Below are 72089 nucleotides of genomic sequence, written 5' to 3'. Positions count from 1 at the left end.
GATGATGAGACTCCAGTGCTTTAACTGTGGCTGTAACGTGTGGTCTGTATATTGTTCATGACGGGTTTGTGTTGATCCAGGTTACGCTACAATATAAAAACTTTCAGATTTTAGTTCATCAGTGTCCAATTTTAGCTCAAAGGATGCTGAAATACTTCCGTTCTGTCTTGTTACAAATCAACTGAGTCCAAAGGAGAAATTTGCCAATATCTCTGTCTTGCTGTCACCCATTGCCCCTGACCTGCATTATAAAATTTTGTTTGAACAGAAATCTACCATCTGGCTTACTGGAATCTCCCCTTTCCACAAAAGAGAAGGTATAAACAATTATAAAAGGATGTGTTTTTGTTTCAATCCTGCCTTGTTGTACAGAGACCATCTGGGATCCATTGTTGGGTATCTGCAGTTGTTTACTAGCCCTTCTGCACTTGTTACCATACCTGTAAAATCTATAACTTCTTTCCTGTTGATGGTCACCATTACATCAATAGATTCTACCTTCTTTTAGGGTCCCAGCATGCGTTTAGGAAGCACTATGAAATCTTCCAATGGTTGCCCTTTCAGTGGTTCAACAGCAACAGTTTCTGAACCAGTTATTTTTATGAAACCAATTGAACTCTCTGTCCTACCTTAAGAATGTTGAGGTCAAGACACACGGGTAGTTTCAAAAGTGAGACGTGCTGGTTACAAACTATGTACACATTTTCAACTCCCTTACACTTTCTTTGTTGCAATTTTACTCGCAGCATTTCTGTGCTCGAGAGATTTTCCATCTGCAGTCTCATTTCTACAGGCTACAACTTCTATTACTGCAGCCCTGGTATTTAATCTGTGCCAATGCTTTAACAAGGTTATTCTGTCATTTTTTTTGAGAGGGGTCGTAAAGGCAGAGGTGCTGATATGTCTGGATGTGGCTACTTTAAAACAAAGGCAGGGAAGTGGCCAGTTCTCACAGTTCAGGTTCTTTTCTAATTTGGTTTGTTTTAACAGGCAGTCAGAATCTGCTGCAGCAGAGAAGTTGTTACTATGTAAAAAGGTTCCATGCTTCAACAGATGTTTCTTGGCTGACTCTTCTCTCTGCAATCTCTCCTGCCTGTAAGAACCAATGTTTGAATTTACCATTTGCTAACGGGTATGTTTTTGGGATATCACGGTATTGGAAAAAATTCAGAGTACATTAAAAGAAACATCTCCTTCATTAAGTTGCGATTTCGAGTCAGTTGTGTTTCCAAACAGATAAGTTATTCTAAATTCTGTTTTCTTTTGTTTGTGTATTAACCATAGTGTATAAATAAATTCTGTACTGCTTAAAGTGCAGCTGCATCAGTCCTGGAATATCCACCATGCACCTACCTTTAAAATAAGAAAACGTTAGGGCTACCTTCTTAAACTGTTTTGAGGGAGTCTAGCCTGGTCCATAACAGATCTGATAGGACAGTGACCTATATCAGCACTGAATCAACTTTGACATTAATACTGTAGTTTGTCTAATGACAAGTTTTGTCAAAGTTAAATTGGCTGAATCACCATTCATCCTTAAGAATTCTTGGGATATCTTTTCTAAAAGAGGAGGTTATACTGCAATAACCTCTTTGCATAAACAAGCATTGTATTTTTACTGCTCTGAAAAATTCCCTACTTTCAACAAGATGTCCAATCCTGTGTCCTATTTGCTCCATCCTTGGCATTAATTTTACTGAGAATATTGCTTATCTTTTGATTTCTTCTTGTTTGATTGTTTATTCTTATTACTTTAAATCTGCAACATCTCAATGCTGTTTATCCTATTTTCCTCAAAGATTTAATGATCCTGTAATCGATCGAGACTGATGGGTTTAAAGCTAGTAATCTTGTGCAAGATTAATACTATTAATATTCTTGAAGTTTCTTCAAACTTTGAAGCTCTCTCTAATAGCAATCTGCCATTTTTCTTTAACTGAAAGCACTTAAAACATTGCTGGAGTAGATTTTATTCTTGTCTTCTAATAAATAATTAAATTCTCTGTTATGCCAATGCTGTCGTATTTTAATTCTTCTAAATTATAAATTTTGCTAACAGCAATACTGTGTCTCTTCACATTTTGCTGAGAGAGAGGAGTTTTTCCCTTTTTTTTAACGATCAAAATGGTGGCTTCCCACCTTCTGGAGGTTTCCTGCCTTCTGCAGCCGAAATGACGGTTTCCAGAATCTTCGTGCTCAAAATGGATATGTTCTGCTTTTCAGGGTCTAAAGCCTTGCATAATTTTAAAGTTTGTGGCTGCAGCCTTAATAAACCTTTCTGCCAAATTCACAGTTTAAAATATAAATGCCCTGATCTTATCATAATTTCTCAGTTCTTCAATTTTCTTCTATTCTGTCTTCAAAATCTTTTCAATTGCCCTCTTGTTGCTTTAAACGTACTCTGAAATTTTTCTGATACCGCAATTAATATTCGAGTACTTGTTCAATCTATTATAATTGTACATCATGGAGCCTGCTCACAATGATTGATTGTTTTGAATGATGGGTGCTCCCATTTCCTCCATCCTTCTGTACCTGTTCCTTTGTGCCATTATTTGTGGTGCAGGAGTAGACCATTTGCCCTTTCTCCTTGCTCTGCTGTTCAATAAGATAATGGCTGATCTGATTGTAATCTTGAATCTATGTTACTGTCGACTCTGATAACCTTTCACCTATGAGTTTAACAAGAATCAATCAAGCTCCACTTTAAAAATATTCCACGACCTTGCTTCCCCCACTTTTTCAGGGAGAAAGTTTCAAAGACTTATGAGAAACCTTTTGTTTTAACCTCAACTCTGCTTTAAATGGCTGACTTCATCTTTACAAGCAATGGCTCCAAATTCTATGCTCTTCCATCCTTTGTCTATCCACTCAGTCAAGGCTCCTCAGGATCTTATTTCAATCAAGTCATCGCTTACTCATCTCGATAAATACCCTTCTCAAAAGAAGACCGAGTTTATTGTATGAAAGTAATGGGTACTAGTTAGTTAGGCATATTACAAAGACCATTGGGAGCCAGAGATGACATGTCTGTCTCCATCAGGAACTTGTGCTCAACTGCCAATTCCCTACCGGAAAACTATGATACAGCACCAGATTGGCTGAAGCTTAACTGAGCTACAACATTATCGCTTTCTGAGTCATTACCTTTTGTAACAATCACCAGGGAAGGCAGAACAGGCTGGGTGTCTTTATTTGGCTTCGGAGGAGGCTGACTGACTCCCTAATAGAGGTTGTTAAAATGATGGCAGAGTTGGATGGCGTCATGGCAAAGATTTTTCTACTTGTGTAAAAGATCAAAATCCGAGCCATAAAAATTCACAGAGGGCGTTGGGCTAGTGGTATTATCATTAGACTATCCATCCACCGTAATGTTCTGGTGACCTGGTTCCCATCCTCCCATAATATTTGATTCAATCAAATTCTTTTACAACGGAAGTTGCTTTTCTCTGTCCAGTCTGTTCACGATTTTGAAAACCTTGATCAGATCTCCTCTTAGGCTTCTTCTATCCAAGGAGAACAGTCACAACTTCTTCGATCGATCCTCGCAGCTGAAACTTCTCATACCTTTCAAGTTTAGTTTCTTAATTTTAAACTAAGAAGTCTCTTGCCACCCCCACCCCAAAATCCAATCACTTTTTTGCCAAGCTAAAACATGATACAGTTACAGAAAGTGTTATTATTTAAATTAGTTGGCAGGATACAACACAATATGATTAGATTAGATTCCCTACAGTGTGGAAACAGGCCCTTCGGCCCAACAAGTTCACACCAACCCTCCGAAGAGAAACCGACCCAGATCCATTCCCCTCTGACTAAAGCACCAAACATTACGGGCAATTTAGCATGGCCAATTCATCTAACCTGCGCATCGTTGGATTGTGGGAGGAAACCAGAGCAAACCCACGCAGACACAGGGAGAATGTGCAAACTCCACACAGACAGTTGATCGAGGCAGGAATTGAACCTGGATCCCTGGTACTGTGAAGTAGCAATGCTAACCACTGAGCCACCATGGCACCCTACATGATCACTTTAATTTGACAAAGAATGCTTACACTCTCCCTAAATGTGTACATTGTGGCTGCTAACTTGTGTTTTTCACTACAAAGTGAACATAGTACAGTAATTGGTCATTTTGTTGAGGACCTGCTGCAGTAACTTACATTTTCAGCAGATGGTGCTGTTGGGCTCCCTACAAACAATTCTTCCCACTCTCAGGAAGGTTTTGTTCCTTTGACAGGATTTATTTAGTTAAAAATCACACACACCAGGTTATAGTCCAACAGGTTTAATTGGAAGCACTAGCTTTCGGAGCGCTGCTCCTTCATCATATGCCTTTACCAACCACCTGACAAAGGAACGGTGCTCCGATAGCTAGTGCTCCCAATTAAACCTATTGGACTATAACCTGGTGTTGTGTGATTTTAACTTTATACACCCCAGCCCAACACCGGCATCTCCAAATCAGGATTTATTTAGAAAAACATGCATTTATATCGAACCATTCATGAACTCACTGCTGAGGCATATTAAAACTGCAATATAACTAACTACCTGTTGTATTATGTGAAACAAAGTCATCCATGTAGCAAGTGTTTCTAAACACCAACAGTTTTGAAGAGGTCATGTCAGACTCAAAACATTAATTCTGTTTCTCCATCCACAGATGCAGCCAGACCTTCCGGGTTTCGACAGCGTTCTGTGTATTTGGTTTAGATTTTCAGCATCTGCAGTATTTTGCCTTCACTCAACCGCCCTCGAACATAGTGCCTTGTTAGGGTCATTTCAGAGGCATTTAGGAGTTGACCAAATTGTTGTACGTCTAGATAACAGAATGTAGGTCAGAATGCATAAGAACAATCGTTTTCTTTCAATAAAGAACATTAGCCAGTCATTTGGGTTTTAAAACAATCAAAGATTGTTTCACAGTCAGCATCATTGAGATGAGCTTTAATATCCAGATTTAGTGACTGAATTTAAAATGTAGCAGCTGGCATGGTGGGATTTGAACACACATTCCTCAGCGGGGCCTGGACTGTGGTCAGCATGTAACGTCCTCAATACCCTGCAGGAGAAGGGGTGGGCAGATCCTGTCAGGTGGTTCCCTGAGCAGTCTGTCAAAGTCATTTGGCAGAATGCCTCATTGTCAGAAAGTTTCAACAAGAACCAAGACATCACTTGGTTGTTAGTGAGAAGGACACTGTCTGTGAGAACCTTCATGTACATCCAGACTCTTTCCGTTACCACTTGCTGTCCTCAAGGTGGGTTGAGACTGTCACACATCTCATAGAATCATAGAGTCATACAGCATGGAAATAACCCACTTCAGTCCAACCCATCCATGCCAACCAGATATCCCAACCCAATCTAGTCCCACCTACCAGTATCCGGCCCATATCCCTCCAAACCTTCCTATTCATATACCCATCCAGATGCCTTTTAAATGTTGCAATTGTACTAGCCTCCACCACATCCTCTGGCAGCTCATTCCATACACGTACCACCCTCTGCGTGAAAAAGTTCCCCCTTAGGTCTCTTTTATATCTTGCCCCTCTCACCCTAAACCTATGCCCTCTAGTTCTGGACTCTCCCCACCCCAGGGAAGAGACTTTGTCTATTCATCTTATCCATGCCCCTCATGATTTTATAAACCTCTATAAGGTCACCCCTCAGCCTCCAACGCTCAAGGGAAAACAGTCCCAGCCTGTTCAGCCTCTCCCTCTTGCTCAAACCCTCCAACCCTGGCAACATCCTTATAAATCTTTTCTGAACCCTTTCAAGTTTCACAACATTCTTCTGATAGGAAGGAAACCAGAATTGCACACAATATTCCAACAGTGGCCATGCTGAACATAATCCCAAACTAAACCAGTCCCACCTGCCTGCTCCTGGCCCATATCCCGCCTAACCTTTCCTATTTGTTTATTTTAAAAAAGTCTTTTAAACATTGTAATTGTACCTTCATCCACCACTTCCTCAGATCATTCATTCCACAAACGAACCACCATCTGTGTAAACAAATTTCCCTCTCATGTCTTTTTTAAATCTTTCTCCTCTCACCTTAAAAATGTGCCCCCTAGTCTTGAAATCCCCCAATCCAAGGTAGATGACAACTACCATTAACTCTACCTATACCTCTCATCACTTTATAAACTGCTATGAGGTCACTCCTCTACCTCGTTCGCTCCAGTGAAAAAAGTCCCAGTTTATTCAGCCTTTCTTTATAACTTAAACCTTCCAAACCCAGCAACATCCTGGTAAATCTCTTCTGAACCCTCTCCAGCATGATAAATTTTTCCTATAGTTGGGCAACCAGAACTGGACACAGTATTCCAGAGGAAGCCTCACCAATATCCTGTACAACCTCAACATGACCCCTTCTGGGTTGTGCCTTTGCAAAGATGGTCTGGAGAGAGATGCAGTGGTTTTGGTCAGGTTTCATCCTGAGCAGGTCAATGACACAGGACTCTGTGCTCTATGGTCTGTTCCACAGGATGTACGCCAAGACAAACATCAACTGTGCCTGAAGAATCTTCAACTCGATAAAACATGCTCTTTCCTCTGCCCAAAACATGTTGGTCTTACATAGAAAGTAGAACATAGAACTGTTCAGCACAGGAACAGGCCCTTCAGCCCATGATGTTGTTCCAAACATGATGCCAAATTAAACTAATCCCTTCTGCCTGTGCCCTTAGTCCATATCCTTTCATTCCTTGCATATTCACATGCTTATCTAAAAGTCCTTCACACGTCCCAATCGTGTCTGCCTCCCGACTCTTATCACTATCTGTGTAAAACACTTGCCCCTCAAAACCCCCTCTACTTGCATGGCCATTTTCAGGGAGCTCTGAACTTGAACCACAAGATCCCCCTGTGCATTAATACTGTTCAGGATCCTGCCATTAACCGTAAATGTTTCCTTAGCATTTGATCTCCCAAAGTGCAGACTTCACACTTACCCGGATTAAACTCCATCTGCCATTTCTCCGTCCATATCTGCAACTGATCTATACCCCACTGTAAACTTTAACAACCTTCTACACTATCCACAACTCGAACGAACCTTGTATCAACTTACTAACCCACCCACCTACGTTTTCATCCAAGTGACTGACATTTCTATCATAAACAGCAGAGGTCCCTGTACAGATCCCTGCAGAACACCACTAGTCACGAACCTCCAGCCTGAAAAACACCCTTCCAACTCTACCCTTTGCCTTCTATGGACAAGCCAATCCTGAATCCATGCAGCCAAGTCATGGTGGATCCCATGCATCTTAATCTTCTGGATGAGACTACCATGTGTGGCCTTGTTGAAAGTTATACTAAAATCCATGTAGACAACCATTCACTGCTCTACCCTCATCGATCACTCCCTTGAAAAATCCAATCAAGTCAGTAAGACCATGACCTGCCCTACACAAAGCCATGCTGACTGCCCCAATTAGCCCATGCTTTTCCAAATGCGTGTAAATCCTACCCTAAGAATTCTCTCCAATAGCTTCCCATCCACTGATGTGAGATTCACCTGTCTATAGTTTCCTGGACTGTCCCTATTTCCCTTCTTGAATAGAGGAAGAACATTAGCTACTCGCCAGTCCTCCAGGACCTCTCCAGTGGCGAGTGAGGATACACAGATCTTGCTCAAGGCCCCAGCAATGTCCTCTCTTGCTTTCCTCCATAACCTGGGGGTAGATACCATTGGGCCCTGGGGACTCATTCATCTTAATACTCTTCAAGAGTCCCAACACCATTTCTTTCTTGATCCCAGTGTAAAAAGCTGACTTTGATTGAGTGTTGCAGGTCGGAATATTCCAAAGTCCGGGGGGTGGGGCATGGGGGGGTGGGGGTACGGGAAGTGAGTTGAGGGATGCACTAAAGCTTGGACAGCTGCGGCGAAATCACAGTGGGGAAAGACCACCAGCTAGGGTCTTTCTGCTAAAGTATAACAATGGTCTGTTCAGTTATCAGACCCTCTCATTGCCTCAGAATACATGTATATAGTGACCTGCATAAGTAAAAACACATTTGTTTACCAAGGAAGGCTTGAGGACTGACAAATTCCAAGTGTTTGTTTTTTTCCCTTTGCAAAGACTGTACAGAATTGGTGTAGTACCTTGTGAGTATACATCAAGATTTTTTATGAATAAAGTATATTTTTGCAATAAAAATAAATTAGCCTGAGTCATGGGATCGCAAATTGGTGACATACACTGCCTGAGACTGTGGTGGAGGCAGGTTCAAATGAGGGAAAAGGCAATTGATTGATTGATTGATCAATCATTATCTGCATTTGTTGCAAATACAGTGGAAAGTGTTGTATAATATCGCCACTCTCTGACACCAACTTAACACACAGAAGTAAAGCAGGCATTGAGTCTAGAGGTTAAAAAAAGAGAAATTAAGGGATTTGAAGTGAAATAGGTTTGCAGAGCTGCAGGGAAAAGGAGAGATAGTGGGACAAGCTAAAGATATCTCACAGATACAGCCAGTAGACATGAGTTCAGTCAGAGGCTACAGTGTTGTGGATGACCTGAAGATGAAGAAGGTTAGGATGTGGGGTGTGATGGATTAATCAAGTCAAAGTGTAGAGTCATTATTGATGACAACAGATCAGTTCACGAGAACTCACCTCACTGCAACAAATCATTCCTTTAGCTTTTTTTGTGTGTTGGCGTTACGTTTATCACTCATCCTTAATTTGTCCTGAACAGAATGTTTCACTGGGCCATTTCAGAGAGGGGTTAAGCGTCAACCGTATGTTAGATCGACTGGGTAGGGACAACAGATTTCCTTCCTAAATGGACATTAGTAATGGGCTTTTACTCAATTACTAGCTTTCAATTCCAGATTTATTAATGGCATTTAAATCCCACCCAGCTGCTGTGCTGGGATTTGAATCCGTGTCTCAGAATCTGCTCCTCTGGATTACTAGGCCCATGATATTACCCCGATACCACCATTGTGCTTAGTAATTATTCCAAAATATTTCTGTCTAAGTAAAAAAATTCTCTCTCAGATCTATTCCAAAGTGTATATTCCCTTCATATCCTTCCATTCAATTTAGGTGGACTTTGAAGTCATAAACCTCCCTTATCTTATCTATTTCTTTTAATATTTAATATTACAGTTTCCTTTAATAACCTTAGCCCTGGACTTTCGAGCTTCAGTATCTCTGTTCATCTCTTTTCCTCAGAGCTGCTTCTTACCTTCCTACACTCAAAGTGCAGCATCTATTTAAGGTGTGACCGCTAATTTGAAAAAACATTAACTTTAAAAATAAACGTCTCCCCATGTGTTGGCTTGGGGAATGCAGCCTTCCTTTTTTTTTAAGATTAGTTTAGTTACAGTGTGGAAACAGGCCCTTTGGCCCAATAAGTCCACACCGGCCTTCCAAAGAGCAACCCACCCAGAACCATTCCCCTAACACTACGGGCAATTTAAGATGGCTGATTCACCTGACCTGCACATTTTTGGACTGTGGGAGGAAACCAGAGCAAATCCACGCAGACACGAGGAGAACGTGCAAATTCCACACAGACAGTTGCCTGAAGCAGGAATTGAACCGAGGTCTCTGGCACTGTGAGGCAGCAGTGCTAACTGCTGTACCACCATACCACTGCTAGTCCTTCTGCTAGTCCCTGCTGAAGACTCCAAGTTGTCTGACCAGGCTCTAACAACAAGGTTGGTTCCTTCTTCCCTCAATACTCAATTAAAGTATTAACTAAGGTAATAAAGCTACAAGGTTTCGAACAACAATAGCAAAGTGAGAACAGTACTATAACTCATATTTGTTTCCAATTTCCAAATATGGGTGACAGACAAACTATGGTTGAGCCCACATGGAGCATATAAAATAACAAAAGAGGTCATGACTAAATCCTGTGGATTCTTCAACAATGCTCCAGTGATTCTCTGAGTTGTTCTGAGTGACGTATTGAAAACAGTGCAACAAGCCCCCACCTTTGGTTCTGGCAATATTGATTGTAACTAATATTTTGAAACAGTCAAATATAGTAAACCCTTGTGTTCCCTGAATATTACGATATTGCTGCCTTGATTTCAACCAGATTATCTATTTCAACAGTATTGGTTGAGGGATAACTATTGGCTGCAACCAGCGATAACCCTCTCCCCGCACACCTCTTCTTCAAATAACACAGTGGGATTTTTTACCTCCACCCGTGAGGATGGGCCAAGCCTCAGTTTAATGACTCATCTAAAAGATGACACCTTCGACTGTGCAGCACTCCATCAGCAGAACCATTTAAACAATGTTAAAAATCAAACAACACCAGGTTATTGTCTGACAGGTTTATTTGGAAGCACTAGCTTTCAGAGTGCTGCTCCTTCATCAGGATGTTGTGGAGAATAAGGTCATGATCACAGAATTTATAGCCAAAGGAATCCAGTGTCATGGAGATGTGATACTGTAAACAATTTTAGATTAAATCTTTCATCTTTTATAATGGGATATGTTGGTTTCTGTTCTTTGTTATGCAAATCCCAGAACTTCATTTAAATTACGTTCTCAAGATAGCTCAGCTTTTCTAACAATTGGTGTGAAGTCTATCTATGAATGGCTCTAATGTAATGAGGGGCATTTCGGGTTCCAAGCGATCGATTGTGACAGGGGGCTCTCTAGTCCAAGGCACAGACAGGCATTTCTGCGGCCAGCAGCTAAAAATCAGAATGGTGTGTTTCCTCCCTGGTGCCAGGATCAAGGATATCTCACAGAGGGTGCAGAATGTCCTCAAAGGGGAGAGGGACCAGCAGGAAGTCATTGTATACGTTGTTACCCAACGACATAGAAAGGGGAAAGGATGATATTCTGAATGGGGTAATATAGAAAGCTGGTAGAATTTAAAAAGAAGATCCTCGAGGATAGTATATGCTGGATCACTTCCAGTGCTACATGCTACTGATGGCAGGAATAGGAGGATAGAGCAGATGAATGCATGGCTGAGGTGCTTGTGTATGGGAAAAGGGTTCACATTTTTGGGTCATTGGAATCTCTTTTGGGGTAGAAGTGACCTGTACAAGAAGGATGGATTGCACCTGAATTGGAAGGGGACTAATATACTGGCAGGGAGACTTGCTAGGGCTAGGGGGTATAATGGAAGGCAGTGAGAGGAATTAAACTAGTAAGGTGGGGTTGTGGAACTCAGGGAGCTGGTGAGGAAAAAGATTAACCTGAAGCTGGTACAATTGAGAAAAGAAGTCAGTCAAACAGTCAGGGCAGGCAGGGACAAAGCAGAGAACAAGGTAGGACTGATAAATTAAACTGAATTTATTTCAATGCAAGGGGCTGAACAGGGAGGGCGGATGAACTCAGGGCATGGTTAGGAACATGGAACTGGGACATCATAGCAATTACGGAAACATGGCTCAGGTATGGGCAGGACTGGCAGCTCAATGTTCCAGGATACAAATGCTACAGGAAGGATAGAAAGGGAGTCAAGAGAGGAGGGGGAGTGGCATTTCTGATAAGGGATAGCATTACAGCTGTACTGAGGGAGGATATTCCCAGAAATACATCCAGGGAAGTTATTTGGGTGGAACTGAGAAACAAGAAAGGGATGATCACCTTATTGGGATTGTATTATAGACCCCCTAATAGTCAGAGGGAAATTGAGAAATAAATTTGGAAGGAGATTTCAGTTATCTGTAAGAATAAGAGAATGGTATGTTAGGGGATTTTAACATTCCAAATGTAGACTGGGACTGCCATAGTGTTGAAGGTTTAGATGGAGCAGAATTTGTTAAACATGTACAACAAAATTTTCTGTTTCAGTATGTGGATGTACTACAGAAGTTGATCAATTCGGGAGATGCTGGGCAGATATCTGAGGGGTCAGTGGGGGAGCACTTTGGGGCCAGTGACCATAATTCTATTAATTTTAAAATAGTGATGGAAAAGGATAAACCAGATCTAAAAGTTGAAGTTCTAAGTTGAAGAAAGGCCAATTTTGATGGTATTAGGCAAGAACTTTCAAAAGATGACTGGGGGCATCACATAATGGGACAGCTAGAAAATGGGAGGCCATCAAAAATAAGATAATGAGAGTGTAGGGAATGCTGGATGACGAGAGAAATTGAGGTTTCGGTTAAGAAAAAAAAGAAAGCATATGTCAGGTATAGACAGGATAGATCGAGTGAATCCTTAGAAGAGAATAGAGGCAGTCGGAGTGTACTTAAGATGGAAATCAGGAGGGCAAAAAGGGGACACGAGATAGCTTTGGCAAATAGAGTTAAAGAGAATTCAAAGGGTTTTTACAAATATATTAAGGACAAAAGGGGTAACTAGGGAGAGAATAGGGCCCCTCAAAGATCAGTTAAGTAGCCTATGTGTGGAACTGCAGGAGATGGGGGAGACACAAAATGAGCATTTTGCATCAGTGTTTACTGTGGAGAAAGACATGGAAGATATAGAATGTAGGGAAATAGATGGTGACATCTTGAAAAATGTCCGTATTACAGAGGAGGTTGTGCTGGATGTCTTAAAATGCATAAAGGTGAATAAATCCCCAGAACCTGATCAGGTTTACCCTCGAACTCTGTGGGAATCTAGGGAGGTGATTGTTGGGCCCCTTGCTGAGAAATTTGGATCATCGATAGTCACAGGTGAGGTGCCTGAAGACTGGAGGTTGGCTAACATGGTGCCACTGTTTAAGAAGGGCGGTAAGGACAAGCCAGGGAACTATAGACTGGTGAGCCTGACATTGGTGGTGGACAAGTTGTTGGAGGGAATCATGTGGGACAGGATGTACATGTATTTGGAAAAGCAACATGGTTTTGTGTGTGGAAAATCAGGTCCAACAAACCTGATTGAGTTTTTTGAAAAGTAATGAAGAGGATTGATGAGGGCAGAGCAGAGGACATGATCGATACAGATTCCAGTAAGGCGTTCGACAAGATTCCTCATGGGAGACTGGTTAGCAGTGTTAGATCTCACGGAATACAAGGAGAACTAGCCATTTGGATACAGAACTGGCTCAAAGGTAGAAGACAGAGAATGGTGGTGGAGGATTGCTTTTGAGACTGGAGACCTGTGACCAGTGGTGTGCCACAAGGATTGGTGCTGGGTCCACTACTTTTCATCATTTATATAAATGATTTGGATGTGAATATAGGAGGTACAGTTAGTCAGTTTGCCGATGACACCAAAATTGGAGGTGTAGTGGACAGCGAAATAGGTTACTTCAGATTACAACAGGATCTTGATCAGATGGGCCAATGGGCTGAGAAGTGGCAGATGGAGTTTAATTTAGATAAATGTGAGGTGCTGCATTTTGGAAAGGCAAATCAGGGCAGCACTTATACACTTCATGGTAAGGTCCTAGGGAGTGTTGCTGAACAAAGAGACCTTGGAGTGCAGGTTCATAGTTCCTGGAAAGTGGAGTCACAGGTAGATAAGATAGTGAAGAAGGCGTTTGGTATGCTTTCCTTTATTGGTCAGAGTATTGAGTACAGGAGTTGGGAGGTCATGTGGTAACTGTACACGACATTGGTTCGGCCACTTTTGGAATTTTGTGTGCCATTCTGGTCTTCTTCCTATAGGAAGGATGTTGTGAAACTTGAAAGGGTTCAGAAAAGATTTACAAGGGTGTTGCCAGGGCTGGAGAATTTGATCTATAGGGAGAGGCCGAATAGGCTGGGGCTGTTTTCCCTGGAGCATTGGAGGCTAAGGGGTGACCTTATAGAGGTTTATAAAATCATGAGAGGCATGGATAGGATAAATAGACAAGTTATTTTCCCTGGGGTAGGAGAGGGAAAGATTTAAAAGGGACTTAAGAGACAACATTTTCATGCAGAGGGTGGTGCATGTATGGAATGAGCTGCCAGAGAAATTGGTGGAGGATGGTACAAGTACAACATTAAAAGGCATCTGGATGGGTACATGAACAGGAAGGGATTTAGAGGGATATGGGCCCAAGTCCGGGTAAATGGGATTAAATTAGGTTAGGATATCTGGTCGGCATGAATGAGTTGGACTGAAGGGTCTGTTTCCATGCTGTATATCTCTACTGCTCTATAACATCCAGGAGATTACCACTGGTTAACATTGAAGTGGACCAGTCATGATCAGAGAAAATTCTTATTGTCAGGATTTACTCACATTTGGAAGAATACAGATTTCGTGTTAGGCATGATTTGTGATAGACACATAGCCTTTTGGGGAGAGATTGTGTCTCACAAATCTGATTGAGATTTTGAGGAAGTGACAAAGACGATTGATAAGAGCAGGGAGGTGAATATTGCCCGCATGGACTTTAGCAAGGCCTTTGGCAAAGTTCCACATAGCAGGCTAATACAAACGGTGATGTCACATGTGATCCATGGCAGGTTGGTAAGATGGATACAGAACTGGCTTAGTTATAAAAGGCTGACAGCAGTGGTGGAAGGTGGTTTTTCTGACTGGAGATCTGTGACCAATGGTGTTCCACAGGGATCAGTGTTGGATGGGACTTTGTTGTTTACAATATATCAATGATTTGGAGGAGAATGTCGATGGTGTGACTAGTAAGTTTGCAGATGACACAAACATTGGGGAAATTGCAGACCGTGAGAGGGATTGATATAGATAAGCTGGAGGTTTAGGCGGAGAAATAACAGATGGAATTTAATCCAGACAAATGCAAAGTGATACATTTCGGGATAGTATAATACAGGCAACAAACAAGAAATGGTAGAACCCTTAGAAGTATCAACATACAGAGGGATCTAGGCGTATAGGTCCACAGTTCCATGGAAGTGGTAATACAAGTGGGTATGGTGGTCAAGAAGGCATATGGCATGCTTGCTTTCATTAGTTGGGGAACAGAGTATGAAAATTGGTCATTCCTGATGAAGGGCTTATGCCCGAAACGTCGACTCTTCTACTCCTTGGATGCTGCCTGACCTGCTGTGCTTTACCAGCACCACACTCTCGACTCTGAACTCCAGCATCTGCAGTACCCACTTACTCCATGAAAATTGGTCAGTCATGTTTCAGCTGTATATAACTTTAGTTAGGCCACTTTTGGAATATTGTCCTTGTCACCAGACCACTAGGAAGATGTGGAGACTTTGGAGAAGGTATAGAAAAGGCTTACCACGATGTTGCCTCATTTTGGAGGGTATTAGCTTTGAACTGAGGTATCTTGCCAGATACATGAATAAACAGGAAATTGAGGGGTACAGACCACGCAGAGGCAAAAGGTTTTTAATTTGGAAAGGCATCATGGCTTGGTGGGTCAAAGGGCATGTTCCTATGTTGTGCTGTTCTTTATAAATACGGTGGCTACAGCAATGGGTCAGAGGCTGAGAATCCTGCAATAAGTAACTTATCTCCTGGCATCCCACAGCCTGTCCACCATTTACTAGACACAAGTCAGGTATCCACTTGCCTGAAGCACTACAATTCCAACCACACTCAAGAAGCTGAACACCATCCAGGATAAAACTGCACGCTCCCACCACCACCGACACTCAGTAATAGCAGCACGTCCCAACTACAAGATGTACAGCAGCAACTTACCAAGCCTCCTTCAACAACACCATTTAAACTCACAGCCCGTACCAGCTGGAAGAACAAGAGCAGCAGATATATGGAAACACCACCTGCAAGTCCCTCTCCAAGTCACCATTTGGATTTGGAACAGTTTGCGACTAGCCCCCAGGAAATGTTCCCTGACCCATTATCATTCTGGATGGGACATCCCCAAATGGTTATGCCCCCAGGTGAAGAGGCAGGAACTGGCTCCTCTTCTTAGTTCAACCCTTGTTTCCATTAGACACACAAGATTCATTTTAAAAAGGATCCCTTCCAACATGACCTTTTCCCGGTCCAAAATATACTTATATTTGAAAAGAAGGCAATGTAACCAGGATTTCTTAAGTTAAAGGGAGAGTGAGTTTATTAGCAACTAAAAACACGAAAAAAAATCATTAAAATGTGTCAAACATACACACAGATTAGAAGCGTCAAGTGAAACCAAAAAGCAAAACTGATCTTCAACTTGCCCATGAATAATCAATTGTGAAATGTTAAGGTGGTGATTCTGGCAGCAATGATTTTGGCAGTTTGGAGATCCTTTGTTCTGCAGTTAACTGAAAAGTTTCGTTCACTTTCTTTCAACAATAGATTTCCTCATTTGGCTTGGTTTCAGTCGAGAGGGAGGGTATGTGTTTTACGTGTAGCATCTAGAGGAAATTTCATCTGTGCCTCTTCATAACACAAGTAGAACTTGAACCACAAACTAGCACACTAACACACAGAGACTGGGATTATGGCTAGTTTGTAACTCTTACCTTACTTTTATACTTCTGGAATGGTTTTAAAAAATGCTTTTTGCCCAGAACTGCCTTTTTTTCCAATTCATCAGTCTATGACATAAGCCATGGGAGAACACATCTCAGTTTTCTGAATGGCATTTCTCCCTTTGAGGTGTTTCTGTTTGAAGTTCCCATGACACTCTTCAGGGTATCACATTTCATGATTCCTCTTGGATTCTTTCCAATCCACATAGGGATTGTAGACAGCTGCTGAATTTACATCCTCAGCTATTCTTTGACTTTTATGTCTTTCTTTTAAAAACATATGTTGTACTTAAAGATTCAATTTATCTGTAAGTAATTTGGGGTACTGATCTGGTTTTATAACAAACTATAGTTGCTGCTCCTTAATTGTCATTGGGTTAGCCTGACATCCCCCCACCCTAACAACAGAGTGCCCCTACACCACATGGACTGCGGCAGTTTGTGATGGCGGTTCACTGTTGACTCCTAATGACAATTAACGATCAGCAACAAGAGCTCATATCCCATGAAGGAATAAGAAAACAAAATCACAGTCAGTTTTCCATCATCAGGAGCATTTGGTTTGGGAGCACTTCTGTGGTAAGCTGTTCTGTACCTCGTTCAACAAGCTTACCCACAATCCTGTTATGGGAGTCAAGGCTTCAGCCAAGCATGAGGTCTGACATGATTAGATTAGATTCCCTACAGTGTGGAAACAGGTCCTTTAGCCCAACAAATCCACACCAACCCTCTAAACAGTAACCCACCCAGACCCCTTCCCCTACCCTGTATTTACGCTCAGGGTCGTGTAACATGTATAAATTAGATTTACAGGGTTTTGACAGTATCATCAGCTGCTTTGTGTGATCACTTTTATCAATGGCACAGTGTTTATTTCCTCAAAATAAACAAATGTCAAACACCTATAATTTGTTATTGATACTTTAAAGGTCTGGTTGATTAACATTTTTATTGGTTTGAGGCGAGTATTCTTTTAAAAAGATTAGAATTATGAATGGTAAAAGCAGTGCCTCATGTGCCATTGGTATTGTAAGATTTATTGATCCTGTACTGGATAAATGAGAATGGAAGCGGTTAGAGTTATCAAGGATGGTGTGAGGGGCCATTGGGGTATGTTGGGCACAAGTTGACATGAAGGTAACATGTGGGGCAGGTGGGAATGTGATGGAGTGTGAGATGTAATGGCTGAGGGGTTAAATGTAAGCAAACAAAAGGGAAGAAGTCCTGTTGAACTCCCCCAATTTGCTTCCAAGGACAATAGACTGACATCATCCCACATCAGACTCCCTGTTGTGAACACTGACTGTGACAAAGCACTTTCGGCTGAGATGGGTTTTCTAGACTCGAGCTAGCCACCTCATTGACTCTTAGTGCCTGATTGAGGGAGCCGACATTGGGGAGGTGGGACACATTGACAGCACCTCCACACTCCACCTTCTCACCCACACTCAACAGTGGCTTGATCCCTTTGGTGAGCCGCAACCTCAGGGGACTGTATTCCTAGCACCAGCCACTGCTCTCCCAGTGGCGCTGCCTGCAATAGACAATTGCTCACCTCTGCTCAGGTAGGGGGGAATGCAGGATTTCCACTTTCCAGGATCCTGGATCCATGGCTTGGTTCACTGTTGATCATGCAAGTTAATTCAATGTGTTGTCCCCAATAGAAGAGATGTGGGACTCTTACCAGCTCTCCAGCCAATGCAGAGCGCCCCTATTGCATGGATTAAATTCTGCCCAGAGTGGAAACCCTGACTGACTTTTCTGCTGTTTGATTCCAGAACACCAAATGGATTTGCAATCCCCATTTTGCCAGAGAACAAGATAGACTGGTTGGGAACGATGCCAAAATCTCCCACTCCCTGCAGAGACCCCGAACTCTCTGCAGAAACTCAACAAAACGTGAGAGGAATTCAAGAAAGCCACTGAAATCTCAAAGCAGAAACAAAAACATGGCAGTTTCTATCTCAGTCCATTTACTCTCCTCAGGAACACAGAACGTGGGCGAATCTTCCGCTGGGCAGCAGTCCAGGCATTACTGGAGAAATCGAATGCTCATCTTGTGCTCCAAATTAATATTCTCGAGTGACTGCAAAGTGGAAAACAAACAAACAAAAGGAAAGGTTTGCGTTTACATAGAAATTTTCATGATGGCCAGATCTCAAAGTGCTGTTCAGCCAATGAAATCACTGTTCTAATGTAGGAAAAACACAGCAAGATCCCAAAAACAGCAATGCGATGATGATCCTTTTCTTGTGATATGGGTTGAAAATAAGATCTGGAATGGGGGAGATGTCTGATGTGGAAAGCTTGGACAAGCTGGGCTTGTATCTGCCAGTGTTTTAGAAGTGTGAGAGTTGACTCAATCGAAAGATGTGAAATCCTGAGGGGGTCTTGACAGGGTGGACGTGGAGAAGATGTTTCCTGTTAGGAACGAACATCAAAGAAAAGTACAGCACAGGAACAGGCCCATTGGCCCTCCAAGCCTGTATAAATCACCAAGCCCTCACTAAATTAAAAAAAACACACCTCTGCCCTTATTTGGTCAGTATCCCTCTATTCCCTCCCTATTTATGTAATCATCTGGATGCCTCTTAAATGTTGTCAATGTACCTGTTTCCACCATTTCTTCTGGCAATGTGTTGCAGGCTCTTCCATTCTCTGCATGGAAGATCTCTGTTGCACATCTCCCTTAAACTTGCCCCGCTCTCACCTTGAACCTGTACCACCTTGTAATTGAAACTTCAACTCTGGGAAAAAGCCTCTGACTATCTGTGCCTCTCATCATTCTGTAGACCTTTACAAGGTCTCCTCTCAGCTGCAATCTTTCTGGTGAAAACAATCCTAGGTCTTTGTGGGAGAGTCCTGAACTAGGGATCATTCTTTAAAAGTAAGGATTGCCCATTTCAGACAGAAATAGAGATTTTTGTGTTTGCTCTCATAGCGGGTCGGGAGCCTTTGGAACTTTCATCCTGAAAAGGTGGTGGGAGCAGTGATGTTGAAGTGGATGGATTCTTGTTAAGCAAGGAGGGAAGAGATCAGGCAAGAGTGTGGAGTAACCATGGAGGGCTATGAGAGGAAGCACTGCATGGACTCTTTCATGTCAAACACCTCTCTGCTATTAGCTGGGGCTCAGTGGGTAAACTACCAGTCCCAAGGTCACAAGGGTCCTGAGCAACCCTAACACAGATCGTGAGAGAGGTTCCAGTGCAGCACTGAGGGAGTGCTACCCTGCTGGGGTACAGTTTTCTTAGGTACGATATTAATGAGCTCCCTTCTGCCTGCTTGCGTGGGTGTTTAAGATCGCAGGGCAGTGTGAGTGTTAACTCTGGTATTTTATTACAGTGATGTTAATAGCGGTGCAAGCTCAAGTAGCCTACTCCTGCAGCTAACTTATATGTTTATTAGCCAGGACACCATGGTTAATTCTCATGCTCTCCTTCAAAGTAGTGCCCTGGGATCTTAAACACCCACTCAAACAGGCAAAGGGGATCTCATTAACACCTTACGTAAGAAAACTATACCTCCCTGAATGTAGCATTCTCTCAGTGCAGCACTGGAACGTCATTTGAGATTTGCGTGTTTGGGTTGCTGACGTGGAACTTGATCCCAGGGCCTTGTGACCTAGGGGCTGGCAGTTTACCACTGAGCCCCAGCTAACACAACAGAGAGAGAGATACTTGATATGAAAGAGTCTGTGCAGTGCTTCTTGACTTCAGTTCCACGAGGACAGCATGGTTTTATATCAGTAACAAGTGAACAGCCCTATCTCCTCTACTGCTACTCTGCCTCATCATTAAGGTGAACAGCAAAGAAGGAAACAAAGGGAAGCAAGTCTTGCACCTTGGATCCTACTGCCTGATGGAACATCCTGCCCCACTTGCCCGAAGATCAGAGAGCCAATGATTGACCCACAACATCACAACTTCACCATGTGTAGGGCAACAAGACAGCACCTGACTGAGACCGAGAAGATATGGGTACTGAACTCTATGCTGTTGGCACCAATCTGGCTACCCAGGCAAACAGCCTCCACAAGGGGTCCTAGTTGCTATGGCACCCTTTCTGTTTCCATGCATGGGATAGGCTCCAATGTCCTCTCCATCCCAAGGTGGACCAGGAATTTTTCCCACTCTTTCCACCTGCCAGTGGCTTGAGTTGGAAGAATTTACAAGTTTACACCTGACCTGTGTGGCTGGAATGAAGGCACCTTTGTTGGTCATCAAGTCCTTGAGTGGGCCTTGATCTCAGAGGTTCTAGCTCAGGGACAGGGATAGCCCATTGCACTACCCAGACCTCGGAAAGCAGGAATCAATAGAGATTAATCAGGAGTGCAACTCCAGTTAATTTCCCCCTCTACCTCCCTGAAATACCCATACCAATCCTAACACTCTCCCTGAAACCCTCCAATTTCCCCAAGGCATCTCACCGCCCCGTGCTCAATGGCAATTAGGGGTGCATGATAAATAGTCACTTGATTGTCAATACCCCTATCCCATGATGGAATTTTCAAAGTGCATCAAGTTCACATGTTGACTCAGTTCCCTCCATGGTTCATGTGCTTTCACACACTATAGCGAGTTGATGAACTGATGGTTAACTGTCTAAACAGCAGGATTTTCCCCACCACTCGACTGGACTCAGCTCCTTGGCTGGTGAAAGAGCAATACCTTTCGGAACTCTTCAAATGAGATGGCGCCATCTCCATCCAGGTCAGCCTCCTGGATTGTTCGATCAGTGATGCTCTCCAGTTGGTCATCTGTAACTTGTGCCTCCAACATCATGCGAAGCACCTGTCAGAGAGTGTGAGAGACAGAGTGCGTGTGTGTGTGAGAGAGAGAGAGAGAGAGAGAGACTTGCATTTGATGTTCATTGAGAATCTGGCACTGGATTAAAGGAGACACGTACCATTGGCTGGTTGGCTACATGCCTGGATCAGCAACCCGCAAAGAGGTCACCCATTCACACACTGTTCAGGATCCATACGACAGCTCATAAACACTGAGTCCTAATTGTAAACCTCTGAAGCAACCCAACAAAGAAATAGTTTTTTAAACATCAAATTTTATAGGTTTTTGTGGAATGGGATGGTTACTGCTAATATGCCTGAGGAATGTTATATAAACAGGTTAGATTTTTGTTTATCCACCACCTTTCCAATTCTCTGTTCCACTTTTCTCAGAAAGGCACGATGATTCATTCACATCTCCTTATGGCTGGGTCTGTCAACTGTCTTTCTGGTTCCAATGCTGAAACTGTGTAGCAGACATTTTGCTGACACACTACATTATTTACAGTGTGGAAACAGGCCCTTCGGCCCAACAAGTTCACACCGAGCTGCCGAAGCGCAACCCACCCATTCCCCTACATTTACCCCTTACCTAACACTACGGGCAATTTCGCCTGACCAATTCACCTGACCTACACATTTTTGGACTGTGGGAGGAAACCAGAGCACCTGGAGAATATGCAAACTCCACACAGTCAGTCGCCTGAGGCGGGAAATGAACCCAGGTCTCTGACGCTGTGAAGCAACAGTGCTAACCACCATGCCTCCCACATGTATACCTTTGGTTTATCATTCACTTCCAGCCAGGTTATGGTGGAGGAATGGGATTAGTTCCAAGTTGGAGTTCTCCATTCCCAATTGGAGTCTCCTTGGAATTTGAGTTTGCAGCTTTAAAGACATCACTGTGGGAGTAGTGTGCCAGGGATTACAGTGATACCACAGTCGTGTACTAATGTGTCAGAAAATACACGGGATCCTCCCATTCATCTCGAGGTGGTGAAGACACTAATGACAGGCAAACATCTCGGCTAAAACAGATATTTTGAAACAGCACTGAAACAAGTTTATATTCAGACAAACAAAAAGAAACTTACTCAGTGCTGGATCTGACACAATAAAAACATTGTTTGACAACAGGAAAACAGAATAAACAATTTGATTCCTTGTAGTTCAAGTCTCTGCAGAACGCAGTATTCTAAGAGATTAATCTCACAGGGCCTCTGGCACGTGTGGGATGCGGTGTGCAGCAGAAAACAGGCCCAAAGTTACATTGGATTCTCTTTGATGTTACTTGGGGGCTGTCTTTCGCTCTTTGGGTCAATTATGTCTCAAAGCCATTGAAATTACACCTTATTCCATAATTGGAAACAATGTAAAACCCTAATCCTTCCTTACCCAAAGACCATGCTGATGGTTTAGTATGTCACATGTTTATTGGCAAATTGGTATCAAACTTACAGCAACTCAAACTATTGCATTGATTAGCTGCCAGGAATTTGAGTTAATATTAATACTCACCAGGGCCAACAGCTTGTTAATCTAGCTTCCCAAACCCTGGCTTAAAGCTCAAAGAATATAACTATACAGCAGGATTAATAGAGCTGTTCAAAATGATGAGGCGCTTTGACACAGTAAATAGGGAGCAAGTAAGCCCACAGTGGCGGGGAGCTGATTTTTCTTCAAATGTGGACATTGTTACAATTTGATATGCGTTATGTGAAAGGGTGGTGCATGCAGATCATGGTATCTCTTGAAAGGGATTTGGATTAAAACCCTGACCAGCTGACGAATAGCATTTCTGACTGACTCCTTCGGCACTGCTAGAACCCTCTGACTAGAGACTGAACCACGCATGCAGAGCCTTGAACTCAAACCAATACATCCCAACAAACCCTGCATTAAATGTGCACACAGGATACACAGTGCAGACACAGCCATTTGGAACAGACAGTTCATGCTAGTATTTATGCTTCTCTTGAGCCTCCTTCCATCGTTTCCCATTTAAATCTTCCACTGTAATTCTCTATTCCCAGGTTTAGTTTCCCCTTTAAATATGATTCACTATGACCTCAAGCTCTGTATGCTCGCCACTCTCTGGATGTCTCCCGAATTCCTGGTTGGGTTTCTTGGGGACTTTCTGATATTGACAGCCTCTACTTCCATTCTTCGCCTTCAGAGGAAATATCCACTCAATCAAAATGTTGCAGATTTTTAAACAACCTCCATTTAATGAGCCTGCTTTTCTCAAGATAAGAGAAAGCCAGTCTGACCAATCTTTGCTGATATGTATACACACATATTTCTGGTACCATTGTTGTAAATCCTCTCTGCATCCTCCCCAATGATTATATCTTTTTTATATCATGGCAACCAGAACTGCTCAAAGCACTCCAGGTGTAGTTTAGTATGACTTCCTAATTTTATCAATCCCATCCCTTTGAAAGTAAAACCCATTGCCTGAGTTGCTTCTTTTTTAACGGCCTTGGTGACCAGTGGTACAACTTGCAGCATACGTTGCAACCCCCACTGAGAGAGATGGTAAAGAAAACTACTGCTTTCATAGCTCACTGGGAAAAGGCACTTTCCTGATTCTCAAATGTCATTGCAGCCTTTACCTGAATAAGTTCCTCCCTGGAGATTTTCCCATCTCCGTCCAGGTCGTACAGTTGGAAAGCAACTGAAATAAGGAGGAGAAAGCTGGTTAAAGCGAGTTAAAATTAGCTAAAGCTCGTTAAAGAAGATGTATTCAATCAAAGATCATTGGTATCCACAATAGTCATCAACACTAACTCTGCTCAACATTCAGGGTGTTCACGCAACCTGGGGGACTGGGAGAGTGATGACAATCCCAGGGCACACTTTCCTGAAGACAGAGTTCTCACAAGTTTCTTTTCTAATGGATATCATGAGGAATGCCCTCTTCACTCTTCTCCAGATGTTCCCCCTTCCCCACATCAGGCAGGTGAAAGTAATTTAGCTGGGAAATCATGAAGGTGCAAATCTGTTTTCAATTCATTCGCTCAGACACGAATTTCTACGTGTGCTGGAGTTTTGAAAATTGAAAATATCTGTGCGGTGACAAAATATCTACACTCATTCTTCCAGCTAAACTTTTTAGTACGTCTACGGTATTTATTTACTTTGCTCTAAGTCAACAACCAGGCTTAACTAATCAAACACTGTGAGCATGGATCAGTAAGCAGGCTCACACAATCAAACACTGTGCAACTGAACATGACAAGATCCACATCCATTGAGCCAGGATCCTGTGATCCATGGCCCTCTGTCACAGTCCTGTAACCCCAACCCAGCTCAATGCAAAACATCATTAGATCCTCTTATATAACGCAAGGTCATAAATGGAGATGGACTCAGCTCTAGCACAGTTCTGTGAAATGCAGTGGCCCCAAACTGAGATTGATACAAATGATTGACAGCTCATGGGCAACCATTATGTCATTCACTCGAGTCATGGATGTGGAGGAGCCAGTTTTGGACTGAGGTGGACAAAGTTAAAAATCACACAACACCAGGTTATAGTCCAACAGGTTTACTTGGAAGCATTAGCTTTCAGAGCACTGCTCCTTCATCAGGTGGTTGAAGCAGTGCTCCGAAAGCTAGTGCTTCCAAATAAACCTGTTGGACTATAACCTGATGTTGTGTGATTTCTAACTTTATTCACTACAGTGCATAGCTAAAATGGAAAATAATCCCAGGACTGAAAATGTGTTACTGGAAAAGCGCAGCAGGTCAGGCAGCATCCAAGGAGCAGGAGAGTCGATGATCGGGCATGAGCCCTACTTCAGGAAGGGCTTATGCCCGAAACATCGACTCTCCTGCTCCTTGGATGCTGCCTGACCTGCTGCACTTTTCCAGCAACATATTTTCAGCTCTGATCTCCAGCATCTGCAGTCCTCACTTTCTCCTAATAATCCCAGGACACCAATTGTGATCTAAATGGCATCAATTCTTTAACATCTAACCCTTCCCTTGGAATGACCATACAAACTGAAATAAAAATGTAGTAATTATCCCTTAATATTTAATTTGAAATTCAGCAGTTGCATTTTCAAGTCTCAATGCCTGATAAAATATCAATTGTTCCCCAGGATAACAGCAGAAAGATAAAGGCACAGAGTAGGCCAGAAACTGGTCAATCTGTAGCGAGTATCTCACCTCCTGGCTCCCTAAAGCTTGTCCACTTTGTAGAAGGCACATATTGGGATGAGTGCAGTCCAACAACATTCAATGCTCAATGTTATCCAGTTCAAAGCAGCCCCCTTGATTGGCACCCCCTGCATTACTTTCAAAGTTCATTTCCTCCACCATCGAAATACAGTAGCTGCAGTGTGCACCATCCACAAGGTGCACTGTAGCGTATACCAAGGCTCCTTAGACAGTATATTCCAAATCTACGAACTTTACCATCTAGAAGGACAAGGGTAGCATATACAAAGGAACACCACCCCATGCAAGTTCTTCTCCAAGCCATTCACCATCCTTACTTGGAAATATATCACCATTCCTTCAGTGTTGCTGGGTCAAAATCATGGAACTCCCTCCCCAAGGGCATTGTGGGTCTATCTAATGGTCGGCAGCAGTTCCAGAAGATAGCTCACCAACACCTTCTCAAGGGTAATTAAGGATGGACAATAAATACTGGTCTCACCAATGACACCCATATCCCATGAATGAATTTTTAAAAAGAGAAGTTTCAGAAGATCATTTTTGCTTTGCTTTCATGGAATCCCACATTGTGAAAGCAAGCCATTCAGCCCCCACTAACCCTTCAGGGAGCATCCCACCCAGATCCACTCCCCTAGTGTATCCCAGTAATCCTGCCAATCTACCAAATCTGCACTTCTTTGGACTGTGAGAGGAAACTCCCATAGTCACCCGAGGCTGGAATCAAACCCAGGGTCCCTGGCACTTTGAGGCAACAGTGCTACCATTGCAGGATGACTGTGGAGCAGTGAGCAGTTTAAGCATACAACAGCAGAACTCAATAGTGGATCGGCCAGGTGAGTGATTAAATGTGCTTTTTGTTACCCCTATGTAAGACTACAGCCTGTCTAAGTGGGTGATAAAGGTGATACTATAGGGAATAGACTGGGATGGGGGTGGGAAAGGAATAGCTCAATGGAGATGAGGTTATTAAAAGGTGGAGGTGGAGCCTGTGATTAAACAAATCAACATCTACAGCAGAGTGTGAAAAGAGGGAGCCAGAGGCTAGCTAGGCAGCAGTCTAAAAGCACTGTGGTTACTGGCAGAAAACTTTCCCTTGGCTGGACCAAAGGAAGATGGGAAGGTGATGTGGATGGAATGTGATCCACACAAGTGATCAGAGATGGTTTTATCTGGGATCAATATAAAAGCAAAATGCCAAGGTCAGGGCTCGGGGGTGTCTATAAGCAGGCCGGAGGATCAGGCTGAAGACGGGTAAGGAACTCTGGGTAAATGCACACTCACACCGCAACTTGTTGGTACGACTGTTAATCGGCTCTGGTGCATTGGGATCGGTGGTCTTGTCTTTCGTTGTGGGTCGGAAGCACGCCAGGATCCGGATGAATGAGCGGAAATCCAGAGTCTGCTTCCTGTAAACAATTCCAGATGGGATAAAGGCCAAGGTGAGCTGAGCTGGGAATCGTAGTGAGATTATAGCACAGAAGGAGACCACTCAGCCTGTCAGTACCTTGCTGGCTCTTACAAAGATCTGTTCAGTTATGGCAAAGTACTTACGGCACCGAGTCAGCCCCACTGTGTCTGCGATGCACACCCACAACAGCTATCCTACATCCCATTAATGAATAATAAATAGCAGAGTTCTTGCCAGTAATTTATAACGTTTGAGGATAATTTCCTTGTAGACATTCATTGTTCATACAGGCAACACACACACACACACACACACACACACGTCCGCACCCCTCAGAAGGGAGGTCAGTTATGTATACATCTACCCCTCCCACGACAGACTTACACAAACTCTCTCCTTCTTCCTGTACAACAATCTCACCCTAAATCACTTACTCGTTTGGGAAGAAAGCATTGATTATCCGATCTCCAAGTGGGTTCACAGCAAGCTCTCCAATCCGTTGGAAATCTTCCCGGCTGGAAAGAAAATTCCAGAACTGCGTTTGCACTGTATGTTGTAACAAGTGGGAGAAACATAAACTCAGACCAGAAAAGGTCACCAGAAGTTTGGAATTGGGTTGTGGCGTGCAGGGTGACGATAATGTGGATCAAAGAGCGTTTGGATTAGGAACAGGAGTAGGTCATTCAGCCCTTTGACTCTTCCTCACCTTTCAAGAACATCATGGCTTCAGGTCCACTTTGCTCCTTGCCCCTTCAAATATTCACCTATCGCCCGTAACCCTTAACTCTGAATCAAGAATCAATCTAACTTAGCCTTGAGTATACATGATGATGCAGCTTCTAGTGCTCTCTGGGAAAGCGAATTCCAAAGTCAAATGAGTCTCTTCGAGAATAAATTCCTCCGTCATCTTAAATGGGAGATCCCTTTATATAAACTGGGTCCCCTGTCCTTGATATCCTTACAAGGGAAACATCTTCTCAGCATCCACCCTGCGAAGCTTCCCAACCCCAGAATCTTTTATATTTCATTAAGATCACTGCTCATTTTTCTATACACAATGAGTACAGGCCCAATCTGCTCAACCTTCCCAAATCAGACAATCCCCTCAATCCAGGATTCAACCTCATGAACTCTCTCCAAACTGCTTCCAATGCAAGTATAAATTCCTTAAGTAAGAACTTGGAACAGTACAACACCGAAACAGGCCCTTTGGCCCACCATATCTGTGCCGACCATGACGCCATTCTGAACTAATCCCATTTGCCTGCACATGATTCGTATCGCTCTATTCCCTGCCTGTTCATGCGTCTGTCCAAATGCCTCTTAAACATATCTGCTTCGACCATCTCCCTGGTACTGTGTTCCAGGCATCTACCACCCTGAATATAAAAGAAAACTTGCCTCGTACATCTCCTTTAAACTTAGCCCCCGTCCACCTTAAAACAATGGCTCCTAGTATTCCACCCTGGGAAAACGACTCCAGCTATCCACACCCCTCATAGTTTTGTATAGTTCTATCAGTTCACCTCTCAGCCTCTGATGTTTTAGCAAGAACAATTCAAGTTTGTCTACCCTCTCCTTATAGCTAATAGACTCCAATCCAAGCAATATCCTCTTTTGCACCCTCTCCAAAACCTCCACATCCTTTCTATACTGTGGCAACCAGAACTGCATACAATAATGTAAACTTGGCCTAAATGAACACTTACACAGCTGCAAGATGAACTGCCAACTTTTACACTCAATGCCCCAGCATGCCATACACGCTCTTTATCACTTTATCCAAATGTGTTGCAATTTTCAGGGAGCTATGGACTTTTACCCAAGATCCCTCTGTATGTCAATGCTTCTAGATCCTGCCATTTACTGTATACTTTCCTCTTGCATTTGACCTCCCAGAGTGCATCACTCACATCTGTCCGGATTAACATTCATCTGGTATTTCTTTGCCCAACTTTCCAAATGACCAAATCCTGTTGTATCCTGTTGCATGGGGGATTGAGGGAGTGTTAGGGCAGGGATGATCTTTTATATTTCGATCTTTCTTTTTAATCTTTGAACACTGTTCATTGTAGATTATTGCTCAGTCTGCTTCCTTTAAACTGGCCGTCCTCTATTCAGGTCTTCCCAAGCTGCCTATCCCAAACTCTGATCTACACACACTGCACTAAAATGGAAAGTTAGGGCAGCCATTTTTAAAGGTCAGGACTTCAGAGTCAGGAATTCTCCCCACTCCCTGCCTACAGTACAGGGATGGAAACTGGAGCCTACTTTAAGTGATTCATGCACCAGGACTCCCGGATCCCGCTGTACCGAATTCTGCAAACCTTCTCCATGCAAATAATATTCTGCTATTCCATCCCTCCTACCAAATGGTTTCCTACATTATGTTCAATCTGTCAACATTTTGCTCGTTGACTTAACCTTCTTTGCAGACTCATTTTCTCTTCACAACCCATTTTTCTACCAATCTTTGTATTCTCAGGAAATTTGGCAACCAAACATTCAGTCCTTTCATCCAAGTCATTAATATTGGGTTTCCCTAATTCATATTCCATCCTGTTTGGAATGAAGGCTATTGTTCCATTCACCTTCCTAGTTAGTTGCTGCGACACAAGGTGAACTAACGTGGACAGGGTCAGTGAAGATGGATGGTGTTAAGACAGTACATAAAGTGATTTTTCTCCCCACTTGCTCTTGAGATCTTCTTGAGGAACACCTTTTGATTATTTTTGGATGCTACATTTTGGTTTTCAGGTACTCCTTTTTATTTTATTTTGGTGATATAGTCGTGAACTGATGATACCTTTTGTATTTGTGTTCACAAATGAAGTATTTAGACTCTCACAGATGCAGAATTAGAGGAATTAATCAAAAACAGTAATTATCAACACATCAATAAGCATAAAGCTAAACTCACAAGAGAGCATTAATTTTATGGACGACAAATGCACACATCCTATGAATTAATTTTTAAAACATTATTAGACTCTACAGTATTTGTGTTATGGACCAGATCATGCCCCCTCATATATATCAAGAGTTAGCGCAAACCTTCACTTTTATCTTATTTAAAGGCAAGTATAAGGTGGTGTGTTACAGATGTAATTTGAATGGTTATACTACTCAGTTTTAACCAAAACATATTTTATTCTTACCCTATAATTAAAATACACACAAAATAAAGAAGAATTGGAATAACATTTGAATAATTAGAATAATAAGGGAGGCAATGACCGAGTGACATTATCACTAGGCTATTATTCCGGGAGCTCAGCTGATGGTCTGGGGATCCAGTTATGAATCCAGCCATGGGAGATGGTGGAATCTGAACTTAGTTTAAAAATCAGGAATTACAAGACTAATGATGACTATGAATCATTGTCAGGAAAAATCCGCCTAGTTCACTAATGTCCTTTAGGGAAGGAAACTGTCATCCTTACCTGGTCTGGCCTGCACGTGACTCCAGACCCATAGCAATGTGATTGACTCTCAACTGCCCTCTGGGCAATTAGGGATGTGCAATAAATGCTGGACCAGCCAGTGACACCCTCATCCCGTGAAGGAATGAGGAAAAGAAAACTTTACAGAATAACAAATTATTTAACCAGTAAGCAGTTCTGATCTAGTAACATCCTATAAACACACCTTCAGCAAAGTCAAATTCAGTAACATTGATCGTCTCACATGCAACTCTGACAGAGAGAACCCCAGCTTTTAGCTTCAACAGACAGAGGGAAATAACAGCTTCTACATCCAGCTTCAACACCCAGCAACTGCTGGAAGTTAAACCAAAACCCCTGGTTCTATGGAAGCCTGACTGCAACCATTCGCATTGCTTCTATTGTTCCAACTTTAAAACTCCAAGGAACTCACTAGCTGTTTATTAACTTGGATGGCTCAAATCCACTTCGACAAAAATCAGGAGAAAACACACCTCTTAAAGCTATAGTGTTGTAACAATTGGCATTAGATAAGCATTAGTTAGCAACAATTTTTTTTTCGAAATAATTGACAGACGTTTCTACACACAATAGCCATCACTCTAAGTAGACCTTTCCCAAACTGGAGAGATGAGACCTCAACCATTTCCATCACATATGCACAAAGCTGGAACATTTTAATAAGGCAGTAATTACCTTTTTTACTGCATCACAGAGTCCAAATCTCATATTTAAGTTTAACAAATGGTAGTGTTAGCATAGAACATAACTGCACAGTACAGGCTCTTCGGCCCTTGATGTTGTGCTGACCTTTTATCCTACTGTCAGATCATTTATGTCGAGAGTGTGGTGCTGGAAAAGCACAGCATGTCAGACAGCATCTGAGAAGCATGACAGTTGACATTTCAGGCAAAAGCCTTTCGTCAGGAATGTGCCTATCCAAGAACCGTTTAAATGCCCATAATGTATCTGACTCTACCACCACCACTGACAGTGCATTCCACGCACCACCACTCTCTGTGTAAAGAACCTTCCTCTGACATCTCCCCTAAACCTTCTTCCAATCACCTTAAAATTATACCCTCTCACAATAGCCATTTCCGCCCTGGGAAAAAGTCTCTGGCAGTCCACTCTATCTATACCTCTCATCATCTTGTACAACTCTGTCAAATCAACTCTCATCCTTCTTCACTCCAATGAGAAAAGCCCTAGCTCCCTCAACCTTTCTTCATAAGACATGCCCTCCAGTCCAGGCAGCATCCTGGTAAATCTCCTCTGCACCCTCTCTAAAGCTTTTACATCCTTCTATAATGAGGCGACCAGAACTGAAAACAATATTCCAAGTGTGGTCTAACAAGAGCTCTACAGAGCTGAAGCATATCCTCTTGGCTCTTAAACTCAATCCCCCTTCTAATGAATGTCAACACACCATACACCTTCTCAATAACCCTATCAACCTCGGTGGCAACTTTGAGGGATCTATGGACATGGACCCTAAGATCCCTCTGTTCCTCCACATTGCCAAGAATCCTGCCTTTAACCCTGTAATCTGCATTCAAATGTCACCTTCCAAAATGAATCATTTCACACTTTTCGGTTGAATTCCATTTGCACTTATCAGCCCAGTTCTGCATCCTATCAATGTCTTGTTGTGGCCTACAACAGCCCTCCACACTAGCCAGAACTCCAACAAACTTCATGTCATCAGCAAACTTACTAACCCACCCTTCCACTTCCTCATCCAAGTCATTTATAAAAATCACAAAGTGCAAAGGTCCCAGAACAGATCCCTGTGGAATATCACTGGTCACCAAGCTCCAGGCTGAATACTTTCCATCTACTACCACCCTTTGTCTTCTATGGGCCAGCCAATTCTGTATCCAGAGAACAAAATTTCCCTGTATCCCATGCCTCCTTACTTTCTGAATAAGCCTACCTTGGGGAACCTTATCAAACACCTTGCTAAAATCCATCTACACCACGTCCACTGCTCTAACTTCATCAATGTGTTTTGTCACATCCTCAAATAATTCAATAAGGCTTGTGAGGGATGACCTGCCCCTCTCAAAGCCTTGCTGACTATCAAACTATGCTTTTCCAAATAATAATAATTCCTGTCTCTCACAATCTTCTCCATTAATATGCCCACCACCAATGTCAGACTGACTGGTCTGTAATTCCCAGGATTATCCCTATTCCCTTTCTTGAACAAAGGAATAACATTTTCAACCCTCCAGTCATTTGGTACTATTCCAGTGGACAGTGTGGATGCAAAGATCATCGCCAAATGCATAGCAATCTCTTCCCTAGCTTCCCATAGTAACCTTGGGTATATCCCATCTGGCCCAGGGGACTTACCCATTTTTAATGATTTTCAAAATTTTTAGCACATCCTCCTTTTTAACATCAACCTGTTTGAACATATCAGCCTGTTTCATGCTGTCCTCACAAATGTCAAGGTCTCCCTCAGTAGTGAATACTGAGGCAAAGTATTTATTAAGGATCTCCCCTACCCCTATATTTACCCCTGCCTAATTCACCTAACACTATCGGCAATTTAGCATGGTCAATTCACCTAACCAGCACATCTTTGGACCGTGGGAGGAAACCAGAGCACCCAGAGGAAACCCACACAGACACGGATAGAATGTGTCACCCGAAGCTAGAATTGAACCCAGGTTCCTGACACTGTGAGGCAGCAGTACTAGCCACTGACCCACCGTGCTGCTTCTGAGTTATAAGGATAGGCTGGGACTTTGTTCCTTGAAGTGTAGGAGACAGAAGGGTGACCTTATCGAGGTCTGTAAAATCATGACAGGCATAGATAGTCAACAGATTTTCCCCAGGGGGGAAGGCATAGGTTTAAGGCGAGGGGGTACAAATATGAAAGGGTCCAGAGGGGCAACTTTTTCACACAGAGGGTGGTGAGTGTCTGCCAGAGGTAGTGGTGGAAGAGAGTACAATTTTGAGAAACATATGGACAGGTACATGATTGTGATAGCTATGGACAGATGTGAACATAGAACAATACAACGCAGATCAGGCCCTTCAGCCCTCGATGTTGCACTGACCTGTGAACTATTCTCAGCTCGTCCCCCTACACTATCCTAAAATCATGCATGTGCTTATCTAAGGATTGTTTAAATCTCCCTAATGTGGCTGAGTTGACTACATTAGCAGGTAGGGTATTCCACACCCTTCCCACTCTCTGAGTAAAGAACCTGTCTCTGACATCAGTCTTAAATCTATCACCCCTCAATTTGTAGTTATGCCCTCCTCGTACAAGCTGACTTCATCATCCTAGGAAAAAGTCTTTCTCTCTCTACCCTATCTAAGCCTCTGATCATCCTCTCTAACCCTCTGATCATCTTGTATGTCTCTATCAAATCCCCCCTTAACCTTCTTCTTTCCAATGAGAAAAGACCCAAGTCTCTCAGCCTTTCCTCATAAGACCTTCTCTTCAGACCAGGCAACATCCTGGTAAATCTCCTGTGCACCTTTTCCAGTGCTTCCACATCTTTCTGTCATGGGGCGACCAGAACTGTACACAATATTCCAAGTGTGGCCGCACCAGCTTTTTGTAGCACGATATTGTAGTTCCGGAACTCAATCCCTCTACCAATAAAACTAACACACCGTTTGCCTTCTTAACAGCACTATCCACCTGGGTGGCAACTTTCAGGGATCTATGCACACGGACTCCAAGATCCCTCCGCACATCCACACTACCAAGAATCTTTCCATTGACCAAGTACTCTGCCATCCTGTTATTCTTCCCAAAGTGCATCGCCTCACACTTAGCTGCATTGAACTCCATTTGCCACCTCTCAGCCCAATTCTGCAGTTTATCCAAATCCCCCTGTAACCTGTAACATTCTTCCAAACTGTCCACTACTCCACCGACTTTAGTGCCGTCTGCAAATTTACTAATCCATTCACCTATGCCTGCGTCTAAGTAATTTATAAAAATAACAAACAGCAGTGGTCCCAAAACAGATCCTTGTGGAACACCACTAGTAACTGGACTCTAGGCTGAATATTTTCCATCAACCACTACTCGCTGCCTTCTTCCAGAAAGCCAGTTTCTAATCCAAACTGCTAAATCACCCTCAATTCCATGCCTCTGCATTTTCTCCATCAGCCTACAATGTGGAACCTTATCTAAGGCTTTACTGAAGTCCAAGTATACCACATCAACTGCCCTACCCTCATCTACATGTTTGGTCACCTTCTCAAAACACTCAATGAGGTTTGTAAGACATGACCTGCCCTTGACGAAATCAAATTGTTGCTTGCTAGATGATTATAAATTTTATCTCTTATAATCCTTTCTGAAACCTTTCTTACACTAGAAGTAAGGCTCACTGGTCTATAATTACCTGGGTCATCTCTGCTGCCCTTCTTGAACAAGGGGACAACATTTGCAATCCTGCAGTCCTCAGGTACTAAACCCATAGACAATGACGACTCAAATATCAAAGCCAAAGGCTCTGCTATCTCCTCCCTAGCTTCCCAGAGAATCCTTGGATAAATCCCATCCGACCCAGGAGACTTGTCTACTTTTACTCCTTCTAGAATTGATAATACCCATTCGTAACTAACCTCAATCCTTTCTAGTCTAATATCTCGGACCTCATTCTTCTCTACAATATTCTCCTTTTCCTGAGTGAAAACCGTTGAGAAATGTTCATTTAGCACCTCTCTGATCTCTACAGGGTCCAAACACAACTTCCCACTTCTATCATTGACTGGCCCTATTCCTACCCTAATCATCCTTTTATTCCTCATATACCTATAGAAAGCTTTAGGGTTCTCCTTTACTCTATTTGCTAAAGACTGCTCGTGTCCTCTCTTTGTTCTCTTTAAATCCTTCCTAGCTGATCTGTAACTCTCCATCGCCTCATCAGAATCATCTTGCCCCATTAACACAGAAGCCTCCTTCTTCTTAACAAGAGATGCATTTTTTTTTAGTAAACCATGGTTCCCTTACCTTAACTTTCCCTGCTCTAAACCTCTGTTGTCTCTATTTGGGGGAATAGAAGGTTCTTGATTTGTGATGGACACCAGCCTGATTTGATGCCCATTCTTCAGCTTCTCTCCCCTAATGTCACCTTGGTGAGCCCACTAAAGCTTCACCCACACCATTAACCCTTCATGTTCATGTGCAGGAGGGGCCACTGTGTTTCCATGGTTAATTTTTTTTATACTCACCTCAACGTTCCCTTGTTATTTTTGTCCAACTCTTCAAATCGATCGTAGAGACGACAAATGTGAGCCTTAGTGACTGAAAGAATGATTTATCATCAGTAAATAGTTCCAGAGTCCTCTGATCCTTGTCAATGATTAAAAACCTAGATTTCTTCCTGAAGGAACTGCAGCTTGCCATCCGAGGACAGTACGCAATTGTGCTGCTGTGTTCGAATTCGACTGATTCCCATGTGCAAAATTATATTCCAATGTATAAAACATCACTGTACTTTGTACAGAATTCTACTGAATCACATCTTATCCCACACCCCACAGCCTATGGATTAGCAGATGTCAGCTATTCTACCCAGTGAGTTTGCTTTAATAACACCATGGTTGATCTGACTGTGGATTCAATTCCACCATCGCGCAAACCTCTGATGGTCTTCAACACCGTTATATATTAAAAATCTGTCGAAATCAGCCCTGAATGTAATTCAGTGAGCCAGAACTCTAGATATGAACATTTCTCTGAGAAGACATTCATGCTCAGCTCTGCCTTACAGAGGCTACATTTTATTTTGAAACTTGCTCCCAGTTCTGGGCTTTGCCAGAAAGGAATACACACTCTCAATTTAGCATGGCCAATCCATCCTAACCTGCACATCTTTGCCCTGTGGGAGGAAATCAAAGCACACGGGGGACACAGTCACCCAAGGCTGGAATCGAGCCCGGGTCCCTGGCGGTGTGGGGCAGCAGTCCCACTGTGCCACCCCCTTTTATTCGAGCTCTTTCATTCCAGGAACGCCATTTTTGTTCAGATTTTGGTTAGATTAGATTTCCTGCAGTGTGGAAACTGGCCTATCGGCCCAACAAGTCCACACCAACCCTCCAAAGGGTAACCCATCCCCCGACCTTATATTTACCCCTGTCTTGGCAATTTCCCGTGGTCAATTCACCTGACCTGCACATCTTTGGATTGTCGGAGGAAACCCATGCAGACACAGGGAGAACATGCAAACTCCACACATAAAATTGCCTGAGGCGGGAATCAAACTGGGTTCCTGGCGCTGTGAGGCAGCAGTGCTAACCACTGAGCCACCGTGCAACCATTGGATCGGCTGTCTTCCCATTTTTTAGAATGAGAATCATTTTAAACTTTTCTCAATTTGAGGATGCCAACATACCTGCCCTCCGCCCATTGGCTCCCAGTCAGCGATGTCCAGTGGGCAACACTGGCTTCCACCTTGATACCCCCAACTCTCCCCCATTTCCCTCTAATACAAGGAAGGGGTTTCATTGATACAGAACCTTTTGCCACCTCACAACGGCAAAAGTCACCTGAAGTACATTTTGAACTGTAGCCATTGCACTAATGTAGGTAATGTCACAATTACTCTGGGCACAGCAAGTTCTTACAGATGCCAATGCGGCCACAACAGGCCGCCCGATGTTGGCTACATTAAGGATAGCCCCCGTTGAAGTAGTCAAAAAGGCAAAAGTGAGGACTGCAGATGCTTGAAACCCCGAGTCTAGATTAGAGTGGTGCTGGAAAAGCACAGCAGGTCAGGCAGCATCCAAGGAGCAGGAAAATCGACGTTTTGGGCCGAAGCCCTTCATCAGGATTCCTGATGAATAGCTTTTGCCCAAAATGTCGATTTCCCTGCTCCTCAGATGCTGCCTGATCTGCTGTGCTTTTCCAGCACCACTCTAATCTACACCCCTGTTGAAGTAGTGGCCAGTGGACCTGACTTAAGCACCTGAGCCTCAGTTTAATATCTCCCAGAGAACCCCTACACACTTTAATCATAGAGGAAACCCACACAGACATGGGGAGAATGTGCAAACATCACACAGACAGTCACCCGAGGGTGGAACTGAACCTGGGTCCCTGGTGCTGTGAGGCAGCAGTGCTAACCACTGAGCCACTGTGCCGTCCTTTTACAGTGTTGCCTTCTCTCAGAGCTGTACCAACATGTCCGCTTGGATTGTACGTCAAGTCTCTGGGGTGGGACTTGAACTCCACGTCTTTCTGACCCAGAAGCTAGACCACCAAATGGAGCACTTTGCAGGAACAAGACACCTCCGGCATTGCAAATCCAGTCAGCTATGTCTCGAGGGTGAATCAGTGACATTCTGCAGCCTGCACACTCAGAATTGCAGACTCGCGACAAGCTGGCTGGCTTCTAGGAATGTTTGATCCGCCAACACCCATACCCTGGGAACCTTTATAGCCAGTGAGTAAACATTATACATAGTGCACGATTGCCCCAATATTGTTTCTGGAGCTTTGAGCTCCCTGCAGTGACATTTTAAAGAAAGCTTAATTCAACAGCATTGCAAAGAACATAAAACAGCACTTCAGGGATTAGCATGAGAGAATACAGTTTACGACAATCAACCCCCACCTCAGCCTCAGCTCAATTACTGTGGGGCAAGATCTTGTCTTCCCTACATAATGCAGTCGCCAAAGCGCACACAAAACAGTCACCAATATTTGCTTGTTCCCACACATTTCTCTTCCGATCTCAAATGACAGGATATCCTCTCATTCCCATTCTCATACTTGACTCTGTAATGCCAGCATTGTGTCAGAGCCAGCAGCATTGAGTTCCACTCCAGCAAACATGGCCATCATCAGGCCATGGCAATGGGCACTGGACCTTCAATCAATAGCTTGCCTTCCCTTTTTGAGGCAGCTGGGGAGGGGGGAGGGTGCTAGGAAGGATACCGCTACTATCCGGGCCAGAGGAGAGCTGGCTTGAGCCCTACTGCCGGTGTCCTGGCCATCATATACCCATTGACCAACATCCCAAACAAAAACGGTGATCTGCCTGGCTGCATGTGGGATCTCGCTCTATGTGAGTGGGCTGTCCTGTTTGCCAACATGGCAACCCGTGACTGCACTCCAGACATGCATTTCACTGGCCATCTAGCGCTTTGAGACAACCTGAATAAAAGGGCGCTACCTAAATGCAAGTATTCCTTTATACCGCCAGCCTGAATCCTCATGCGCATCTTGACTTTAAAAAAACCCTTCCTCCCAAACCATATTAAGTACCTGTCAACATTTGATCATGTAACAAAATTAAAAACACCACAGAATCCCTGCAATGTGGGAACAGGCCCTTCGGCCCAACAAGTCCACACCAACCCTCCCAAGAGTCAGTCACTCAGACCCATGCCTTTGACTAATGCAGGAGAAAGTGAGGAGTGCAGATCAGAGTCCAGAGTGGGGTGCCGGAAAAGCACAGCAGGTCAGGCAGCATCCCAGGAGCAGGAGATGAAGAACATAGGCTTGAAACGTCAATTCTCCTGCTCCTCGGCTGTGCTTTTCCAGCACCACACTCTTGAGCTTGACTAATGTACCCAACCTTCACATCCCTGGGCAATTTAGCACGACCAATCCATCCTAACCTGCACATCTGTGGACTGTGAGAGGAAACCCACGCAGACACAGGGAGAATGTGCAAACTGCAAACAGGCAGTTGTCCGAGGCTGGAATCGAACCCGGGTCCTGTGGGGCAGCCGTGCTAAGCATTGAGCCACCGTGTTTAAAAACGAGAGCAGGTTTCAATGCTCCCAGCAGTCAGGTTAGAAAAAGTATCTCCCTGCAGGCGCTGGAGCCGGAGTGTGTTCAGTTTATACTAAGTTCTGATTTCACCAGAGGCGAGAGCCAGCAGTAAAATTCAGTGAAATCTCAGTCAGTCCTCATCCCCAGTAGCCCGGGCACTCACAGCCTGTCTCCTGGATAATTCCTTGCACATCCTCGATCTTGGACAGATGTGAAGAGTATAAGCCCATTCTTGCAAGCCTCCTGCTCCAAAGCTGCAACTTGTACAGAAAGTCTGGAACCTCATGACCTCGCCCCCTTCCAAGGAGATTGACAGGACAGCTACCCAATGATAGGCGTCCCCTGGCTGCCTACAGAGGCTGTTTGCTGGCCTTGGGGGAGGGGGAGAGACACGTTTGTAGGTGACAGAGACTCTCCCTGCCCTTAATCGCTCAGCCACCCACAGAAACGTCAACCCCCCCCCCCCCCCCCCCAGGAGATGTTGGCTTGCTTACAGAGCTCTCTGCTTCATTGGCAATGTGCTTTCTCCTGACTCTCTCTCCCTCTCAATACTGGCCAAAGTGAACACTCTTTTCACAAGACGTGAGGAGAAAGCAAACAAGAGCAGGGACAAAAACTCTAATTGTTGAAGAAAAGTCCGAGCGTGACTGGACTCCACATTTGGACGGTCTCGGGCAGAGACCCGCTGAGTTTCTGTTTTGTTTTGTTTGAGTTCCAGAATTTGTTTTCTGAGCAAACGGGGTTTCCTCTCTCCCTGGGGGCTTTCAGTGTCGGGCGGCGCTAAGAGAATGCAATCCTGTCCTTTCACTCGGGATCACCTCTGGGGAGGGGAGGAGAGTGAGCCCAGGAAAATCGCCAGCTCTGACCCGACCACAGTGTCCTCCCCCCGGGGGACTCTGATACAGCCCCTGTCCGAGGTACCAATGGAGAGGTTGTTTCATGCTGTGATTCCTCCTGTGGCCGAAGAGCTACGCTGCATTTCGGTAGCAGTATTTAAGGACAGACTCTTGCCTGGATTGTGTGGATCAGTACATCCAGGGGAAGGGAGGGGGAAAATTTTGATTTATCTTTCACCTTGGGCACGTCGCCGACACCCAGGACCGCTTCCCAGAAACTTCCCCTCCTTTTGAAGGGTCTCACAGTAGGACATGCGGCGCACAGCAAGATCCCATGGTCCCTGCCCTCAGTCTGTGGGGTGAGATGGGGCGGGTGAGGCGACCCTGGTACCTTTAAGGTGTTAATCCCCCCACGAACCCCGAGAGGGATATAGGGGAAGGAAATAGCCACAAACTGCAAATTTGTAACCCGTGCCGTCGCTGAAGGATACAATGTTTCACAGCATGCAACAACAGCCTGCATTTGCAGAGCGCCTGCAATGCAGAAGATCACGTTTTCCGCTGAGTCGAGAACAGAACGAGGTTCCGGAGACAGCCAGAGAGGGGAAGGAGGAGCTGAGAGAGGGTGAACTCCGGGTCAGGGCCAAGCCCTGCTATCTCCTGGCCCCCTCAGTTACCACACCCTGGATGCCAGGGTTATCAATAAGGGACAGAGCTGCCTGAGAGACCAGGAGTAATAAACAAGCAAGCCCCTCCCAGGAGAAAGGGAGGACTGCAGATACTGGAGCTCAGGGTCCAGAGTGTAGTGCTGGAAAAGCACAGCAGGTCAGACAGCAACCAAGGAGCAGGAAAATCCACCCAGTTCACCACCAAAATTAACAGGACAGCAAGCACACACAGCAAGATCCCAGAATTCACAGGACAGCAAGCACACACAGCGGGATCCCCAAAATCATCACAACCGCAAATGAGAACTTGATGGTTTTTCTCCACCCCTCCCAAACCCCCCACATTCCCAGTTTGGGGGCAATAATGTTGGATGTAACATCAGGAAAACTCTTGGCTCTTGTTCCTTTCCCAGGACATGATGTGGAGGTGCCGGTGTTGGACTGGGGTGGGCAAAGTTAAAAATCACACAACACCAGATTGTTGTCCAACAGGTTTATTTGGAAGCACTAGCATTTGGAGCGATGTTCTTTCAGGACTATAACCTGGTGTTGTGTGATTTTTAACTTGGTCCCAAGGACATGGGCATCATTGCCATTCCTAATTGTTTAGAGGGCAATTAAGAGTCAACCGTATTTTCTGTGGGCCACAGGTAGGCCACACCAGATAAAAACAGCAAGTTTCCTTCCCTAAGAGGCATCAGTGATCCAGCATTACAAGCCTGGTCACTGTTACTGAATTCTAGACTCGAGTGGTGCTGGAAAAGCACAGCAGTTCAGGCAGCATCGAGGAGCAGTAAAATCGACATTTCGGGCAAAAGCCCTTCATCAGAGAATATCTGTTACTGAAGGCTAGCTTTTCAACTGGACTTTAAACTGCTCACTGCAAGGCTGGAATTTGAATGAACATCCCCAAAATATTAAGCTGAACCTCTGGTTACTATCAATTCACCACCATCTCCCCTGCTCTTCATCCCGCAGTGTTTTTGGAATGTTAAATTAGAGTCGTAGAGATGTACAGCGTGGAAACAGACCCTTTGGTCCAACCCGTCCATGCCGACCAGATATCCCAAACCAATCTACTCCCACCTGCCAGCACCCCGGCCCATCTCCCTCCAAACCCTTCCTCTTCATATACCCATCCAAATGCCTCTTAAATGTTGCAATTGTACCAGCCTCCACCACTTCCCCTGGCAGCTCATTCCATACACGTACCACCCTCTGCATGAAAAAGATGCCCCTTAGGTCTCTTTTATATCTTTCCCCTTGCATCTGGACATCCCCATCCCAGGGAAAAGACTTTGTCTATTTACCCTATCTATGCCCCTCATGATTTTATAAACCTCCATAAACTCAAACCCTCCAACCCTAGTAACATCCTTGTAAATCTTTTCTGAACCCTTTCAAGTTTCACAATATCCTTCCGGTAGGAAGGAGACAGGAATTGCGTGCAATATTCCAACAGTGGCCTAACCAATGTCCTGTACAGCTGCAACATGACCTCCCAACTCCTGTACTCAATACTCTGACCAATAAAGGAAAGCATACCAAACACCTTCTTCACTATCTTATCTACCTGCGACTCCATTTTCAAGGAACTATGAACCTGCACTCCAAGATCTCTTTGTTCAGCAACACTCCCTAGGACCTTACCATGAAGTGTATAAGTGCTGCCCTGATTTGCCTTTCCAAAATGCAGCACCTCACATTTATCTAAATTAAACTCCATCTGCCACTTCTCAGCCCATTTGCCATCTGGTCAAGATCCTGTTGTAATCTGAAGTAACCCTCTTCACTGTCCACTACATCTCCAATTTTGGTGTTATCTGCAAACTTCTACCTCTTATGCTCGCATCTAAATCATTTATATAAGTGACAAAAAGTAGAGGACCTAACACCGATCCTTGTGGCACTCCACTGGTCACAGGCCTCCAGTCTGAAAAACAACCCCCCACCACCACACTCTGTCTTCTACCTTACATGTTTCCAAATGGCTAGTTCTCCCTTTATTCCATGAGATCTAACCTTGCTCATCAGTCTCCCATGGGGAACCTTGTCGAACACTTTACTGAAGTCCATGTAGATCATGTCTACCACTCTGCCCTCATCAATCCTCTTTGTAACTTCTTCAAAAAACTCAATCAAGTTGGTGAGACATGATTTCCCACGCACAAAGCCATGTTGACTATCCTTGCCTTTCCAAATACATGTACATCCTTTCCCTCAGGATTCCCTCCAACAACTTGCCCACCACTGAGGTCAGGCTCACCGGTCTATAGTTCCCTGGCTTATCTTTACCGCCCTTCTTAAACAGTGGCACCATGTTTGCCAACCTCCAGTCTTCCAGCACCTCACCTGTGACTATCGATGATACAAATATCTCAGCAAGAGGCCCAGCAATCACTTCCCTAGCTTCCCACAGAGTTTAAGGGTACAACTGATCAGGTCCTAAGGATTTATCCACTTTTATGCGTTTCAAGACATCCAGCACTTCCTCCTCTGTAATATGGACATTTTCCAAGATGTCAGTATCTATTTACCCACATTCTATATCTTCCATGTCCTTTTCCATAGTAAACACTGATGCAAAATACTCGTTTAGTATCTCCCCCATCTCCTGTGGCTCCACACAATTTTGAGGGGCCCTATTCTCTCCTTAGTTACTCTTTTGTCCTTAGTATATTTGTAAAACCCCTTTGGACTCTCCTTTGCCAAAGCTATCTCATGTCCCCTTTGTGCCCTCCTGATTTCCCTCTTAAGTATACTCCCACTGCCTTTATACTCTTCAGAGGATTCACTCAATCTATCCTGTCTGTACCTGACATATGCTTCCTTCTTTTTTGTAACCAAACCTTCAATTTCTTTAGTCATCCAGCATTCCCTATACCTACCAGACTTTTCTTTCACCCTGACAGTAATATCCTTTCTCTGGATTCTCGTTATCTCATTTCTGAAGGCTTCCCATTTTCCGGTCGTCCCTTTACCTGCGAACATCTGCTCCCTATCAGCTTTTGAAAGTTCTTGTCTAATACCATCAAAATTAGACTTCTCCAATTTGGAACTTCAACTTTTAGATCTGGTCTTTCCTTTTCCATTACTATTTTAAAATTTATAAAGTTTTGGTCACTGCCCCCAAAGTGCTCCCCTACTGACACCTCAGTCACCTGCCCTGCCTTATTCCCCAAGAATAGGTCAGGTTTTGCACCTTCTCTAGTAGGTACATCCACATACTGAATCAGAAAATTGTCTTGTACACATTTAACAAATTCCTCTCCATCTAAACCCTTAACACAATTGCAGTCCCAATCTATGTTTGGAAGGTTAAAATCCCCACCATAACCACCCTATTATTCTTACAGATAATTGAGATCTCCTTACAAATTTGTTTCTCAATTTCCCTTACCATTAGGGGCTCTATAATACAAGGAGAAAGTGAGGATTGCAGATGCTGGAGATCAGAGCTTAAAAATGTGGTGCTGGAAAAGCACAGCAGGTCAGGCAGCATCAAAGCATTCCGGAAAGACCACTCCCTCCGCGACTCCCTTGTCAGGTCCACACCCTCCACCAACCCAACCTCCACTCCCGGCACCTTCCCCTGCAACCGCAAGAAATGCAAAACTTGCGCCCACACCTCCCCCCTCATTTCCCTCCAACGCCCCAAGGGATCCTTCCATATCCATCACAAATTCACCTGCACCTCCACACACATCATTTACTGCATCCACTGCACCCGATGTGGCCTCCTATACATTGGGGAGACAGGCCGCCTACTTGCGGAACGTTTCAGAGAACACCTCTGGGACACCCGCACCAACCAACCCAACCGTCCCGTGGCTGAACACTTTAACTCCCCCTCCCACTCCGCCAAGGACATGCAGGTCCTTGGCCTGCTCCATCGCTAAACCATGGCAACACGATGCCTGGAAGAAGAGCGTCTCATCTTCCGCCTAGGAACTCTCCAACCACAAGGGATGAACTCAGATTTCTCCAGCTTTCTCATTTCCCCTCCCCCCACCTTTTCTCAGTCTCAACCCTCACACTCAGCACCGCTTTCTTGACCTGTGATCTTCTTCCCTACCTCTCCACCTCCACTCCCTCTCCGGCCTATCGCCCTCACCTTAACCTCCTTCCACTTATCGTATTCCCAATGCCCCTCCCCCAAGTCCCTCCTCCCTACCTTCTATCTTAGCCTGCTTGGCACACCCTCCTCATTCCTGAAGAAGGGCTCATGCCCGAAACGTTGATTCTCCTGTTCCTTTGATGCTGCCTGACCTGCTGCGCTTTTCCAGCAACACATTTTTAAGGTCTATAATACAATCCCAATAAGATGATTATCCCTTTCTTATTTCTCAGTTCCACCCAAATAACTTTCCTGGATGTATTTCCAGGAATATCCTCCCTCAGCACAGCTGTAATGCTATCCTTTATCAAAAATGCCACTCCCCCTCCTCTCTTGCCTCCCTTTCTATCCTTCCTGTAGCATTTGTATCCTGGAACATTAAGCTGCCAGTCCTGTCCATCCCTGAGCCATGTTTCTGTAATTGCTATGATATCTCAGCCCCATATTCCTAACCACGCCCTGAGTTCATCTGCCTTCCCTGTTAGGCCTCTTGCCTTGAAATAAATGCAGTTTAATTTATCAGTCCTACCTTGTTCTCTGCTTTGTCCCTGCCTGCCCTGACTGTTTGACTCACACCTTTTCCCAACTGTACCAGTCTGATACTGATCTCTTTCCTCACTCTGTCCCTGTGTCTCACCCCCCATCACCTTACTAGGTTAAATCCTCCCGAGCAGCTCTAGCAAATCTCCCTGCCAGTATGTTAGACCCCTTCCAATTCAGATGCAATCTGTCCTTCTTGTACAGGTCACTTCTACCCCAGAAGCGATTCCAATGATCCAAAAACGTGAATCCTCCTCCCATTCACCAGCTCCTTAGCCGTGCATTCATCTGCTCTATCCTCATATTTCTACCCTCACTAGCTCTTAGCACGGTGAGTAATCCAGATAATACATTTCCAAGGACCTCCTTTTTAAATTCCTGTCTAACTCTCTGTAATCTCCCTTCAGAATCTCAACCTTTTCCCTTCCTATGTCATTTGGTTCCAATGTGTACAGTGGCCTCCTGCTGGGCCGTCTCTTCCTTGAGAACATTTAATATCGACCAAGGGAGCTCCTCTGTCAGTGCAATACACCTTGTGCATCACTCTTGTAGCAACCTATCATATGACATTCAACGGCTGACTCTGAAATCCCCTCAGTCAACATCCTGGGGATTACCAATGACCAAATCTGAATTGAACCCCCGTACAAATACATTGGCTACAAGAACAGGTGAGAGACTGGGAATGTTGCAGCGAGTAACTCACCTCCTGACTCTCCAAGGCCTGTCCACCATTGACAAGGCACAAGTCAGGAGTGTGATGGAATACTCCCCACTTGCCTGGATGGGGGCAGCTCCAACAACACTCAAGAAGCTTGACACCATCCAGGACAAAGCAGCCCGTTCCACTGGCATCATATCTGTCACCCAGGAGAAAGTGAGGACTGCAGATGCTGGAGATCAAAGTTGAACAGTGTGGTGCTGGAAAAGCACAGCCGGTCAAGCAGTATCCCCGGAGCAGGAGTGTTGGCGTTTAGAGCATCATTTCTGATGAAGGGCTTATGCCCGAAACGTCGACTCTCCTGCTCCTCGGATACTGCCTGACCTGCTTTGCTTTTCCAGCACCACACTCTTCGAAACACATCCATCACGCCCAACATTCACACCATGACCAAAACACAGTAACAGCAGCGCATACGACTGTATTAAATTACCAGGCCTCCATCAACAGCACATTGCAAACACATAACCCTCCCATTTTGAAAGACAAGGGCAGCAGATACATTGGAACCACCACCCCCTGCAAGTTCCCCCTCAGCCACTCACCATCCTGACTTGGAAATATATCGCTGTTCCTTCGGTGTCTCTGGGTCAAAATGTGCTCTAGTAACTGCTGTGCCCATATTGCCACAAGCAAGGTTTGAGGACGTCCAAGGCAACTGCAGGGAGAGGTTGGAGATGTCCGAGAAGACCTCTGCCAGTTGATCTGTGCATGCTCTGAGTGCACAGCCTGGTACTCCGTCTGGTCCCATCACTTTCCTTGGATTCTACCTCTACCTGTGATACAGCATCTCTTCTCCCTCAGGCGGCTGAGGGAATTTAGCATGATGACGAATACCCTTGCCAATTTTTACAGATGCGCCATCAAGAGCATTTTGTCTGGGTGTATCACATTCCTGATGAAGGGCTTGCGCCCGAAACGTCGAATTTCCTGTTCCTTGGATGCTGCCTGACCTGCTGTGCTTTAACCAGCAACACATTTTCAGCTCTGATCTCCAGCATCTGCAGACCTCACTTTTTACTGGGTGTATCACTACCTGCTATGGAAGCTGTACCATTCAAGATCGGAGACGGTTACAGAGAGTGGTGAACTCGGCCCGGACAATCACAAAGGCCAACCTCCCATCTATAAAATCCATATACCAGGCCCGCTGTCAAGGAAAGTCGCCAGCATTCTCAAAAATCCATCCCTGGCAATGTTTTTCTACAACTCTACCATCGGGGAGAAGGTACACACGCACCTGCTGGTTTCAAAACAGTTTCTACCCGACTGTTGTTAGAATACTGAATGGAATCACAAACTCTTAACATTCACCCGTACCTGGGTTTTTGGTTTTGCTGCTGTTTATCTATTATTTACTATCTATGCTACTTAACTCTGTGATCTGCCTGTATTGCTCGCAATACAAAGCTTTTCACTGTGCCTCGGTACACTTGACAATAAATTCAATTCAATTCAAGTCCCAGGATTCTCTCCCTAAGGACATTGTGGGTCTACCCTTTGCAGGTGGACTGCAGCAGTTCAAGATGGCAGCTCACCCCAACCTTCTCAAGGGGCAGCTAGGGACAGGCAATAAACGCTGGCCAATCAGCAACACGTCATCCCACAAAAGAACCAATAGTCTCCTTAGATCAATGGGAAGAGGTGTTTCCTGTAAGCAAGAAGGTTGTTAGTTCAAATCCCACTTGAACCTTGTATTGATTGGTCCTAGCCCAGTGTTACTCCTCCACAGTGCCCAGCCAATGCTGCCTTTCGGGTGGGGTCTGAGGTAAATGTAAAGGATCTCATTACCCTTTCGGGGGGAGAAGGGATCTTTTTCTTGGAGATAACATTTATACATTAAATCGTAACTATTTATCTCTCAGCCAGGGAGAAACAGAACAGTTGATTGCTGTTATTTTTGGGGCTGTGGGATCTTGCTGTGCATGAACCAGATGCTGTGTTTACGAGGGTGCTCTACTGCTCACTTTGTGCCCAGGGACACCTCTCGAAGATGCTAAGGAAATCCAAAAACTCTCCTTTTAACACTCCCAAGTCTCTACCATTAGGTTTGACACAGGCTTGTCCTTTGTAAGGGAACTCTCTCACGGTCTGCCTGGCGTGTTGAATCAGGAGAGCTTTCCCACTGGGACAAAAACACTGCGTCTTTCAAACCCTTCGGTCTGACGAGGTGGAAGATGAGCCCCTTTGGCATGAGAGGACATGCGGGGCTACATGGAGAAGGCCGAGAGTGACAATGGGCGAATACATTCCACACAGCGGGCCGAATGGCCTCTCTCTGTGCTGCAACCCTCCTGAAGCTCAATGCAGTGGCTGATAAACTCCCCTATTAACATAAAGAGGAATTAGAGATTGGATTCACAGTCAGAAAGAAAACAGGGAGCCTCAGACCCAATTACGGGAAGGTAATTTGAGGACTTTCCATGGTACAAACTCCAGGTGCTCCCTTCCTCAGTCTGCTAAACCTTTGTTGTACTCCCTCCTTAGCCAGAATATCCATTCTCAGGTAAGGCTTGCTAAGCATGCCATATGTTTGCCATACAAACTGCTGGCACATGGTGCAGAGGTGAGATTGATATAGCCTACTGCCATAGAGCCAACCCCTTGCAATGCAAGCTGACTAGTTCTGTGACTGTGTGAATTGGCACGAAAAGGCAAGGCAGGACTTGGTATAGATGGTCTAAGCCCCCAAAGTAGGCACAAAATGAGTGAGAGATCAGAGAACAAGTGAGCAGCCCTGAAACACAGCCTGGTTCCTTTAGTGAAGGAGACGCCCGTCCCTACATAGACCGTCCTTATGCCCGAAACATCGACTCCCCTGCTCCTCAGTTGCGGCCTGACTTACTGTGCTTTTCCAGTGCCATATGTTTTGACTCTGATCTCTAGCACCTGCAATCCTCACTTTCTCCTGAGCTGTCATCAAGACATTTAACAAATAATAGTCACAGTCAACTGGCAACTCACCAATGCCCAGTGAGGAATTTCAGCACTCTGCCTTTGAAATGCATAAAAAAGTAAGATGCTCCCTATATTGAGATGGACCTCCCTGGATTTCTTGTTTGATTCTGCCACAAGTCTCACCATAGCCCATATTACTCAGACCCCAGAAAGACTCCACCATCAGTGACTGAGGTTACTGCTTGAATCGCCACAAACTGGGCATTTGCTTCCATCTGCTGGCTACTCATGATACTGCGATATTCCAGCTTTGTCATGATGCCTTCATCTACAACAACAGGTTCATGTCAACCTACAATATCAGGCAAAGCCAAACCATGGCCCCAGATACAACCTGATACATCCGAAACTGTCCTAAATAAAAGTCAATAATACACAAAGAAAGCAAAGTGTACAATGTTCAGATTCCTTCACTTGGAGGGATACCGAGTACAGGAACCCCAGCTGTTTACAATATACATTCATGATTTGGATGAAGGAATTGAATGCTCAATCTCCAAATCTGCAGATGACACAAAGCTGGGTGGCAGTGTGTGCTGTGAGGAGGATGCTAAGAGGCTGCAGGGTGACTCGGACAGACTGGCTGAGTGGGCAAATATTTGGCAAATTCAATATATTGTGGATAAATGTGAGGTCACTTTGGTCACAAAATCAGGAAGGCAGCTTATTATCTGAATGGTGGCAGTTTAGGAAACGGTGAGATGCAATGAGACCTGGGTGTCATGATGGAACAGTCTCTGAAGATTGGCATGCAGCGTGCAGTGAGGAAAGCTAATGGCATGTTCTCCTTCATAGTGAGAGGATTTGAGTATCAGAATAAAGATGTGCTGGAGTTGTACAGGGCCTTGGTGAGACCACACCTTGAGCACTGTGTGCAGTTTTGGTCTCCTAGTCCGCGGTACGACATTCTTGTTATTGAGGGAGTCCAACAAAGGTTCACCAGACTGATTCCAGGATAGCAGGACTGACATATGAGAAAAGCCTGGATCTACTGGCCTTGTACTCACTGGAATTTAGAATAATGGGGGGGAAATCTCAGAGAACCTTATATAACTTGTATGCATTTTAAGACATTCAGCACCACCTCCTCTGTAATATGGACATTTTTCAAGATGACACCAACTATTCCAGATATTCTATATCTTACACATCTTTCTCCACAGTCTGCAGTTTGCTGATGACACCAAAATTGGAGGTGAAGTGGACAGGGAATAAGGTTACCTCAGATTACAATGGGACCTTGATCAGATGGGCTAATGGGCTGAGGAGTGGCAGATTGAGTTTAATTTACATAAATGTGAGGTGCCGTGTTTTGGAAAAGCAAATCAGAGCAGGACTTATACACTTAATGGTAAGGTCGAGGGAGTGTTGCTAAACAAAGAGACCTTGGAGTGCAGGTTCATAGCTCCTTGAAAGTGGAGTCGCAGATAGATAGGATAGTGAAGATGACGTTTGGTATGCTTTCCTTTATTGGTCAGAGTATTGAGTACAGGAGTTGGGAGGTCATGTTGCGGTGGTATAGGAATTGGTTAGGCCACTTTTGGAAAATTGCGTGCAATTCTGAACTCTTTCCTATTGGAAGGATGTTGTGAAATTTGAAAGGGTTCAGAAAAGATTTACAAGGATGTTGCCAGGGTTGGAGGATTTGAGCTATTGGGAAAGGCTGAACAGTCTGGGACTGTTTTCCCTGGAGGGTCGGAGGCTGAGAGGTGACCTTGTAAAGGTTTATAAAATCATGAGAGGCATGGATAGGATAAATAGACAAGGTCTTTTCCCTGGGGTGGGGGAGTCCAGAACTAGAAGACATAGGTTTAGGGTGAGAGGTGAAAGATATAAAAGGGACCTAAGGGGCAACATTTTCATGCAGAGACCCTTCGGTTCAGCTCGTCCATGCCGACCAGATATCCCAATCCCATCTAGTCCCATTTGCCAGCACTTGGCCCATATCCCTCTAACCCCTTCCTGTTCATATACCTGTCCAAATGCCTTTTAAATATTGCTTTGTACCAGCCTCCAACACTTCCACTGTCAGCTCATTCCATACATGTACCAACCTCTGCCTGAAAAACGTGCCCCTTAGGTCTCTTTTATATCTTTACACTCTCACCCTAACCAATGACCTCTACTTGTGGACTCTCCCCAGCCCAGGGAAGAGACTTCGTCTATTGGAAGATGCCTTGGTGAATTGCAGCAGTACATCTTGTAAATGGTACACACTCCTGCTCCTGAGAGTCAGTGATGGGGGTTAAAGTTGAAGAATGTCCTGTCAATCAAGTGGCTGCTTTGCCCTCGATGACGTTGAACTTCTTGAGTGTTGTTGAAGCTGCACTCATCCAAGTGAGTGAATAGTATTCCATCACCCTCCTGACTAGTGCCTTGTAGACGGTGGACAGGCTTCAGCGAGTCTGGAAACACTTGCTGCTGAAGTCCCAGCTCTGAGTTGCTTTTGAAGCATAGAATCCCTCATGTGTGGAAACAGGCCATTCAGCTCATCGAGTTGACACCAACCTCCGAAGAACATCACCCCCAAGCCCACCCTCTGCTCTATGGCTCAGTGGTTAGCACTGCTACCTTACAACAGTAGGGACCTGGGTTCGATTCCAGCCTTAGGTCTGCATGGAGCTTGCATGTCCTCCACATGTCTGTGTGGGTTTCCTCCCACAAACCAAAGTTATGCAAGTTTGATGGCCAAGCTAAATTGCCCATAGTGCTCAGGGATGTGTAGGTTAGGTACATTAGTCAGGGGGAAATGTAGAAAAATAGGGCAGGGGAATGGGTCTGGGTGGGATACTCTGCAGAGGAGTGGTGTGGACTTGTTGGGCCGAAGGGCCTGTTTCCACACTTTGGGATTTTGTGATTCATCCCAGTAACCTACATTTCCCTGGAGACTGTGGGCAATTTAACCTGGCCAATCCACCCTAACCTGCACGTCTTTGGACTGTGGGAGGAAACCAGAGCACCCAGAGGAAACCCACACAGACACGGGGAGAATGTGCAAACTCCACACAAGACAGTCATCCGAGGCTGGAATTGAACCCTAGTCCCTGCCGCTGTTAGGCAGCAGTGCTAACCACTGAGCCACTGTGGTGAGGAGTCCTTCAACTCTTGTGTATTAAATTGCTGTGTGGCACATTATCAAATACTGGAACTGGAGTTGGATGAACTGAGGATTATTCGAGAGGCGGAGAGGGTGATTGATAGAAGCTACAGGGACATAGTTACGCCGGAGAACAGAGGTAGCTGGGTAACAGTTAGAGGTGGGAAGGGGAAGAAGCAGGCAGTGCAGGGTTCCCCTGTGGTCGGTTCCCTAAACAATAAGTATACAGCTTTGGAAACTGTTGAGGGGGACAGCCTTGCAGGGGTAAGCTGCAGTGACGGGGTCTGTGGCGTGAGGTCTGGCTCTGAGACTCAGAAGGGAAAGGGGGAGAGGAGGAGAGCGCTAGTTATAGGAGACTCTCTAGTTAGAGGGACGGATAGGCGGTTCTGTGGACATGGGCGAGACTCTCGGATGGTTTGTTGCCTCCCGGGTGCCAGGGTCCGAGACGTCTCGGACCGTGTCTTCAGGATCCTTAAGGGAGAGTGTGTGCAGCCAGAAGTCGTGGTACACATTGGCACCAACGACATAGGTAGGAAGAGGGGTGGGGAGGTCATTCAAGAGCTCAGGGAGTTAGGCTGGAAGCTAAAAGCTAGGACAGACAGAGTTGTCATCTCTGGGTTGTTGCCGGTGCCACGTGACAGTGAGGCAAGGAATACGTGGCTGCAAGGATGGTGTATGAGGGAGGGCTTCAGGTATTTGGCCAATTGGACTGCATTCTGGGAAGGTGGGACCTGTACAAACAGCACGGGTTGCACCTGAACCAGAAGGGCACCAATATCCTGGGGGGTAGGTTTGCTAGCACTCTTCGGGGGGATTTAAACTAATTTGGCAGAGGGATGAGATCCGGACTTGTAGTCCAGCAAGTAAGCTAGCTGTTTGTCAGGATGTCCAAGAATGTAGGGAGGCTGTGGAGAAGGTAGCACTGACAGGGAATACTTGCGGACACAGAGATGGGCTCAAGTGCGTATACTTCAACGCAAGGAGTATCAGAAATAAGGTGGGTGAACTTAAGGCGTGGATCGGTACCTGGGACTACGATGTTGTAGCCATCACGGAAACGTGGATAGATGAGGGACAGGAATGGTTGTTGGAGGTTCCTGGTTACAGATGTTTTAGTAAGATTAGGGAGGGTGTTAAAAAAGGAGGGGGGGTGGCATTGCTAATTAGAAATGGTATAACGGCTGCAGAAAGGAAGTTTGAGGGGGATCTGCCTTTGGAGGTAGAATGGGCTGAAGTCAGAAATAGGAAAGGTGCAGTCACCTTGTTGGGTGTTTACTATAGGCCCCCCAATAGCAGCAGGGATGTGGAGAAACAGATTGGGAAACAGATTTTGGAAAGGTGCAGAAGCCACAAGGTCGTAGTCATGGGCGACTTCAACTTCCCAAATATTGATTGGAAGCTCTTTAGATCAAGTAGATTGGATGGGGCGGTGTTTGTGCTGTGTGTACAGGAAGCTTTTCTAACTCAGTATGTAGATTGTCCAACCAGAGGGGAGGCCATATTGGATTTGGTACTCGGTAATGAACCGGAACAAGTGATGGGCTTGTTAGTGGGTGAACATTTTGGTGATGGTGACCACAATTCTGTGACTTTCACCTTGGTTATGGAGAGAGATAGGTGCGCACAACAGGGTAGATTTTACAATTGGGGGAAGGGAAATTACGATGCTGTAAGACAGGATTTGAGGAGCATAAGTTGGGAGCATAGGCTGTCAGGGAAGGATGTGGTGGAAATGTGGAACTTTTTCAAGGAGCAGATACGACGTGTCCTTGAAATGTATGACCTATCAGGCAGGAAAGAAATGGTTGTGTGAGGGAGCCTTGGTTGACGAGAGAGGTTGAATGTCTAGTAAAGAGGAAGAAGGAGGCTTACATAAGGTTGAGGAAACAGGGTTCAGACAGAGCAGTGGAGGGATACAGGATAGCCAGAAGGGACCTGAAGAAAGGGATTAGGAGAGCTAAGAGAGGGCATGAAAAATCCTTGGCAGATAGGATCAAGGATAACCCCAAGGCATTTTATGCGTATGTGAGAAACATGAGAATGACGAGAACGAGGGTAGGTCCGATCAAGGACAGTAGTGGGAGATTGTGTATTGAGTCGGAAGAGATAGGAGAGGTCTTGAATAAGTACTTTTCTTCAGTATTTACGAACGAGAGGGACCGTATTGTTGAAGAGGAGAGTGTGAAACGGACTGGTAAGCTAGAAGAGATACTTGTTAGGAAGGAAGATGTGTTGGACATTTTGAACAACTTGAGGATAGACAAGTCCCCCGGGCCTGACGGGATATATCCTAGGATTATGTGGGAAGCAAGAGAGGAAATTGCAGTACCGTTGGCAATGATCTTTTCGTCTTCACTGTTAACGGGGGTGGTACCAGGGGACTGGAGAGTAGCGAATGTTGTGCCCCTGTTCAAAAAAGGGAATAGGGATAACTCAGGGAATTACAGGCCAGTTAGTCTTACTTCTGTGGTAGGCAAAGTAATGGAAAGGGTACTGAGGGATAGGATTTATGAGTATCTGGAAAGACACTGCTTGATTAGGGACAGCCAGCACGGATTTGTGAAGGGTAGGTCTTGCCTTACAAGTCTTATTGAATTCTTTGAGGAGGTGACCAAGCATGTGGATGAGGGTAGAGCAGTAGATGTAGTGTACATGGATTTTAGTAAGGCATTTGATAAGGTTCCCCATGGTAGGCTTATGCGGAAAGTCAGGAGGCATGGGATAGAGGGAAATTTGGCCAATTGGATAGAAAACTGGCTAACCGGTCGAAGTCAGAGAGTGGTGGTAGACGGTAAATATTCAGCCTGGAGCCCAGTTACAAGTGGAGTTCCGCAGGGATCAGTTCTGGGTCCTCTGCTGTTTGTAATTTTTATTAATGACTTGGATGAGGGAGTCGAAGGGTGGGTCAGTAAATTTGCAGATGATATGAAGATTGGTGGAGTTGTGGACAGTGAGGAGGGCTGTTGTCGGCTGCAAAGGGACTTAGATATGATGCAGAGCTGGGCTGAGGAGTGGCAGATGGAGTTCAACCCTGCCAAGTGTGAGGTTGTCCATTTTGGAAGAACAAATAAGAATGCGGAATACAGGGTTAACGGTAGGGTTCTTAGTCAGGTGGAGGAACAGAGGGATCTTGGGGTCTATGTACATAGATCTTTGAAAGTTGCCACTCAGGTGGATAGAGCTTGTAAGAAGGCCTATGGTGTATAGCATTCATTAGCAGAGGGATTGAATTCAAGAGTCGTGAAGTGATGTTGCAGCTGTACAGGACTTTGGTTAGGCCACATTTGGAGTACTGTGTGCAGTTCTGGTCGCCTCACTTTAGGAAAGATGTGGAAGCTTTGGAGAGGGTCCAGAGAAGATTTACCAGGATGTTGCCTGGAATGGAGAATAGGTCGTACGAGGATAGGTTGAGAGTTCTCGGCCTTTTCTCGTTGGAACGGCGAAGGTTGAGGGGTGACTTGATAGAGGTTTATAAGATGATCAGAGGAATAGATAGAGTAGACAGTCAGAAACTTTTTCCCCGGGTACAACAGAGTGTTACAAGGGGACATAAATTTAAGGTGAAGGGTGGAAGGTATAGGGGAGATGTCAGGGGTGGGTTCTTTACCCGGAGAGTGGTGGGGGCATGGAATGCGCTGCCCGTGGGAGTGGTAGAGTCAGAATCATTGGCGACCTTTAAGCGGCAATTGGATAGGTACATGGATGGGTGCTTAATCTAGGATAGATGTTTGGCACAACATCGTGGGCTGAAGGGCCTGTTCTGTGCTGTATTGTTCTATGTTCTATGTTCTACATGTTGGAAATCCGCATCGACTGATTTACATCAATTATTTCATCTTCAGCCATCTAGCATTGCTAACCACCACCTCCTTGTGGCCGCTGTATTTACAATGGCTAGTCCTGTTCAAAGCTGAAAATGTGTTGCTGGAAAAGCGCAACAGGTCAGGCAGCATCCAAGGTGCAGGAGATTCGACGTTTCAGGCATAAGCCCTTCTTCAGGAATCGTCCTGAAGAAAGGCTTAAGCCCGAAACGTCGAATCTCCTGCTCCTTGGATGCTGCCTGACCTGCTGCGCTTTTCCAGCAACACATTTTCAGCTCTGATCTCCAGCATCTGCAGACCTCGCTTTCTCCTAGTCCTGTTCAAAGCCTGGTTTGTGGCTCACCCCCAGGGAGTTGATCATGGAGCAAACTGATTTCTGATCTGCCTAGTCAGAATTGCAGCTATTAACTGATTGACTCAACAGCCCTCGAGGATTCTTGAAAGGTGTAACATTATTGCAAAATAATTCCTTTTCTCTTCCTTTCAGTGTTGTTGGGAGATAATCTGTGACTGGTTATTGAGAGAGAAGGGGATATTCCTGTCCATTATTGTTACTGACACGTGTCCCTAAACAGCTGATAACTCCGAGTCTGAGAAGCTGAACTGCCTTCCGTTGCCAGACTCTGGTTGTTGATAAATCCCGATGGGAAACTCTCACAATTCCAAGACAGATTTGGTTCTTTTACCATGCCATAGTTTCTTAAAAGGGCAGGAGGAGGGGCATTTAGCTAAACCATAGTCGTTCAGTACCTCAACTCCACAAAGCCACTTTGGTACCTTATCCCCTAATCCCTCTACCCAAAAAATCTCTCCATTTCATAAGTTCTCAATTTCAGTAACTTTTGTTTGAGAGATGATTCCGGATTTCCACACCCTATAGAGCCAGACTGAGTATCCCAATGTGGGGTCTAGGTACGACGTACAAAAGTTGGTCAGTCATGTTGCAGCTGTATGAAACGTTAGTTGGGCCACATTTGGAGTACAGTCAGTTCTGACACAACGCGATAGTTCAGTTCCTTTGTGTGAAAATGTGCTTCTTGTATTTATGCTACAAACCTCCTTTTGAAAGCTCCTCACTGTGTATTTTAAATATCAGAAATAAGATACCAACTCCTGGGTGCGTAGGAATGATCTTCATAATAATTTTGTTTTTAAAAGCCTCTACTCTCCCACATGCTCCCATGTTGCAGCTTTATTTAATTTCCTGAATCCACATCCAGGCTTAATCAATCAAGCATAGTGAGCATCAGCAATAAACAAACTCATCCAATCAAACATGGAACCCTGGGTGTCTTTGGAGAAGGAGTACACAGTGTCTACCAACACCCTTGAGGTTTTCAGGGAGAAGTGGGCACCATGTGGAGTGTTTTATTTCCTCTTCTGACTGTATTTTGATTTAGTCCCTGCCCTCCCCTTCACTTTTTGATCACTCAGCATTGCCCTTTGATGAGAAGGGCACTGCTTGTCACTGGCCACTCAGTTTCCCTTTCTTCCTGGTGGTGGAATATGAATAAAGATTTACACACTTGTTGTTTTTCACTGTGTCTTACACCTACACACACACACACACACACACACACACAATTAAAAAAAAACATGAGTGTCAGAGATTCTGCTCACCCTGAGAGCTGGATCAAAAGAATTGTTAAACAGAGAACAATTAAGCGTTATGCTCCCTCTGAGCGGAAATAACACTTTTCTCTCCCATTGAATCAAATCCTTTAATTATCTTAAGCCTCACTAAGATCAGCTGTTCATTGCCTCCTCGTCTTTGCAGGAGGAACCTGGATCTTGGGGAAGTTGAATTCCTGGGTATGAGCAGCTCTCTGATGTGTCCAATCACCATATCCAAGGCTAAGGTAGGAAGGTCAGACAAGTAACATGAACTTCAGCCAAGTCAACCCCAAGGGAATGGTAAAAGGGCAAGGGGCTGGGCTGGCAAGACTTTTTTAAAAAAATGAAATAAAGATGAAACACTTCACTGACAGTTTGCTTCTATTGTCCAGTTGACACAATTCACATTGCTCCCCTGAATATTCATAGTCCCATTGAGCTGCTAAAGAATATTATAAAGCTCTGAGCCGACGGAAACGTGAATTTTCATTCAGAAACATCCCACTGTGGCTTCATTGTGCCACAAGAGATAGGATCACGTGACATCACATGATCACATTTGCCATCTCATGAGCATGTCACGTGCTCAGTTCTAGCTCCTTACATGACACTTCACAATCTACACACTCGCTCAGCTTCCCATAGAGCCAGACTGAGTGTCCCAATGCAACAATGTGGGGTCTGGGTACGGCATACAAAAGTTGGTCAGTCATGTTGCAGCTGTATGAAACGTTAGTTGGGCCACATTTGGAGTACAGTCAGTTCTGACACAACGCGATAGCTCAGTTCCTGTGTGATAAAAGATTTATAAGAAAATTGTGTCAGAGCAGCACCATTAAAACCAATGGGACTGGAGTCACATTATAGCCAATACAGGGAAGGAAAGTTCTCATTCCACAAATAATGGTCTAAATTCTTCAATCGCATTGTAGCCAATTCGTGTTGAAGATACACACATTATAACAGAACTGACTGCACTGTGTGAATTTCTGGTTGCCACACTATAGGAAGGATGTGGAGGGTGCAAAGGAGGTTTACCAGGATGTTTCCTGGATTGGGTTGTGTAAGGAGGGCTTGGACAAACTTGGGGGCAACGTGGCAGATGTGTATAAGATTGAGAGGCCTGGATTACATAGAATACTTGGAATGTGTTTTCCCAGGGTGGAAATGTCAAATATTAAAGGGCATTGGGATGAAAGAGTGACAGTTTAAAGGAGGTGTGCAAGGACAGTCTTTCTTTACAGATAGGGGGTATTGTGCTACCAGGGGAGGTGTTAGAAACATGGACAATAACTATGTTAGACATACACATGAACAGGCAGGGAATAGGGGGATACAGACCATGGTAAAAACAAGGACTGCAGATGTTGGAAACCAGAGTCTAGATTAGAGTGGTGCTGGAAAAGCACAACAGGTCAGGCAGCATCTGAGGATCAGGAAAAGCGATGTTTCAGGCAAAAGCCCTTCATCAGGAAAACAGCCCTTCACCAGGAATAGAGGATACAGACCACGTACAGGCAGATGGGATCAGTTTAGAATGGCATCATGGTCAACACAGATGTGGAAGGCTGAAGGGCCTGTACGGTACTGTTCTATGTTCTAACACCCCTGAGGCCCACCCACATTGGCCTCCAGCCCACAGGACATTGGGCCCATTCATCTCCTTTCCCATTCCAAATCCAAACAAATAAAGTGGTAATTGCCATAGTGCCAGATGGCTATGGTTTGCTCTGTCATTAGAGAGAGAGAGAGAAAGATGACTGGTGGAGAGTTTAACCTGAGGGTCACTGTGACTCAAGCGTGGGGCAAGGTTGATAAGGTTGGGCTTTCATGTTGACCTCAGTCAGTACAGGAATTGAACCAACACTGTTAATGTCACTCAGTATTATTAAGCAGCCACCCACAAACTAGCAAACCACTTTCCTACTCACATTCATCTTCCCACTGGGAGAATGTACTGGGCATGGTCAAAGACCGTCAGATAAGAGTCAGTCTCCACAGTCTTACGAATGTTGCCATCCCTCCCCCACTACGGTGGGGGTTAATGGCATCGTGGTATTTTCACTGGATTACTGATCCAGTGACTGTGGTAACATTCTAGGCACTGGGCTTTAAAGCTGAAAAATGTGTTGATGGAAAAGCGCAGGAAGGCTTATGCCCGAAATATCGATTCTCCTGCTCCTTTGATGCTGCCTGACCTGCTGCGCTTTTCCAGCAACACATTTTTCAGCTCTGATCTCCAGCATCTGCAGTCCTCACTTTCTCCAATACAACAAATAGTGGAACCTGAAGTTTTTTAAAAAGTGGAATTAAAAGTCTATGACCATGTCAGTTATTGTAAAACTCCATCTGGCTCACAACTGGTCTTTAGAAGAAAACATTGTCATTCTCATCTGCTCTGGTCTCCATGTGAGTCCAGACACAAAACAACGTGCTTGATTTTTTTACTGCCCTCTCAAATGGCCTGGTAAGACATTGTCAGCATCATCTCCAGTACCTAGAGTAATGCCAGGACTCCAGGGAGAAGCTCTTCAAGTTAGTGCCAAGGAATCTTTTACATCCACCAGCTCCGACCTCCTCCTATGCTAGCACATAACTGGTACTTACCGCCCTGTGTAAAAACCTTTCCTCACACATCTCCTCCAAACCTCCCCCCTCATATTAAACTTGTGCTCCCTAGTATTTGACAGTTCCACCCTCGCTGAACAGCACCATCTTTGTGACAGGCAGTCACTGCCTGTTCTTCATTGAACAGCCCCATCTTTGTGACAGTCAGCGGTTGCTTGTTCCTGGCTGAACAATGTATCTCTGTGTGACACTGCCTTCCTGCATCTGTGCAATTGCTGCTCCACCTGGTGATGCTGCCATGAGATAAAATGAAACCAGATAAAAATCAACACACACAAAATTAAACAGAGATATGATTTAAAATTAAGATTAGAATGGTGCTGGAAAAGTACAGCAGGTCAGGCAGCATCTGAGGAGCAGGAAAATCGACGTTTGATCAAAATCCCTTCATCAGGATTCCTGATGAAGGGCTTTTGCCCAAAATGTTGGTTTTCCTACTCCTCAGATGCTGTCTGACCTGGTGTGCTTTTCCAGCACTACTCTAATCTTGATTCTAATCTCCAGCATCTGCAGTACCCACTTCTGCCTCGCATGATTTAAAATTGTTGAACTCAGTTGTGACTGCAGGTTGAGCAGAGGAGCTCTACAAGACTCGGAAACCCAGCCTACATTTGTATCTCTCCAATACAGAGGAGACATCATGATCAGCAGAACAGAACGCTAAACTGGGAGAAATGTAGAATTGCTGTTTCTGTTGGAAGGTAGATCAGGGCCCTTCGACAGTGAGAAGCCAAGAGTCACAGAACTGATACTGTGCAGAAGGAGGCCATTTGGCCAATCATGCTGACACTAGCTCTCAGTCAGCATTCTGACTCCCTTTTCCCTAAACCTTAAGTTTAGGTGGCACGGTGGCTCAGTGGTTAGCACTGCTGCCTCACAGCACCACACAATTCTAGCCTCGGGCAACTGCCTATGTGGAGTTTGCATATTCCCCCCATGTCTGCGTGGGTTTCCTCTGGGTGCTCCAGTTTCCTCCCACAATCCAAAGATGTGCAGGTCAGGTGAGTTGGCCATGCTAAATTGTCCATAGTGTTAGGTGAATTAGTCAGAGGGGTGTGGGTTACTCTTCAGAGGGTCGGTGTGGACTTGTTGGGCCAAATGGCCTGTTTCCACACTGTAGGGAATCTAATCTAATCTTACAGATTGTTTCTATCCAAACGACCATCCAATGCCTCAAATGAACCTGTCTCCACCATTTTCTCAGGCAGTGCATTCTGCACCTAACTGCCCAGGAGATTCTGAATGATTACTTTGCATCAGTGTTCACTGAGGAGAAAGTGAGGACTGCAGATGCTGGAGATCAGAGTCGAGAATGTGGTGCTGGAAAAGCGCAGCAGGTCAGTCAGCATCAAAGGAACAAGAGAATCGACGTTTTGGGCATAAGCCCTTCTTCAGTGTTCGCTGAGGAGAGGGATATGATGAATGTTGAGATTAGAGACAGATGTTTGATTACTCTGGATCATGTTGACATAAGTAGGGAAGATGCATTGGGTAGGCTAGAGGTTATTAAAGTGGACAAATCCCCAGGACCAGATGGGATCTGCTGAGGGAGGCGGGAGAGGAAATAGCTGGGGTCCTTAAACATAGATAAGGTGCTGGAAGACTAGAGGGTTGCTCATGTTGTCCCCCTGTACAAGAAGGGTAGTAGGGATATTCCACGTAACTACAGACCAGTGAGCCTGATGTCAGTGGTGGGAAAGTTGCTGGTGAAGGCACTGAGAGATAAAGTCTATTTATATTTGGGAAAGAATGGGCTTATCAGTGACAGTCAACATGGTTTTGTGCAGGGGAGATCATGCCTTACCAACTTAATAGAGTTCTTTGAGGAAGTGACCAAGTTGATAGATGAAGGAAGGGCTGTAGATGTCATATACATGGACTTTAGTGAGGCATTCGATAAGGTTCCCCATGGTAAACGAATGGAGAAAGTATAGTCACATAGTGTGCAGGATGTTTTAGCTAGGTGAGTAAAGAACTGGTTGACCAACAGGAGACAGAGTAGTAGTTGAAGGGAGTTTCTTGAAATGGACAAAGCTGACCAATAGTGTTCCACAGGGATCAGTGCTGGGGCCACTGTTGTTTGTGATATACATAAATGATCTGGAAGAGGGCACTGTTTGGTATGATCAGCAAGTTTGCAGATGACATGAAGGTTGTTGTAGTAGCAGAAAGCATAGGGGACTGTCAAAGTATATAGGAGAATATAGATAGACTGTCGAGTTGGGCGGAGAAGTGACAGATGGAGTTCAATCCAGGCAAATGTGAGGTGATGCATTTTGGGAAGTCTAATTCTAGCGTGAACTATGCTGTAAACAGAAGAGCCTTGGGAAAAGTTGATGAGCAGAGAGATCTGGGAGTTCAGGTCCATTGTACCCTGAAGGTTGCTGCACAGGTGGATAGAGTGGTCAAGAATGCATATGGTATGCTTGCCTTATCGGACGGGGTATTGAGTATAAGAGCTGGCAGGTAATGTTAACATTGTATAAGACATTGGTTCGGCTGCATTTAGAATACTGTGTACAGTTCTGTTCGCTACATTACCAAAAGGATGTGGATGCTTTGGAGAGGGTGCAGAGAAGGTTTACAAGGATGTTGATTGGTATGGAAGGTGCTAGCAATGCAGAGGTTGAGTAGGTTAGGGTTGTTTTCATTAGAAAAAAGGAGATTGAGGGAAGACCTGCTTGAGGTTTACAAAATCATGAAGGATATAGACAGGGTGGATAGAGATAAGCTTTTTCCCATGGTGAAGGATTCAATAATGAGAGGTCACGCTTTCAAGGTGAGAGGTGAAAAGTTTAAGGGGGATAAACGCGGCAAGTACTTTACACAGAGAATGGTAGGTGCCTGGGACATGTTGCCAGCAGAGGTAGTAGAGGCAGGCACGGTAGGTTCATTTAAGATGCGCCTGGACAGATGCATGAGGAGGTGGGGAGCAGAGGGATACAGACCCTTAGGAGTTGGGCAACAGGTTTAGACAGTACATTTGGATTGGCGCAGGCTTGGAGGGCCGAAGGGCCTGTTCCTGGGCTGTAAATCTTCTTTGTTTCTTTGTTCTTTGCCCGCTGAGTGAAAATGTTTGCCTCACATCACCTTTGCCTCGTTTGTGAATCAATTTAAATCTATGCCCTCTTGTTCTTGTACCTTTTACAGGTTTTATCCCTATCTATCCAACCTGTGTATGATTCTGAAAACCCCTATTAGAGCTCCTCCCAAGGAGAACATCTCCATCTTCTTCAATTTATCCTCATAACTGGAGTTCTTCATTCCTGGAACCATTTTTGTAAATCGCTCAGCACTCACATTCACATCCTTCCTCGAAAGCAGCACCTACAACCAAACACACCTGAGGTCTAACAATGGTCTTATACAAGTTCAACATCACCTCCTTGCTCTTGTACTCTCTTGCTCCTTATTAATAAAGCCAGGACACTGTCTGCTTTACTGCGCTCTCCAACTGTCTTGCTACTTTTAATGCACATACACTCATCAGTCTCTCTGCTCCTGTATTCCCTCCCACTTAGAACTATACTCTTTGTACCTATTGTCTTTCAATATTCTTCCAACTAAAATGTATCACTTCAGTCTCCTCTGCACCGAGCCCCATCTGCCACCTATCTATCACTCCACCAATTTGGCAATGTCCTTTTGGAGTTCTGCACGATCCTGCTGGTAGTTTGAAATGCTCCTAGGTTTTGGTGACATTGCAAACTGTGGGTCTGAGTTCCTGCGCACCAAGATGCAGGTCATTGAAGGGCAGGTCCTGCATCTCCTGTATGGCTTGCACAGTGAGGTGCCCTAAGCACAGGATGTTGGTAGGGAATGATTAGATTAGATTAGATTAGATTACTTACAGTGTGGAAACAGGCCCTTCGGCCCAACCGACCCGCTGAAGCGTAACCCACCCAGACCCGTTCCCCTACATTTACCCCTTCACCTAACATTATGGGCAATTTAGCATGGTCAATTCACTTAACCTGCACATTTTTGGACTGTGGGAGGAAACCGGAGCACCCGGAGGAAATCCACGCAGACACGGGGAGAATGTGCAAACTCCACACAGATAGTTGCCCAAGGCGGGAATTGAACCCAGGTCTCTGGCGCTGCGAGGCAGCAGTGCTAACCACTGTGCCGCCCACTTTAAACCTTAACAGGAATTTTGGGGGCAATTGAGGAGCAGGCCATTGTTGGGGGCAATACCTCTTTGAAACACTGCTGGGGGAGGGCAGTGCACGATGTGTCCTGGTGGCAGCTGGAAATGGCAGAAAAATATGGAAGCTATTGGGGTAGACGCTGAGGAGTCAGAGAGATTAGATTCCCTACAATATGGAAACAGGCCCTTCGGCCCAATCAGTCCACACTGACCCTCTGAAGAGTAACCCACCCAGACCCATTTGCCTCTGACTAATGCACCTCACACTATGGGCAATTTAGCATGGCCAATTCACCTGGGGAGAACTTGCAAACTCCACACAGACAGTGAACAAAGGTTGGAATCGAACCTGGGACCCTGGTGCTGTGAGGCTGCAATGTTAGCCACTGAGTCACCATGCTACCCTAAAAATTGAACTCAACTTCTACCATAGCAGGGATTGAACCTGGGTCCCCAGATCATTACTAGGGTCTCTGTAGTAACAGCCCAGTGATAGTACCCCTAGGCCATCACCTCCTCATGGCTCATGTGCAACATGGAAACTGACCCTTCGATTCAACTCGTCCATGCTGACCAGCTATCCTAACCTAATCTAGTCCCATTTGCCAGCACTTGGTCCATATCCCTCTAAACCCTTCCTATTCATATACCCATCTAGATGCCTTTTAAATGCTGTAATTGTACCAACCTCCACCACATCCTCTGATGACTTATTCCATATACGCACCACCCTCTGTGTGAAAAAGTTGCCCCTTATGTTCCTTTTAAATCTTTTCCCTCTCATCCTAAACTTGCACCCTCTAGTTCCAGGCACCCCCACCCCAGGGAAAAGACTTTGACTATTTACCCTATCCATCCCCATCATGATTTTGTAAATGTCTATAAGGTCACCCTTCAACCTCTGATGCTCCAGGGAAAACAGCCCCAGCCTGTTCAGCCTCTCCCTATAGCTCAAATCATCCAACCCTGGTAACATCCTTGTAAATCTTTTCTGACCCCTTTCAAATTTCATAACATCCTTCCGATAGGAAGGAGACTAGAATATTCCAAAAGTGGCCGAACCAATTCCTCTCATCCTGGAACGCCCCACATCTATTTTATTAGATTGCTTACAGTGTGGAAACAGGCCCTTCAGCCCAACAAGCAACCCACCCAGACCCATTCCCCTACACCTTACACTACAGGCAATTTAGCATGGCCAATTCACCTGATCTGCACATTTCTGGACTGTGGGAGGAAACCCACACAGACACAGGGAGAATGTGCAAACTGAGGCGGGAATGGAACCTGGGTCTCTGGCACTGTGAGGCAGCAGCGCTAACCACTGTGCCACCGTGCCATACCTTTTATTATCTTGAATATCTCACTTTGTTATCAAAGTGTGGTGGATGCTGGGACAGTGAGTAAATTCGAGGAGGAGTGAGACAAATTTTTAATTGGTATGGGGTTGAAGGGTCATGGGGAGAAGGCAGGAAAATGGGGATGAGGAGCACCATCAGCTATGATCGAATAGTGGAGCAGACTCAATGGGCCGAGTGGCCTAATCCTGTCCCTATATCTTATGATCTCCAGATCTTCTGATGGTGATGATGAAGGTCCTCAACTCAGACTTGTCCTGGGTAGGCAACTTTCATGATCATGGACAGCAGAGGATGCTATTGCATAAAGTTCAGCTGGAATTTTGCTTCCTGTTTGGAATGGGCTGCAGGGAAATTCCAAACACATTCACCTTATATAAACGCAAATTATTTGACAATCGCGTATACAAAGTTGGGGGGGGGGGAGGAAGTGGGGGAAGGGGAAGCAGGAGAAAACGTTTCAGAGAATTAAATGTGAAAGGGAGTGGAGCCAACCAGAACGTGGGAGGGCACGAGAAACCAACATTTTAAAATTCCTTTGCCTGCTCTCGAATTGGGTAATGCGATTGGGTAATGCGATTGCACCACAAAGGACAAAGGTCGCATGAGCTGCCGTAAACACAGGAATTGTGCGAATCGTGATAGACGAGGGTTTTTCTTCAGCTTAATAAGCTCAGATATCGTAATTCCTAAAAGTAGACACTTCCTCCTGTCAATAAATTGTAAAAGATATTGACCACATTTTCCTCAATTTCCCAAGGAAATGACAGAAGAGCTTGGCTATTAGAATGACCCCACAAACACAAACATTTCTGAAACTATTTTCTCTCTCTCAATTCATTCCAAATTTTGATGGTCAGCAGAGTAAAATTAGCATCCCGTACTTGCCTTTTTTAAGAAGGTAGAACATTACAGCGCAATACAGGCCCTTCGGCCCTCAATGTTGTGCCAACCTGTGGAACCAATCTGAAGCCCATCTATTCTACACTATTCCTTTTCATCCATATGTTTATCCAATGACCATTTAAATGCCCTTAAAGTAGGCGAGTTTGCTACTGCTGCAGGCATTGCGTTCCATGCCCAGAGCTATTCTATCTTTCAGAGAGAATTCAGGATCAGGTACAGAAACCTGCTGACATTAATCTTAAGTTTGCTTGCCTTCACTTTGAAACTTTTCTCGTCCATTTAGAGTCATAGAGTCACAGAATCATAGAGATGTACAGCATGGAAACAGACCCTTCGGTCCAACCCGTCCATGCCAACCAGATATCCCAACCCTATCTAGGCCTACCTGCCGGCACCCAGTCCATATCCCTCTAAGCCATTCCTATTCATATACCCATCCAAATGCCTCTTAAATGTTGCAATTGTACCAGCCTCCACCACATCCTCTGGAAGCTCATTCCATACACGCATCACCCTCTGCGTGAAAAAGTTGCCCCTTAGGTCTCTTTTATATCTTTCCCCTCTCACCCTAAACCTATGCCCTCTAGTTCTGGACTCCCCGACCCCAAGGAAAAGACTTTGCCAATTTATCCTATCCATGCCCCTCATAATTTTGCCCCTCTATAAGGTCAGCCCTCAGCCACTGACACTCCAGGGAAAACAATCCCAGCCTGTTCAGCCTCTCCCTGTAGCTCAAATCCTCCAACCCTGGCAATATCCTTGTAAATCTTTTCTGAGCCCTTTCAAGTTTCACAACATCTTTCCGATAGGAAGGAGACCAGAATTGCACGCAATATTCCAACAGTGGCCTAACCAATGTCCTATACAGCCGCAACATGACCTCCCAACTCCTGTACTCAATACTCTGACCAATAAAGGAAAGCATACCAAACGCCTTCTTCACTATCCTATCTACCTGCGACTCCACTTTCAAGGAGCTATGAACCTGCACTCCAAGGTCTCTTTGTTCAGCAACACTCCTTAGGACCTTACCATTAAGTATATAAGTCCTGCTAAGATTTACTTTCCCAAAATGCAGCACCTCACATTTATCTGAATTAAACTCCATCTGCCACTTCTCAGCCCATTGGCCTATCTGGTCAAGATCCTATTGTAATCTTTGCTGTCCACTACACCTCCAAATTTGGTGTCATCTGCAAACTTACTAACTGTACCTCTTATTTTCGTATCAAAATCATTTATGTAAATGACAAATGTAGAGGGCCCAGCACCGATCCTTGTGGCACTCCACTGGTCACAGGCCTCCAGTCTGAAAAACAACCCTCGACCACCACACTCTGTCTTCTACCTTTGAGCCAGTTCTGTATCCAAATGGCTAGTTCTCCTGTATTCCTTGAGATCTAACCTTGCTAATCAGTCTCCCATTGGGAACCTTGTCGAACGCCTCACTGAAGTCCATATAGATCACATCTACTGCTCTGCCCTCATCAATCCTCTTTGTTACTTCTTCAAAAAACTCAATCAAGTTTGTGAGACATGATTTCCCATGCACAAAGCCAATTGACTATCCCAAATCAGTCCTTACCTTTCCAAATACATATAAATCCTGTCCCTCAGGATTCCCTCGAACAACTTGCCCACTACCGAGGTCAGACTCACTGGTCTATAGTTCCCTGGCTTGTCCTTACCACCCTTCTTAAACAGTGGCACCAGGTTTGCCAACCTCCAGTCTTCTGGCGCCTCACCTGTGACTATCGATGTTACAAATGTCTCAGCAAGAGGCCCAGCAATCACTTCTCTAGCTTCCCACAGAGTTCTTGGGTACACCTGATCAGATCCTGGGGATTATCCACTTTTAAACGTTTCAAGACATCCAGCACTTCCTCCTCTGTAATCTGGACATTTTGCAAGATGTCACCATCTATTTCCCTACAGTCTATTTCTACAGTAAATACTGATGCAAAATATTCATTTAGTATCTTCCCCATTTTCTATGGCTCCACACAAAGGCTGCCTTGCTGATCTTTGAGGGGCCCTATTCTCTCCCTAGTTACCCTTTTGTCCTTAATATATTTGTAAAAACCCTTTGGATTCTCCTTAATTCTATTTGCCAAAGCTATCTCATGTCCCTGTTTTGCCCTCCTGATTTCCCTCTTAAGTATACTCCTACTTTCTTTATACTCTGCTAAGGATTCACTCAATCTATCCTGTCTATACCTGACATATGCTTCCTTCTTTTTCTTCACCAAACCCTCAATTTCTTTAGTCATCTAGCATTCCCTATACCTACCAGCCTTCTCTTTCACCCTGACAGGAATATACTTTCTCTGGATTCTTGTTATCTCATTTCTGAAGGCTTCCCATTTTCCAGCCGTCCCTTACCTGCGAACATCTGCCTCCAATCAGCTTTCGAAAATTCTTGCCTAATACCGTCAAAATTGGCCTTTCTCCAATTTAGAACTTCAACTTTTAGATCTGGTCTATCCTTTTCCATCACTATTTTAAAATGAATAGAATTATGGTCGCTGGCCCCAAAGTGCTCCCCCACTGACACCTCAGTCACCTGCCCTGCCTTATTTCCCAAGGGTAGGTCAAAGTTTGCACCTTCTCGAGTAGGTACATCCAAATACTGAATCAGAAAATTGTCTTGTACACACTTAACAAATTCCTCTCCATCTAAACCTTCAACACTATGGCAGTCCCAGTCGATGTTTGGAAAGTTAAAATCCCTTACTATAACTACCCTATTATTCTTACGGATAGCTGAGATCTCCGTACAAGTTTGTTTCTGGGTAATCCAAGATGGAGGACGGGAAAAATTTCTGCCTGTAAGAGCTGTTCCTTTTTTTGAGGTATTTTAGGTGTTGGAGGTGATTTCCTCAAATTCCAGGAGCAGCAATTACTGTTTTATATGCTGTTGCATTGTTTTGGAACTTTAAAAAAAGTCAAAACAACAGCAATTTTAAAAGGGAGAAGAGCAGACAAAGGAAGCACATGGTGAGGACAGCGCAGGAGAGAGAGAGAGAGGGAGAGAGAACCTGCACAGTTACTGCCTTTGCTGTTTGATTTCGTGTATCGCCGGACATCAGAGTGCATCTGGGAAAATTAACAAACAGTGAAATTCACAACTAATCTTGGAGGAACTGTTGGGTGAAGTTCACAGCACAGAATCAGATAAGTTAATTGTTGTTTTAAATCTGTCCACGAGAAAGGCTGCAGTAGTGAGTATTGTGGATTCTTTCTTGATTATTTGTTTTTGGAGATAAGTCTCTTGATTAAACTTAAAATATAAGCCATAGCTATTAATTTAACCTGGGGCAGTGTTTGTAGAGGAATAAGACAGTGTTATTTTCTGGGTCTGTAGCTGTGAAGGAGCAAAAATGGCCTTTGCAGTGATATGTACTTCTTGTCAGATGTGCGAGTTTAAAGAGAGTTTAAGGGTTACTGCGGATTATATCTGCCATAAATGCTGTTGGATGCGAATCTTATCAGATCGAGTGGATCGGCTGGAGAGACAGACAGAAACGATGAGGAATTTGCAACAGCAACAGTATGTGATGGGTGGCAGTTATAGGAAGGGGGGAAGTCTCAGATACAGTCACATAGATGGGTTAACTCCAGGAAAAGTGAGAGAGGTCGGCACCATGGGCAGGAGTCTTTTGTGGATATACCCATTTCAAACAGGTATGCTGTTTTGGAAAATGTAGGTGGTGATGGATTCTCAGGGGAACGCAGCACGAACAGCCAAGTTTCTGGTATTGAGACTGGCTCTAATGCAACAAGGGGTAAGTTGGCTTCCAAGAGATCGATTGTGTTAGGGAATTCTGTAGTCAGAGGTACAGACAGACGTTTCTGTGGCCAGCAGAGAAAAAGCAGAATGGTGTGTTGTTTCCCTGGTGCCAGGATCAAGGATGTCTCAGAGACGGTGCAGAATGCTTTCACGGGGGAAGAGGGGCCAGCAAGAGGTTATTGTCCACATTGGAACCAACAACATTGGAAGGGAAAAGGTTGAGACTCTGAAGGGAGATTACAGAGAGTTAGGCAGAAATTTAAAAAGGAGGTCCTCAAGGTTAGTAATATCTGGATTACTCCCAATGCTACAAGCTAGTGAGGGCAGGAATAGGAGGATAGAGCAGATGAATGCATGGCTGAGGAGCTGGTGTATGGGAGAAGGATTCACTTTTTTGGATCATTGGAATCTTTTTTGGGGTCGAAGTGTACAAGGAGGATGGATTGCACCTAAATTGGAAGGGGACTAATATACTGGCAGGGAAATTTGCTAGAACTGCTTGGGAGGATTTAAACTAGTAAGGTGGTGAAGGTGGGGGGGAGCCCAGGGAGATAGTGAGGAAATGGGTACAGCTGAGAACAGAAGTGAGTCAAACAGTCAGGGCTAATAAATTAAACTGCATTTATTTCAATGCAAGGAACCTAACAGGGAAGGCAGATGAACTCAGGACATGGTTAGGAACATGGGACTGGGATATCATAGCAATTATGGAAACATGGCTCAAGGATGGGCAGGACTGGCAGCCTAATGTTCCAGGATACAAATGCTACAGGAAGGATAGAAAGGGAGTCAAGAGAGGAGATAGAGTGGCATTTTTGATGAGGGATAGCATTACAGCTGTGCTGAGGGAGGATATTCCCAGAAATACATCCAGGGAAGTTATTTGGATGGAACTGCAAAATAAGAAAGGGATGATCACCATTTTGGGATTGTATTATAGAACCATTTGACTGTCAACTCTCTCTCACTCCCTGACATGGTACAATGTTCTTTGAATATCCAATCCTTTCTGATCTCACTGCCATGTTATGTGTTAACTATCTTTCTGGTCAATCAACAATGCTCTGACCTTTACCCTCTAATTCCCTGAAAACTCTGAATGCACCCCACACTACGTGTAAAGTCAAAGTTGCCATAGCCTCACCAGAACATTGGGTCATTCCTTCAATAGAGAGAGGTGACTGGTTGCATTTAATTTGAGGGTCCCCATTCTCCAGCTGAGGGGAGAGGTTTAGAAGGAGAGTCCTTCATGGAAATCTCAGCTGGTGTAGACATTGAATCCGTGTGTCGCAAACCAGCTATCCAGCCAACTGTGCTAATGGACCTCCTGACCTCTGACCCCATGTGTATCCAGCTCCTGTCTCACCCTTCAGTACTCATCTCAGATGCTGCCCATCTCCAATTTTTATTCCATCGTGAGATTGGGCACCGATGGCTAGGCTGACATTCATTGGTCCTCTCTGAAGCCTTTCTTGAACCATGACAGACCATGTGACCTAGGTATATGGGCAGTGCTGTTAAAAATGCAAGTTGTTTCATCCAAATGAGTGGCTGGTCAGGCCAGTTATTTCAGAGGACAGTTAGAGTTGCTCACTGTGCAGGCCCAAACCAGGTCAGGAGGGTGGATTTCACCCCGTAAAGGACATTAACGAACCAGATAGGTTCTCATGATAATTCATTCTGGTTGTGTGGTCATCAACACTGAGACTAATGTATTAATTCATTGAATTTAAATTTCACCAGATGGCTTCCTAGAAGGAAAGAGCGATGCATTCTGTGAAAAAGACACACTGTTCTGTCCCAAAACCTTTGTGCGTCAGATTTCCAAAGCCCTTCATCATTTAGAAAATAGTCTATTCCTCTTGACAAGTGTATAGCCTCACACTCTCCCACCTTGTATTCCACTTGCCATGTCTTTGCACACTCTCTCAGCCTTTTCAAGTCCTTCAGCAGCCTTCCCACTTCATCAACACAACCCTATCTTTGTGTCATCT

At 44.7% G+C, this 72089-nt stretch overlaps 1 protein-coding gene across 2 annotated transcripts; it reads right to left on the bottom strand.

Annotated features, from left to right (window-relative positions):
- Nucleotides 1-15875: 15875 nt before the first annotated feature.
- chp2 (calcineurin-like EF-hand protein 2) lies at nt 15876-39197 on the bottom strand. 2 transcript variants are annotated; one of them, XM_060855917.1, is made up of 7 exons: nt 39055-39197; nt 35342-35414; nt 27122-27202; nt 26561-26685; nt 23707-23768; nt 20973-21095; nt 15876-18391 (listed from the first exon to the last, which is right to left on the bottom strand). In XM_060855917.1, the coding sequence occupies exons 1-7, from the start codon at nt 39119-39121 to the stop codon at nt 18338-18340; spliced, it is 585 nt and encodes a 194-aa protein (XP_060711900.1). In that variant the 5' UTR covers nt 39122-39197; the 3' UTR covers nt 15876-18337. The 2 variants fall into 2 exon arrangements, with proteins under 2 accessions (XP_060711900.1, XP_060711899.1); XM_060855916.1 differs by lacking the exon at nt 39055-39197 and adding an exon at nt 38735-39046.
- Nucleotides 39198-72089: the final 32892 nt, after the last annotated feature.

Source organism: Hemiscyllium ocellatum, chromosome 47 (assembly GCF_020745735.1).
Source record: "Hemiscyllium ocellatum isolate sHemOce1 chromosome 47, sHemOce1.pat.X.cur, whole genome shotgun sequence".
Taxonomy (NCBI): Eukaryota; Metazoa; Chordata; class Chondrichthyes; order Orectolobiformes; family Hemiscylliidae; genus Hemiscyllium; species Hemiscyllium ocellatum.
This window is presented reverse-complemented; position numbering and strand designations above follow the sequence as displayed.

Bases quoted from the DNA above. Each gene is read 5' to 3' on its own strand.
- chp2 (XM_060855916.1), bottom strand. From the start codon at position 38,858: ATGCTTAGCACGGCTGCCCCACAGGACCCGGGTTCGATTCCAGCCTCG. The intron at 35,415-38,734 runs GTTAGGATGGAT...TCATTCTTTCAG, and splicing joins CACAGTCCACAGATGTGCAG to TCACTAAGGCTCACATTTGT. The intron at 26,686-27,121 runs GTAAGTGATTTA...AATTGTTTACAG, and splicing joins AATGCTTTCTTCCCAAACGA to GAAGCAGACTCTGGATTTCC.